This window comes from Crocodylus siamensis, chromosome 2 (assembly GCF_052110815.1).
Source record: "Crocodylus siamensis isolate JL-2025a chromosome 2, ASM5211081v1, whole genome shotgun sequence".
NCBI classification, from domain to species: Eukaryota; Metazoa; Chordata; order Crocodylia; family Crocodylidae; genus Crocodylus; species Crocodylus siamensis.
The window spans coordinates 163394779-163466867 of record NC_143396.1 but is presented as its reverse complement, the minus strand read 5'-3'; the positions used below and the strand labels follow the sequence as shown (position 1 = coordinate 163466867).

Genomic DNA, 72089 nt, shown 5'->3' with positions numbered 1-72089 from the left:
TGAATAAACAACATTTTCAGGCCTGCTGAGACTCTACAACTCCCTCTGAAGTGGTGTGATTTGCAGTGTTTGGGATCTATCAAAAGTTAATATTAATGTCTCTTCCTTCAAGACTCCTTAGCTTGGGTCCTAAAGAAAAAACTTCATCCACAAATCTACTCATTTTCAGTTTGTGAGTTACAAGTGTCCCAATTAAGTTGGAGGCTAGACTTATTTAGAGCTAGTGTAAGGTGAAAGATTTACAGTAAGACACTAAATTTCCTTTAATTGGGCCATGTTGTTATAGTCTTTGCTAGTACAGGAAGAATATTTTTGCTGGTCAGGCCTGTGTCCTGGAAACCTGCTCACTTCAGACACGTGGCATGGGCCAAATTCTGCTCTCACTCATATCCATGCAGTCCTATATACTTCATTGAAGTCATATAAGTGGGACTAAGAGAAAAAAGTGGGCCTGCATCTGTCACAAAAGAACAGCCTTCTCTTTATGGGCTGAAGAGATCTCTGTTGCTTGATGCACAGAACTCAGAGCAGCTCACCCTGCTCTTCCTATGGTGTGTAGCAATCAGGACACTAGACTGGAGCCAATTTTTATAGTATAAACAATCCCATTTGAGCTGACAAACCGGCTTAGAAAGGTTATGCTTCCAGCTTGGCAAAGAGACAAAACTGTCTCTGACCTCAGAAAATAGTCCTGCACCTGCTAGTCAATATACTTGTTAGGCAGGCTGGTAACGCTAAAACAGCAGTGACAGAGGTACAGGGATCAATCAACATGTTGTTCATGGTGATAAAACCCTAGGGCAGCGGTTCCCCAACTCTGACAGATTGTGCACCATCAGTTTAAAATGATACAACCTTAAATACCACCAGCAAATTTTTCAGTTCAAGCTTAAGTGCCACCAGCAAATTTTTGTCATAAAAACTAATAAATCATATAACCTAATAATAAATCTGTTAACACGTATCACTGACAGGTTGTGTGCATACTACTGGGGGTACGTGTATCACAAATTGTGAATGACTGCCCTAGGGCTTCATAACAGAAGTTTACATTGGCATTGAAATAAATATGCAATGGTTCGATTAAAGGCCTCATTGCTAGGGCCACAGGCCATGGACACAGTACTCGAGGATCCCCTTCTTCAGACAAACCTCCCTAACTGATGACCACACGGTGCTACTAAGCAGGACCATTCCCTAAAGTGGATGCTAGTAGAGCTGGTAGTAGAGTACGATAGCAGAGACCAAAGTCAGAGAATGTGAGATCCTAGCCCTGGTTCTACCCCATCCATCACACTGAAGATGATGTGATACCTCCTCTAAAGAACAGCAAAGGCAGATAGTGACTGCTTGGTCTGCAGCGGTCCAGGAAGCCCACCCTTGCTTCTGCCCTGTATGCCTTTTTCTGTTGCTGCTTGTACAATATGCCATTCCCTTCCCCATCTTGCTCCACTCTTTTTGGACATTCGCAACTGGAATGTCCAAACTCATAAGACAGCTATCATTAATGTTAACTGACACCCATTCTCTTCTTTTTCCCCTGAGAAAATCTCATACAGCAGGAACACTGGAAAATCAAAATCTTAGAGAGTGTTTTTGTTGGCTAGTCCATTCTCAAAAGTAATATACGGGGAACAAATGCCAGCAAGGAAACTGAAATGCAGCAACTTTCTGACTGCTTACAGGACTTAGAGAGGACTTGGAGTGAAGTAATTTTAATTAAAAAGATAAGATCATGTAGGATACTTAGGTAGCTTATAATAGCTAATACTGCTTAGTTGTTCTAACAAAATAAGTTGTTTGTTATTCACTTTAATAACTACACGTGTGCGCACATACACAAAAGTAATGTACCTGAAGGCTACACCAAGCTCCATTAACAAAGAAATGCTAGCAAAGAAATATCTTCGTAAACTAAAGAGAGTTCCTCTTTCCTGCATTGCAGCTATTCAGAAATCCTGGCTGGTCCTTATATAGTACTTCTTATGGGTGGATCTCAAAGCCATTTATAAAGTCTCATTAATCCAATTTGACAGACAGGGAATCAGGGCCACAGAGTGGCAAAACAATTTGCCCAGGGTTTCCCAGCATGCAATGGCAGATTCAGAAACAGAGCTAGCTCCAGTGGGTCCCTGTCCAGGGTAGATGTGTCTAATAGTTGTTCAGCAAGGAAAGCTGCAACAATCAGTGAGATTATTTTAGATCATTGCTATATGATCATTAAATATGTCAGTACAGAGCCATGACTGACCACAGTTGTTGGTTTGGCCATGCCCATAAGTCCATGCCCTTTATGTGGCAACTGGTTGCCATTCTTGCACCCTGGGACCCAGGCCGCAGCCAAACTTTCTTTAGCAGCATGGGCAACCTGCCTGAGCCCCTGCCCCAGACTGGCACCTCTGGTGACACATCACCAGAAGAGGGCCCCTTGGGTACCTTGTGTCCCATCCTACCAAACTCCCTGGCTGCAGTTTCCACCAGCAGCTCGGAGCCCTGGTAAGCACCTGCCTCGCCAGCTCTGCAGCCCCAGGCCTAGCCATGAACACAACTAGCCACCTGCAGTGCCAGCTCCTCCCTGGGAAGGGGGAGGGAGGGACTCTTCCAGGAGCCTGCATGCTACACCCCTCCACCAAAAGACACCACCCAGAGTCACATGCCACTGCCACCAGCCAAATCCAAGCAGAGCTGCCAGGCATGCCAGTCCTGACCATGTGGTAAGCTCTACACTGGGAGGAGGGAGGGCCCTCCCTGCCCTGGCTCCTGCCCTGCCCTGGCCCCACTTCCCCACCCAACCCACCCACACTCCCATAGCTCCAGGTTCCCACCCCCCATAACACATAGCAAGGCAGGAGACAGTGCAGAACTTTACAGAGCATGCCATGCCCCCACAGCTAGGAGGGCATGGGCCTCTCACATTGGAAGAATGCATTGATGCTGGCAGTGGTGTCTTCTTCAGCAGCAGGGGGCAGGGACATGTCGAGCAGCTACAGGTAGTTCTGCAGGCAGCAGTGGAAGTTGCAGGGCAGCTTGGGTTTGCCCCCCTTTGTTATAGTTCACGGTCCCATACCAGGTGTGCAGGTACCATAAGGATCAGCAGCAGCAGGGCATAGTGGGTCAGGGAGTGCTTATCTCATCTTGTGCTGCCTGGAGCATGAACAGTAGGTGCACACTTGAGGCACAGAGGCAGCACAGTGGGGGGCTGGCCTTGCGGCACCTCCCTAGAGAGACCCCCAGAGGGAGGGTAGAAGTATGGGCAGCTCCTCATCTTGGTCATCTGGAGCACAGGTGCCATGGGCTGGGTGGCAGCACAGCAGAGCGGTTGGTCTGCAGGAGGAGAAGGGGGCGCTGAGGTCTGGAGCTGTAGCAGCAGATGCTGCCAGGATCCTGGCCTGTCCTACCATGGGAATGGAGTGTGGGAGGCAGGCTGGCTGTGGCCAACATCCAGAAGCCCACCAGCCCCAGGGGAGGGAATGGGGATGGGAAGCTCAGCCAGTAGCTGCCTGGGCCTGGGCCTGGGCCTGGGCCTGGGCCTGGGCCTGGGCCTGCCTGGTTGACTTAGCATGGTCCCTGGGCATCTACCTGTGCATGGCCAACCCCTGATCTGAGGCCAAGCAGTACATGGTCCCTTGTACAAAGCATCTCATCTCTGAAATGTTGCAAACTCTTACAAAAAGCTTCTTTCTTATGGCTTTGCAGGTCTTCCAGCTGGATGTTGGGGAGAAGCCATACTTGGCAGCAGGGATGCAGCCTCAGGGTCACTGCCACCCACTGTCAGGGCCCTGTGGATGTGCTGGCTCTGCCAGAGCTGCACAGTGAATCACTTCATCCTCCTACAGTGGCTGGTGGTGGTCTTGGAGGAGCGTCTGGAGGACACATGGACCTGGCAGGCAGGGGATGTCACCAAGGAGATTGTGCAGGATTGACATGAAACAGCTCAAGAAGGAGTGGGACGATATGGACTGGGAGTTCCAGGCCAAGCTCCTGGCCCCGGAGTGTGAGTCGCTCCAGGTGCTGCAGGAGCAGAATGCTATCCCGAGCTAGGCAGTGCAGGCCATAGATGATGACCACAGAGTGCACTGGCAGTCATAGGATTGTGCCACTTTCTGCCTGGCCTCCAACCCTAGCCCCACTTGCCCCCTGGCAGCCTCCCACTGCTGCATAGCAGGCCCCTACCTGGGCCTGGTAGGAGGCTTTGCACTGTCTCTGGCCTCCAGAAGCCCCTGGCCTGGCCCCTGCCCTGGGTTTAGCACAATGCAGCACCCCCACCTGGGCTCAGGACCACTGTTCACCCCTGCTCCATGTAGGCATGGAGCCAGAGCTGCCTGCTGTGCATCCAGGACCACACACTGGCCCTGCTGGGCCTGGATTCTACGTGCCAGAATTGGAGCCACCTGTGCCTGGGGAGCACTGCCTGCTGTCACTCCCTGGTGAGCCTCCTTCCTGCTGCACTCGCTGTGGTGTCCACAATCATGGGAGAACAGACAGAGGCCAGGGTGCTAGCCACCTGCCCCCAGACTCTGCCCTCTATGTGCCCCCACCTCATGGCCCCACCCTGGGACAACCCACAAAGGACAATGTATGAAATTTTAATGGGGAAGGTTTTTTATTATGGGTGGGTTGGATGGTGGAGGGGGGAAGGGGGCTCTGTTCACTGGGGAGGGAGTGGGTTCTGTTTGTTGGAAAGGGAGTGGGGAGAGGGACTATGGTTGATGTGTGGGAAATAAACACTTGTCTTGTTATACTTGTGTACAGTGAGCATGATTCTGGGGGTGAGCAGTTGGAGTTGGGGGTCCATGGCTGGTGGTACTGGTGAACTACAGTGGGAAATGCAAAAAGAGGTGGTCATCCAGGGCCTCCTGAACTCCATGCCCCAGTCCCTATTTGTGGGCGCACAACTCCTCTGCGGCCTCAAAAGTGGGGACCTGCCATTACTGCTGCCACTTCAGGTGGTTCTTCTGCTATCACACGTCATCTACCCACTGTACCTCCTCCACCCAGGTCTCACAGAACAGCTCCCCCAGGGCCTCACAGATGTTATGCAGCACACGGGCTGTAGTGATGACCTAGGGGATATTGAATGAACTTGAGGTGGGCGGTGAGGGTTTGCCAATGGCCCTTGAGGTGGCCAAAGGTACACTCAACCAGGGTGCAGGTCTATTCCAGGCAGTGGTTACAGTGGGGCTCATAGGGGTCCAGGTGGCCAGTGTGGGTCTGCATCTGCCATGGCAGGAGCAGGTAGGCGGGGTCCCTGGCAAGCAGGGGTGAGACCACGATGGCACCCATGAAACATCCACTCTCTACCAGATCCAGCAGGCTGGAGTTGCGAAACATGCAGACATCATGGGTGCTTCCCGCCCAGCCTGCGCTTATGTGCATGAAGGCCCTGTGGTAGCCCATGATGGCCTGCATCCTCTGTGGCTATAACAGGGGCAGCTTCTGTGACCGGCAGGTTGGGGGCAGGGGATGTGTGTCCTGTCCAAGGCCCTGATACACTGGTGGAATCCCAGTGCACAGAACCCCACTACCACCACAAGGGGGTCATGGATATGGAGCATGCTTTGCCCCAGCACATTCTGGAGGGTGCCACACGCCTCAAGGATGGCCTCCCTAGTTGTGGCCAGGTTCAGCAGGATGAAGGCCAGCCAGGTGTCCACAGGGAGGGCCGGGCAGATGCTGATATCCTGCTTCTCCAGGTGGGGCTAGAGCTGCTGGAGTAGGTCCTGGAAGGTGGCCCAGGTCCATCAGAATGTGGCCAGCCACGGCTTATTGTTCCAGGTGTGCCAGATGACATACAGCCACCAGGCCCAGCCAGTATTGCTGGTGCAGCTAGCCCAGAGGCGGCAGGGCTGGAAGACCAGGAGGGCAATGGTGGCCCCAGTGGTAGCATCCTGGAGTCCCTCATTGGCATTCCTGCTGGTGGTAGCTGCGCAGCAATGGCCTTGGGACAGTGCTCTGCAGCCAGACAGGTAGTTGGTGGGTGTGCAGGAGCCAGGCTGGGTGAGATGGCTCTGGGCAGGCAGCAGTTGGCGCAGCAGGCCAGCAGGGCCAGAGCAGTGACCAGCAGGAGAGTGGGGTGCTGGTCATCACTGCCTGGAATTGAGGCTGGAGCAGCCATAGCACGGAGAGGCAGTGGGCAAGGAGAGAACTGCCGTGTGCTGTCTCTGCACTTGGCGTGCTGCTTCTGGGCAAGGAAGAGGCTGGCCATAGAGCAACAAGCAGAGCTGGCTTTTAGAGAGGGCTGCCAGGTGCTGGCAGCTGCAACCAGAGCCTAGAGCTCCCCACAGTGGCTGCAGGGGCCCATTGAAGGGCTGCAGGAAACTTGGAGCAAAGAGCAGCAAATCTGCTCCCTAATCCCCGCATGTGTAGATGCCTGCCTGAAAGCATTTACAACAGAGTAAATTTAAGACAGATCAAATGCCTATGTAGACACGCCCAGCGTGCGCTATGCTGTGAGACTTACCAGTGGAGGAGATTTGACCCATGGATCTGAAATGGGTTCTATGCAGGTAATTCCCTGTACACATCTGGATCCCAGTAACTGCAGTTGTGTGCTATACAAGTGTAAGGTCACATTAATGATTTTATGTTTCTATAAATAAATCACATTAAATGTACAAATAATTAGACGTTTTCTTAATAAAAATAATAAACTCCCTGTTGGTCTCCTAGCTTTTCCCCCTTATTATAAGCAATCTCAAACTAACTTACAGAATAAATATGTTCTTTTTTTCCTGCAGTCTACTCTGAAGCAAATCATATGCACACACAACCTTGAGCTATAAAATGGCTTGCAGCCCTTTGGATTATATTTTACTTGCAACTCCAAATAAGAGTGGTAAAAATAATTATATAAATATAAAAGAAAGTACAAAACTGCATTTCACTGGCAGGAAAGGTTCTTTGAGTAGATGTGATATATTTTATTAGACCAACTGAGTCGTTGGGGGAAAAAAGTTCTTGGCAAGCTTTCAGGCGCAGTCACCCTTCTTCTGGCATTGGAGGGAGGGGGAAGAATCGGCAGGGGGAGGAGAGAAGGCCAAAGTTATATATCCCATGACAGACAGGTTACAGAAATACTGTTCCTCAGTCAGGACTGAATGTACCTGTATTTTTAGCAGGCATCTTGCCTTTATAATCATGGTACAATATACATAGACAGGCAACCCTGATGGTGACATTATGGCCAAGTTTTATACTGTTTTGTATGTGACTCTGATTGTCTTAGGGACAAAAGGCATTTATACATGTGTGGGTGGGAGAGTGCTTTAATTAGCATGGCTCCAAGAGCCACGTTAATTAATAGCTCCCAAAACATCATCTATATCAATGTCCCCAGGCTGAAAAAAGGCAGTGGGGTGCTTGAACTAAAGCTCATCGAACAAGCTTTAGTTTATAGTGCCTTGCTGCCATTTTTCAGCATGGGGACACCAATACATGTGATGCTGGAGGCTCCAACAGACTCAATTAATGGAGTCTGCTCCAACACTCTGAAATTACAGTGCAAGAGAGCAGGCTCCTTGCATGTGTATAGGAGCCCAATGGAATTGGCTCTTTGTAAGAACTGATGATGGAGACTCCATTTTGTTACTAGCCTTCAAGTGCTCTTTTTCCACTGAATGAGGTTCAGGCTGGTTGTGTTTTTGCCAGAAGCTGTTTATCCCTTCTTCATTTCAGATAATCTCATAGCATGTGGTGGAAAATACAAAGGGATTCCTCTGAAAATTAGAGCCAACCATCATCTTTAAAAACTGGAGCTTCATTTTTTTATCCACAGACTTCAAAGCACTCTGCAGGCAATAATTAAGCCTATTTGTGGGAGGTTTTATCATTCCCACTGCACAGAGAAATGGAGACAGAAACAGGTAAACACTTTGCCCAAAACTACTTCAGGGGTCAGTAGAGCCAATACCCTACCCATAGCTCTAATCCTTAAACAATATTTTCCATTGTGGGCAAGTAAAAGAAAGCTTTGGAAAACCTCTTCCTCCTCAGTGGCTTTTAGTTTAGTTTCCATCTGCCCACATCATAAAAGATGGTATTACTACCAGTAATAAATGACCCCAGTGTGCCACTCTCAGCACAGAGGCCCTGCACTGATTTTCCACAGAGACTGAACCATCCCCTCAACTCTAGAGGTGCCCCAACTTGGGAGGAGTTGAATCATATCAGTAAAGCAGGGTGAGGAAGCTTGTACTGACTCTGTCCAGAGAGGATCTGTTTATTAGAGATCAAGAAGACTTTAATTTGCACCATTTGCAGGAAGCTAGATGTGATATAGGGCTCCTCTGTAACTGATTTCTCATGGCTTGTACATTCATATACCCAGTCAGAGTTCATTGTCTGGGGACCCTAGTCACACAGCCTCCCTTGGACTCAGTGTTTGACCCCCACCATCCACTTCTGCATTTTTGCCCCCTGTAATTAGCTGATTTGTGGATGGTGGCTTTCAACCCCTGTTGAGATGACATTTAGGTTTCTCCTTTGGGAACTCTGTTCAACTCCACAAAAACAAAATAGTCTGGTACTTTTGTGTGTGCCAAATTCACATATATTTTAAATTGAAAAAAAAAAGAAAAAGAAAATGTACTTTTTTCCCCCAAATGTGAATATATGAAATTCCTGCTTCAATCCCTAAAGCTTGTATTTAGGTGTTTAAGAGTGATATTTGAAAAGACCTTTAGGTGAATTAGGAGAACAGGTCCCATTGGCAGACAATGCTTTATTAATTAATTTACTAATTGTAATGGTAATGAGTCAGAATCAAATCAGAAGGTCCTTTAATCTCTCCGAATTGAATCGGAACCCTCCGAATTGATTCAGGGAGATTCAGAAAGATTCGGAGATTCAAATATAGAGACAGCTTTAAATGTTTTTTCTATATACCTCTAGGTAGCAAGTGGCTAGTGAATGCTACAATGCTGGGGTGTGTGGAGTGTCCCACAGGAATGCGGGGGGGATCCCCAGTGTGTTCAGCAGCAGACCCAGAAGTGGACCAGAAGCACTTCCGGTCCACTTCCGGGTCTGCCGGAGAGCACCTCCTGGGTCTGGGGGAGGCACATGGGGTCCCCCTGTGGCCAATCACCGAACCAGGGGGGCACGGGAGGGGGGCCCCGTGCACTCCCTGGCAGACCCAGAAGTGGACTGGAACTACTTTTGGTCCACTTATGGGTTCACCACCAAGCATGTGGAGGGCCCGCTCCCACACTCCTGTGGGATGCTCAATGCATCCCAGCATCACGGCATTCATGAGCCGTGCCTGCTACCTCAAGGTATGTAGAAAAAATTTTAAAGCTGTGTCTGTGTCTGAGTCACTAATCCTCCGAATCAGCATCGAATATTCAGATTTGGATTCGGCCAGATCGAATCGGGGCAGTGATCCAAATCAATTAATCGAATCACTGTCCCTGATTTGGGCCAAATCCAAATCCAAATTGAATAGGGCCCATTTTGCACCCTCCTAGTGAACAGTGGGAAAAACTATTCAAGATCTTTTCCCTAATTTTCAATAGCATTAGTACTGTTTTTTTCTTTATTCATTTATCCATTAATTTTCATGTAAATGGACAGCCTTAATGCAAATACCTTGATTTACACATGTAACACCTTCCACAGGCCAAAGTACTGGTGTTCATTAGGGCTTCAATCTCACGCTCACTAAGCCAATTGCAAAACATCCACTAACTTAAGTGGTACAAGGCTAAGTTTTATTTGTGTAAAAAGTAATCAAGACCTCTTTAAAAAGTTTCTAATATCCAACCAGGGAACAGAAATACTGTAGCCCAGACTGTATTTCATATATTGGGTAGATAAATAGACTAAGTGTGATCCTAATCCATCCTGCCCAGACTCTGAAGAGCAGTTACCTCAAGGGATGAATGGTCCTCCTCCAGCTTACTGCTTTTTGCGCACATCTACATGTGCATTTGCTGCAGCACCAGTTTATTCGTGAGTACATTAGTTATGAGTAAATGGTGCCGGGCAGGTATCTACACATGCAGAGAAGTGGGAGAAGATTTGGTGGCAATAGTAGCAAATCTACTCCTGCTTCCTGGGGTCCTGCAATGGGCTCCTACAACCACCAGGGAAAACTCCAGGCTCTGGCTGCCACACCCAGCAGCTAGCAGCCCTCTTTAAAATCTAGCCATGCACATTGCTCTATGGCCAGCCCTTTCCCTGACTAGGAGCAGCATATGCAGTGCAGAGACAGAATGCAGCAGCACTGTCTTCACTGCTTTACCTCCCAGTGACATAGCTGCTCCAGCTCCTGCTCCATTACTGATGACCAGTGCCTTGGGCTCCTTCTGGCTGCCATGTTGGCCCTGCTGGCCTGCTATACCAACTGCCACTTGGCCTATGGCTTCCCCACACCCAGTGACTGCCTGCCAGCTGCACACTATCCCAGAACCCCCACCACACAGCTGCCACCTCAACCCTGTCCTCCTGGCCAGATCCTGGTAGGGATGTCAACTATGGGTTCCAGGATGCCATCGCTGAAGCCACCATCACCCTCCTGGGCCTCCAGCCCCAATGCCTCTGGGTGCCCTGGGCCAGCCAGGACCGTGACAGCACATCATCCAGCAGAAGTGGGACAATGAGCAGTGGCTGGAGGAGTTCTGCATGACCTGGGCAACCTTCCTGGACCTTCTGGGCCAGCTCTGGCCACATCTGGAGTGGCAGCACACTGGCATGTGGCTGCCTCTCCCCACAGCCCTCGTCCTGTTGAAGCTGACCACACTATCAGAATACAGTATATCAGCCACCTGTTTGGTATGGGCAAGGTCACAACCAGGGCGGCGATCCTGGAGGTGTGCAGAGCACTCCAGGATGTGCTGGAGCACACCGTGCTCTGTGTGCATGACCCATTGGTGGTGGTGGGGGCATTCCATGCACTGGGATTCCCCCAAAGGACCAGTGCTATGGATGGGACCCACAGTCCTGTTATCTGCCCACCCCACAGAGACTGCTCCTATTAACAGCTGGAGGGGCTTTCTCTCTGTGGTGCGCCAGGTCTTCATGGACAACTGTGGGGCCTTCATGCATATGAGTGCCAGCTGTGCAGGCAGCGCCCATGATGCCCACATCTTCAGAAACTCTGCTCTGTCAGCCCTGTTGCAGAGCAGCTTCTTGGCACCAGAAATGTCGGACCTGCATCTGGCTGATGCTTCTTTTTCCTTATGGAGGATGAACCCATAAGGGCTGCTGCCCTGGTTTATGTGACCCTACATCAGCCAGTTGGACCCCTGCCAGGCCTATTTTAACCACTGCCTGGGACGGACCCCTGCCCTGGTGGGGTGGTCCTTTGGCTGCCTCAGGGGCCGCTGGCACACCCTCACTGCCTGCATTGAGTTCTCTGAGAACAACTTCCCTCGGGTCATCATCACGTGCTGCATAATATCTGTGAGACCTGGGGGAGCTCTTCCACAAGGGCTGGGCAGAGGCAGCACAGTGGTTGGGGAACTCCTAGCAGCAGGAGCACCACCTGTGGCAGCAGCGGCAGTACCCCACTGCTGAGACCCCAGGAGATCTACGCACCCACCAGCAGGGGCCAGGGCACCAGCTGTGGGAAGCACTGGCTGACTACAGCCTCCAACACGCCCTTTTCTAGCCTGTCTGCACCACCACCCATGGACTCCATCCCCCACCGTCGCCCACCCCGAGTACACTGATCACTGCAGACCCATCTCAAAAGAACAACTTTTTATTTCCCTCACATCAAACAGATCCCCTTCCCCCATCCTCCTCAATAAACAGAGCCCCTCCACCACCCACCAATAATAAAATACCTTCTTCCCCATGAAAAATATGTTCAATGTCCTTTGTGTGCCATCTCAGGGTAGGAGGCGGTGTGGTGGGTGTGCCTATGGGCCAAGCCTGGGGACAGGTGGCCAGCACCCTGGCCTCTGGCAGTTCCCCCAAGGGTGTGCATGGGCAGCTGGTGTTCCCTCGGTACACATGGCTCCCCATCTGGCAGGCACTGTCCAAGACCAGCAGGGCTGATGTGCAGTCCTGGCCCTGCTGCAGGCCCCTCTGGTTTTGTGCCCATGTAGAGCCAAGACAGGTGGAAGACCTGGGCCTAGGCAGGGGGGCAGGGTAGCACCAGACCAGGGGTGGAGGACAAGTCAGGGACTCCTGGTTTCTGGAGGCAGTGCAGGACCTCCTCCCAGGCCCAGGCAGGTGCCTGATGCTGGGTGGCGGGTGGGTGCTAGAGGGCAGAGGGGCTAGGGTCAGGGGTCAGGCAGTGGGTGGTATGAAGGCAACTGCCAGGGCCAGAATGGTGTCCAGCGCCCAGCAGTCACTGCCTGTGGCCTGCACTGCCCTGGGCAGGACTGTGGTCTGCTCCAACAGTGCCCCACCTGCTTGTGCTCCAGGGCCAGGAGCTGCACCTGGAATTCCCAGTCAGCCTGGTCCTATGCATCCTTGTGCCAGTTCCGCACATGCTCATAGGGTACATCTTCCACCCACCACCTATTCTGGCAGGCCATATCCTTCATCCAACTCCTGTTCTGGTGGACTGCATCTGCCACCTGCCAGGCCTGAGCATCTGCCAGCTGGTCCTCCAACACCACGACCAGACAGTACAGGAAGAGGGTCCTGTCCTGGGTCCTCCTCTGGTGGAGCTGGTGCAACTGCAGGGCCCTGGCTGTGGGCATCCATGACCCTGAGGCTGCATCCTGGCTGTGAAGTGTGGCCTCTCCCGCGTGTGCAGCTGCAAGCCCTGCAGAGAGAAAGAAGCTGTTTGTGTGAGTCTGCAACATTGCAGAGATCAGATGCTCTGTACCAGGGACTGTGCGCTGCTTGGCTTCAGATTGGGGGTCAGGTGTGCATAGGTGCCCAGAGACCATGTTAAGTCAATGAGGCAGGCCCAAGCCCAGGCAGCTGCTGGCCAAGCCCCACATCTGTGCTCACTCCCTTGGGGCTGGTGGGACACTGGGTGATGGCCACATGCAGCCTGCCTCCCCCACCTCGTTTCCAGCGTAGGACAGGCCAGGGTCCTGGCAGCATCTGCTGCCACAGCTTCATACCCCACTGCTTCCCTCCTCCTCCTGCAGGCCAACTGCTCTGGTGCACTGCCACCCAGACCATGGTGCCTGAGCTTGTGGGGTGCTGGGCTCCTGGATGACTGGGACAAGGAGCTGCCTGTGCCCCCAACCTCTCCGCAGCTGTCTTCTCTGGGAGGATGCCCTGGGGCCAGGCCCCCACAACCCACCACTGTGGTCTGAGTGTGTCCCTGCTGTCTGTGCCCTGGTGCTGCACAAGGAGCTGTTTGTCCAGACTGAGGGATGCCCAATCCACTATGCCCTGCTGATGATGATCATCATGGTGCCCCGGGAAAACCTGCACACCTGGCATAGGACCCTGAGCTATGACAGCACAGGGAGGCATGCAAGGGACAATGAGGGCCCTCCCCCTCAGTGCAGGGCTTAACATATGGCTGGCATTGGCTTGGCAGTGGCTGTGCATGATCATGGCTGTCAGCAATGGCGTGCAGTTCTGGGCAGTGTTCTCAGATGGTGGGGTGTGGTGGGTGGGAGCTGAGCTCCCCCGCCTGCCCCGGAAATAGCTGGTGCTGCTGGCAGCTGGCAGTATCATGAGTGGCCATGCCTCCTTGTGGTGCTTGGGGCTGCAGAGCTGTCATGGCAGGTGGTGGCCCAGGCTCCCCAAGCTGCTGGTGGAGGCCTTCCCCCACTGACATATCACCAAGGGTGCCAGGCTGGGTCAGGGGCTCAGAAGGGCTGCCCATGCTACTATACACAGCATGGCTGTGGTCTGGGTCCTTGGGCATCAGGATTTCCATCAGTTGCTTCATAAAGGGCAAGGACTTAGAAGCACTCCCTGACTAATGATTGTGGTCAGTCATGGAGACCCACTATGCCCTCAAGGCTTTGACCTTTATGTGGCACTGCTGTGCTGACCAGTCATGCCTGTTCTCATGCATCTGGCCTGGCAGCCCTTCATAGACTTGGGCATTGGAGTATTTCCCTGCTCAAACTAGAATTGCACCTCTGTCTCACCCCACTGTGCCATAAGGTCACCAAACTCCTGAGAGCAGTTGGGGTCTCGGGTGGTGGGCACAAGCATGGGCATGGTTGCTCGTAGTGACAGCAATGTCATGGAGTGTTCCACACAAGTTCTCTAGGACTTTGTGCAGCTGTCCCTCTGCTGCCAGGCCTGGGGAGCTACCTTCTTGTCTTTGATAGATTTCTGGTGTGTGTTCAAAGACAAGAATACCCAATTACATGTTGGGGTACATTTCTCACAAGAAAACCACTCTCTCTCCAATCTCTCAGTTCTAATCCTCAAATGGAATTTACAAAACACCTTTTACAGACTAGCCTATGAACTTCACAACATCAACATCCTGGATACAAAAAATCATGGACTAAATATAGACATTGGATTTATGACACATTATAATCTACCTAACATCTGACTCCCCAGGTACCTCTCTACTATTTACTAGCTACATTCACCACCGTGCCCCTCCCCCCCAGCTTATTTCTCACCCACTGACTCCTTGATTTATATCTTCACTGACTGGCTTTCTTGCATGCATACTAGGAGGATGTGAAGTGGGCCCTATTTGATTCGGATTTGGATTCAGCCTGAATCAGAGACTGTGATTCGATTCATTGATTCGGATTACTGTCCCTGATTCGATTTGGCCATATCCGAATCTGAAGATTTGATGCTGATTCAGAGAATCAGCAATTTGGACATAGACACAGCTTTAAATGTTTTTTCTACATACCTCAAGGTACCAGGCATGGCTTGTGAATGCTGCAATGCTCGGGCAGATGGAGACTCCCACAGGAGCACAGGGGGACCCCTTGCATGCTCAGTGGTGAACCCAGAAGTGGACTGGAAGTGCTTCTGGTCCACCTCCAGGTCTGCTACCAAGCACACTGGGGAACTCCCTGCAGTCTTGTGGGACACTTCATGTGCCCCAGCTTTGTAGCATGCACAAGCCGCTTGCTACCTAGAAGTATGTAGAAAAAACATTTAAAGTTGTGTCTACGTCCAAATCGCCAAATCTCTCTGAATTTATTCAGAGCGTTCTGAATCAATTCAGGGAGATTAAAAGGTCCTCTGATTCGATTCGGATTCGGAGATTCAGCCACTGAATTAGGCTGAATCTCCACCAAATCGAATCAGGGTCCGAAGCTTCACACAGCCCTAATGCATACAGCCTCTGGCTTCTTTACTATTCATTCCATCCAGGAAGACCACCCACACAGCAACTGCAGATTCTTCCTCAGCCTGATGAAAGGTATTTCTATCTGAAAGCTTGCAAAGAAGAATTTTTCCAACCATTTGAGCTGGTCTAATAAAAGATACAGGTTTACCCAAAAAAACACTTCAGGGAATTTTAATGTTTCTACATGGACACTGCCATTTGCCTTCCAGATCAATCATTAACTTACTCTACTTTATGTGTATAGCTAATCAACATTAGGAGCTAAAGTCATTGGTATTTGCTTCTTTAGAGTGAATGTTACCATGGGTGTGAGAGAGTCTGAACAGCCCCACATCCAAGAAACACCTCCCCATGCACACCCAAGACCAGGAAGAACTCACTGAAGACTGGGGAACCAGGTCTTGGGATGTAGTGAGTCTCCCAGCAAGGGAGCCGACACAGGTGTGGTGAGTAAGAGTTAGCCACCTAGGCCCACAGTGGGAAAGGATAAAAGATGCTAAAAGCAACCTCAAGGGACTGCACCTAGCTGGAGTAGGCTGCCTGAAGCCTGTAGTTACCAGGGGATAAGCAGCCACCAGGAGGGCTGTCTTGGTCCTTTGCTTTGTTTGCACAAGCAAGCAAGCTCTGCCAAGCCTCTGAAAGATAACAGACAACCAGAAGGTGAAGCCTGGAAAAACTGCTAGAGGACAGCTAAGTGATAATTTATTTGTTTAACTTCCTTTGTTTGTTTTGCATTGCTGCAAGCCCGGGGTGGCCTTGGGGTGTTATCTCCTTATCTGGCTATCGCAGAGGCAAGGGCCCTGAACAATGTGTCTGTGGCAGGGCACTGCTAGTGCCTGTCACTTTAAAATCAGACCCAAGCAGCCAGCAGGTGCTTGATTGCAGCAGCCATTTTAGATCCCTGGCTGCCTATATAAATAGATCAGTTCCCTGCTGGTGGGCCAGGCAGCAACATTGCCTGGCTGCAAGGCTGCTGGTATCATCCTGGAGGTAAGGGATGAGCTGTAGGGGATGGCTTGGAGGCTCCTGGTCCTGGGCTTGACCTAAAACTGCACCCTGCCAGGAGTGGGTGGCTGGGTGGGGCTCTCAGTGGTGCAGGAGCCCCCAGGAAATGCCAGGCCAGTAGCCACCCCAGTGACAGGTGGGTCAGGGTGCCTTAACCCCAGCTCCCACAACCAGGTGGGTCACCTGCTAGTAGGGCCCAGAGGGCATAACCCAGGAGATAGAGTGGGGCTAGAGACTCAGAGACCTGAACTAGAGAGAGTACCCTCGACTGGTCAATGCTGGAGCCAGGACCAGACCGGTCAAGAGGGCCTCCCAGAGCTAGGAGGGCCTGGGGTTTGGAATGGAGGGATCTTAGAGGGGTCCTGATCGGAGAAGTCTGGGTCCCAGGATGGGGCCAGTGACTGTAAGAACTATGGATGCCAACTGTGAGGAATGGGCTGCAGTGTAGGGAAGGTACGGAGCCACAAATAGTGTCCCCTGGCATTGGGGAAAGAAAATGGGCAGCCTCCTGCCTAATTAAGATCATTAATTAGATAACAACAATGCATGGCAGGCAAGAAGGTGGGCAGTTGGCCCAGAACAGGTGAGTGGGCCAAAGGCAAATTGGCCCTGAGAAGGCCTCCTGTTTAAAGGGTCCTTGGCCAAAGCCAGTAGCAAAAGTAAAACTGGTCAGCTGTACCAGCTTGACCAAATATACCCTGCTGTGATCTGCTTGGAATCTGTCTATAGCAGCTTACAGAAGGTTATAGATTCCTTATTTAAGTCACTCTGGCCCTTAATAGAAACAAAAAGATTGTGCCATTGAAGAGCTCTTATCAGCAGGAGAAAAATAAAATGCTCAGAAGGTTCCAATAAAGCATATCTGAAGATTTAATTGGAGGAAATGAGTCACAATTGTTACACAGTACCATGAAGGCTCAAATTGAATGCTCAGTTAGGATTTTGTCTGGGGTTACAGATCACTTCCTGTTTTGTCAACTTTACTAAAAGGAGTGGACTCTATCCTCCCCCCTGCCCCTTAGATGCACAGCACACCAGATAAAAATAACTGAAAAAAACAAAATTATTTGAATTCTAGTCAAGGTAATTCATCACTGAGTCAAAACTCTTTCTAGTTAGACTATTCTAGGCATTTGCCTAGCAAGGGAGACGGGGCTAAGACACTTACAATTCAAGGTCTTGGGACTGAGTGATACCACAACAGGCTTTGTCTCCACCAGGGAAGAAAGAATTATATTCTCATTCTATGTTAGCTAATACATGGTAACCAACATGTAGCAAAAGTTTAGTAAGGGCAAGGTGATAAAAGTTCTTAGGGTACAATAAACCTTTAGCCAGGGGTTGGCAACCTTTTGCCTCCATGAGCCACCCTGGGATCCAAGTAGTGGCCCAGCACCTGCCATAAGCCTCACCCCCCTGGCAAACAGTGGATAGCATGAAAGGAAGAAATAGAAAAAGGCAGACTATGGAATCCTGGGGACACTTCCTCCATTGCTTGGGCTGGAGCACGCTGCTGATTTCCTGAGGTACCACAGGCTGGATCTAATCTCTTCATCGTCTGAATCAGGTCTGCAGGCTGTAGGTGCCAACCCTTGCCCTGGACTGTTGACCTCAGTCCTGCCATGAGAAAACAACATACTGCTTTAAGCCCTTTAGGGTTTTACTGTGTGTTAGTTACCTCATGTCAAAAAGCAAGGGAGCTTATAAGATAACAGCTTTTTCCTAGTGTGGATACAAACTTATTTGCATCTTTTACTGTTATCCATTCCCAGGTCGTAGCTGGCTATGAAATGACTGAATCCTTATATACGTCTTCTTGGTCCAGCCTCAAATTGAGACCCTTGTAGGTCAGTGGCTTTGCTAAAGGCCAGCTATTAAATAATACATTTTAAATGGGTTAAAGGCAAACCTCCCAGTAGATCAAGTTGGTGCTGTGGTAGGATTTTCTAGTAGGCAAGCTGCTTTTAAACATAACACATGAAACTTAACCATCCCAGAATACAATAGATCAGCCAAAGCTACGAAAGGAAGCTAGACATCTTAGAGGAATAGCTCACGACTTAATTTTGGTTCTTATTGGACACACCTACACATTAATTAATGCACAGCAATTATGACACATTAAGTTTAATACAGGTACGAACTTTAATGTGCCGTAATTAGTATTACAGTGAATTAGGGAAGATTAATATTTTTTATGTGATGCTAATGCACAGTAGAATAATTCTACTGCACATTAGCACATTAGCATGGTTTTGCCAGCCATGCTAATGTGCAGTAGAATTACTCTACTGTGCTGTTAGCATCTTGTGTAGATTTGCCCAGTATGTGTTTTGCCACTCAGACCCTATTCAGGATGGACCTTTGAAAGCACTGATAAAGAGACCGGGCAGTTAAAAATGTTTGCTGTTTGCTGTGCTGTAGCTGGTACATTATGAACACAGGATGTAGTTAAATTATAAACTGTTAAAATGCCACATGGTGGCCCAGTTGCAACATCTTGTAGTACTAGGTTGAAGATCTGAGTTGGGTTTCAAAGGTATAGCAAAGTACTTTGGTCCAGTAGTGCTACTGAGGTGTTACACACAGCTGCTTGGCAGGACATTTTATTTCAATCCACTTAAGGGCTCTCAGAGAGATCAAAAGATGTGATGGACTGCAGAAATATTCCCATACCAAATGAATAATGTAGTCCTTTAAAGGTCAGAGAGGATCTGTGTACTCCATATGAGTGGACTAGGAATAAAAAGTATGGAAATTCAGCTGAAATGATGCCACAAGAATGGATCAGATAGTCAGACAGATGGAATACAACATGGTTAATGCAGTACATGCTAGGGGCATATAAAGTAATTAAGGGTAAAGATCAGGCCACATAAGCACTGCTACTTTTTCTTTTTTCTTTTTTTTACCAGAGTACACTGTGAAATTAAAAGGAATAAGGCATAAAAGGAAATATCTTCTACTTCCATTCAAAAACCTCTGACCTGTAGTATTCTGCTGCAGGATTTTATTGTACAAGACCTTAAACAGATGCGCAGACTCAAACAAGACACTAGCTATTAGCTTCTTCAGTATGTTATTAGCTTGGTACATTATGGAGAAGAGGAATTCTCCTTTATAAACTCCTGCCCAGACATAAACTCAAAACTAAAGGGATCGATTAATTTCTTTAGGCAGGATCTATTTAGGATTTTTTTCTCAATTACACTGAAAACATCCTGATGTGTAATTGAGAAAACATCCTGATGTTTTCTGTTGCAGTCTGTATCAGTTATGTAAATTCAGAGAAGTCATTTTTAGAAGCACCCCTCACTGCAAGGGGACAGTTTCTAACAAACAACAGCCTTTTACCAATCATATTACCCATATAACAACTAATGGGTATTGGATGCCAAAAAACACTCAGCTCCTTCCTGAAAATGAAGAAACACAATCTATATTAATCTTGTAAGTTTATAGTTTGCATGATAACAATTATGTGTCTTCAGTAGCCCCTATTTGCAACAGGAACTACATAATCCTTCCAGAGCCACACCTGCACCTAGTATTACTCTGCTGCCAGGACTGAAATGACAGTGGGTGCATCTACACATAAGTGTTTACTGCACAGTTACCGAAATTACTCCTCAGTACAGGTGCACATCTACATGTGCATGCCCATACTGCACAGTAAATATGTTGACTTTTGGAGACTTGAACATCATGCAGGTATCAAATTTACACCCAATCAGTTACTGTGCAGTAATGCCTATGCAGATGCCTTACTGCTCAGGAGTACTGTGTGTGTGGACTGACTTGGAAGTAACTTTAGTCCCAAGTCAATCCACATGTAGTGTTAATGTGCTTTAATGCCTACACATGTAGACACCAGCCTATTCCCACCTACTGTAAAGTAATTTACTGCACGATAAATTTAAGCCATTGTAAATGCATCTGTAGACATGCCCACTGAGGATGAATTTGGCCCAATGAATTTGGCCCTGTGAATCCACAATGTGAAGACAATACAGAGGAACCACTGATTCTTATCTTGCCCCAAACCAGTACAATTCCTTCAAGACACTGTAATACCTGCTGCCATTAATATTTTTCTAAAGTGAAGGGACTCCAAGCTGAATCATTTTTTCCCCATGGAAGTTTTGGAATTAAGGGAAGGGACTGTGAACAGGGAACTCTAGCCCTGTTATGGAAAGGAGAGGGCCAGGTTAAGGAAAGCAGTGGAGCCCCTTTAAGGCTAGGATTTTTGTAGCCTGAGAGAGAGGGTTGCCAGCCTGCAAGGGGGAAAGCGCTAACAACTGTGCCAGAAAGACCAAGACACCAGTGGCCAGAAAACACATGTGCGTACCCATGAGGGAACAGCCAGGGGCCAGGGTGCTGGCTGCCAGTCCTTGGGCTCTGCCTGCTAAGTGCCCCCACTCTGTGGCCACCCACCCCAGGAGGGCATGCAATCAATTACGGCACTTCACTTATAAATAGTTCACACGGAGAAGAGGGTGTTTTATGTGTGGTGAGTAGGGTGGGTGTGGGGGGGGTTCTGCTGGGGAGAGAGGGGTGATGGGCTCTGTTGCTGGGGGGTGAGAGGGGATGGGCTCTCATGTTGGGGAGGGGGGAATCTGTTTGTTGTGAGGGCAATAAAGTGCTCTTCTGAGAACTGTCCGCAGTGAGCATGGTACTGGGGTGGGTGGCAGAGGGTGGGGCTGGGGGTCTGTGGGCAGCTGTCCAAGTGGTCTAAAGCAGGGAGTACAGGAGGAGGTGGTTGGCTAGTGTCTCTCACACCTGGTGCCCTGGCCCCTGCTCAGGGGTGTGCAGCTTTCCCAGGGCCTGGATAGCAGGGGGCCAGCTGGGCCCAGCAGGGCCAGCACTATAGCCAGCAGGAACCCAGGGTGTAGGCATCACTTCCTGGGGCTGAAGCAGCCATGGCAGGGTGAGGCAGAGGCTGAGGTGAGAGAGCCACTGTATGCTGGCCCTGGCCTCTGCCACTGATCCTGGCCAAAAGAGCAGCTAGCTGGAAAGCAGGGAGCAGGACTGCCTTGAAAAGATGGCTGCCAGCTGCTGGTAGGTGCAGCTAGAGCAGGGGTGGCAAAATGTGACCCGCAGGCTGGATGCAGCCCACCAGGCCATTCTGTCTGCCCTGTGGGGCCCCTAAAAAATTTAGAAAATTAATATTTATCTGCCCCTGGCTGCCTGTCATGTGGCCCTCATTGGCTTGCCAAAACTCAGTAAGCAGCCCTCCACCTGAAATAATTGCCTGCCCCTGAGCTAGAGTCTTGAGCTCCCCCTGGTGGCAGCAAGGGCCCACTTCAGGGCTGCAGGAAGTGGGAGCAGTTTTCTTCTACAAGCAACAAATCTGCTCCCATGTCTCTGAACATGTAGATGCCTGCCCGGGAGCTTTTACTCACAAGTAGTTTACTCACAAGAAAACTGGACTTAGGGTTACCATACATCTCGGTTTTCCAGGACATGTCCTCTTTTTTGGCCCTATTTCTCAGTCTGGGCAGGTTTTTTAAAATATAAGCAAATGTCTGGGTTTTTGCCTTGCCTCTACTTTTGCTCAGGGCTAGGGGCAGTGGGGAAGCTGATTGACTGTTGGAAGATCACATGCTCTCCATGTGGGCCCCAGCAGCTGCTGGAAGGTGTGTGTGTGCACCAGCAAGATGCTTGAGCAGCAAGGCTGGGAGGGAGCACTGAGAGGCAGGGGGCAGTGAACAGAGAGTGAGAGGCAGTGGGTTGAGTGTGAGGAGCATCAGCAGGGCTGGGAGGCAGGGAGCTGTGGGTCAGGAGTGAGGGGCACCAGGTGGGAGCAGGGAGTAGTGGGTCAGGAGTGAAGGACACCAGCCAGCAGGGCTGGAGGGGGGTGGGAAAGGGGCTGCGGGTCAGGAGTGAGTGGCACTGGCAGGGCTGGGGGACCAGGGAGCATATCACTGCTCCCCCATCATAGACCCACTCCCCACCCAGTGTCCTCTTTTTTAAAATATGGTAACCTTAAAACTGGTCCTAAATCAAATGCATGTGTAGACACACCCACTGTGAACAAGGTTAGTATATAGTACAGCAACACCTGTGATGTCTATCTTTTAAGCTGTTCAGGCATATGCAGCTTGTTGTTTCTTATGTTCCCAAGGGATTTGCTGCAAGCCTGGAGGGAACTTTACTGGTTTAACAGTTTAATGTTAATTTTGTTATCTGGGAGACATATGGTATACAGGAATCAGAAGGCTCTGTTCTCCAAGGTCCATGTTGTAATATATGGAGTCAAGAAGGAAGCTGCTTGTCCCAGCTAGGTCTTCTGGGCTGAAGGTGTAAGGCTGTGGACAGCATTGGGAGGGTGCAGAGGAGGGACACTCGTATGGTCAAGGGACAGCAGGGCAAACCCTATGAGGAGAAGCTGTAGGACCTGAACCTGTTTAGCCTCCACAAGAGAAGGCTGAGAGGGGGTCTGGTGTCCATCTATAAACTTATCAGGGGGACCAATGGGGAATGGGAGAGTCCCTGTTCCCCCGAGCACTACCTAGAGTCACTAGGAATGACAGCCACAAGTTGATTGAGAGTAGGTTCAGGCTAGACATCAGGAGGCCCTACTTCACAGTCAGGCAGCTAGGATCTGGAACCAACTTCCAAGGGAAGTGGTGCTTACTCCTACCCTGGGGGTCTTCAGAAGGAGGCTAGATAATCACTTAGCCAGGTTCATTTAAACCCTACATTCTTTCCTGCCCATGGCAGGGGGTCAGACTTGATGATCTGCTCAGGTCCCTTCCGACCCTACTAGCTATGAAATTATGAAGCTGTGATATGCAGCCTGCCCACAAGGTGCACTGAAGGAATGGAGAAAGCAGCAATGAAAAAGAATACAAAAAAGAGAGGAATCACGCATGCTTAGCTGTTTCCCTTCCCCCCATTCCAGTAAATCAGAGTCAAAAAGTAAAATGGAGACAAGGCCCCCTTTTGCTCTCTAAAGGCTAGAAGTCTTTTTATATTTAAATGAAAATCTGTCAAACTAATTAAATGAAGATATAACGGTTCTCTAATGAGCACAAAATTGGGACATCATAATGGCCATAAATTCCTGAGAGAGGAGGGGAATGTGTGTGAATATGAATGTCTGTGAGTGCTTTTTTTCAATAACTTCTCAAAGTTCCAGACTGAATTATGTTCTTTGTTTTTACTTTAGACCTTGGAAAACATACAAAGGCTGCAGTACTGCTTAAATTAGATACAAAGTGCTATGTTACTGCAATGTTATGGTTGAGACCTGCACAAACAGACCAGTAAATAATTTAAGGTATGGTTCCTACTGTGACAGGAATTTGGTCATTTTGTAGGTATGTGATGCAGTGTATTTATTGCTTAGTTTTCTGCTTGAATATATATAATACACTTGTTATGTTATGCTTTGAATTCACTGTAGGTAAATATCAACCATGATGCTGCATTAATGTCACTTCTTATTTTTATGCTTATTTTTTTAATAAATATAATTATTGGGATACAGCATGCTGCACAAAATTCTGTCACATATAATTTCCTCTGTGTCAGGGGTGGCCAGAGTTACTCACCCTGGGAGCCACATCTGATCCTTCACTAAAGTTCAAGAGCTGGAGAATGCAAGGGGTGGGGAGGAAGGAGGGAGGTGCTGAGTGACCCAGTGACAGAGTATGGGGGGGTGCCGAGTGACCCAGAGAGAGTGTGTTTGCAGGGGAGGGGTGCTAAGCGACCTGGAGTTTAGCCACTCTGGCTTTCCCTGTGGGGAGTACGTCCCAGGGTAAGCGGCATGGCTGCACCCACCCCAGCAGCCCAGCACCTAAGCCGTCAGTCCAGGAGACATGTGTGGGGCTTCAAGAGTGGGGCGAGAGCCGCAAGTATTTTGCCAGAAAACTGCATGCAGCTCGCAAGCTGCAGTCTGGCCACCACTGCTCTATATCTTGTTCTTTCCACTGTGGTGAGCTTGCCGACAGCAGCCTGGCTGCTACCTTGAAAAAAACCTTCAAGGGATTGGTGGGACATTCCCACCAATCAGATGATGGCTGGGGAGAAGCTTGCCCTGTGCTTACCTGGACCTCTTTGCTGGATGGGAGCAGTGAGTGGCTGCATTGCCAGCCCCACCACTGAGGAGCACGATGTCGGTGCACGGAGCGAGACTCTGGAAGCTGCACAAGACAGCTCGCTTCTCCAGCTCAGTCGGTGCACAAGCAGTCCATGGAGTGAGGACCCTGGGAGCTGCAAGCAGCAGCTTGGGTCTCCAACCCCTGGCATGAGGCCAGGCAGTCTGTGCAGACAGTGCTGCATGGAGCGTCTGGGAGTGGACCAAGATCCTGGGAGCCGCCTGAGGCACCTTCGATCTCCAACCCCTTGCACAAGGCCATGAACACAGTGCATGGGTAGGCACATGGAGTGCCTAGAAGCAGGCCTAGGCCTGAAAGCCATTTGAGGTGGTTTGGGTCCCTATCCCCTGGCACAAAGCCAGAAACACAGTGCACGGACCAGTGTACAAAGGGTCCAAGAGTGGATCGAGCCCTGGTGCCGCACAAGGTGGCTCAGATCTCCAACCCTGAGCAAAAGGCAGAGCCCCCAGGGGATGTGATGGTGCCTAGGGCTCCAAGTGGGCTGGTGGCACAAAGAAAGCCCGAGGCAGCTAGGGCCCTGGTGAAAAAGGAGGTGACTCACTGAAGAGAGCGAGAGCGCCCCCACCACCGGGTCCTGGAGTCATAAATTACTGGGGAAGGGGGAATTTAGGGTGACCACAGGAAGGGTAGCCCAGAGGAGAGTGCTCCCTGGGTTTGGGGTTTTCCTTGATGGGCTGTTTCAGCTGGGTTGTGGAAGGGCCTGAAGGGCACTGGGGAATCTCCTCTCTGTCACTAGAGCACAGTCACTGCTCCAGGACAGCCTGGGCCCTGGGTGTCCCTGAAAGATGTTAGTATTCATTGTTCCTGTGACTTATTTTGTATGTTAGTGCCTCATATTTTGTGCATTTGTATTTCATGATTGTGAGCTTGTATTTTAGTATAGTTTAATATTGCCATAATCTTCACTGAAGCCCTTTTCTTAGTTCTTTCATATTATTTGCCTGTGTTCTGAGTGGTGGTAAAGAATTTATCTATCTATCTATCTATCTATCAATCTATATTGCATGAAATTCATGTTGTTGTGTGTATGTACACATATACATCGTCAGTACACAAGTGGTGCATATACATACATACATACATACATATAAATACAGTGAAAATTAAACAAAACAAAAAGCTTCGAAACAGCTTTGAAACAAAATGAGGGCATTTGAAATGTTTCAAAAGTTTCAAACCGTTTCAAGTTTTGAAGCAGCCCAGTGTCAGGTGGCAGGGGAGAGCCAGGGCTGTGCTCTGAGTGGCTCCGCAACCACATGAAACTCAGCCAGGCAGCAGGAGGCGGAGCGCAGCCCTAGATCTCCCCACCTCCCACCGCCATGCTGAGCTCCCTGGGGCTGGCGGAGCTGATTGGAGCACAGCCCTAGCTTTGCCTGCCTCCTGCCACTGGGCTGCACTCTATGGGGCTGGCGAAGCCAATCAGAGCACAGCCCTGACTTTGCCGGCCTCCCATGGCTGGGCTGCACGCCATGGGGCTGCGCAACTGCATGGAGCTCAGCCCGGTGGCAGGAGGTGGAGCGCAGCCCTGGCTCTGCCCACCCCCCACTGCTGGGCTGAGCTCTGTGGGGCTGCAGAGCTGCTCAAAGTGCAGCCCACTGGTGGGAGGTGGGCAGAGCCAGGGCTGTGCTCTGCCTCCTACCGCTGGGCTGAGCTCCATGGAGCCCAATGCTGGGCACAGGCTGCACCCAGCACCAGTTCCAGGCGGCAGCAGCAGCCTCCTATCATCTGGTGCAGATCCAGAGCCCCACACCCCCAGGAGGAGTCCAGCACAGCCCCACAGCCCTCCCAGGGGTGCAGACCCCCGAATCTGCATGCCAGATGACAGGAAATTGAGTTTCTTAAGTCTGAGCTCTGGGGAGCAGGCTCCTCCTTCCGGTACCTTCCCCCTGCCCCCTATAGTTCCTAAGTGTCTGCTGATGGCATGGAGCAAGCACTGCAAGAAGGAATCACTTACACTACTGCCCATAGTTTCTGAAGGCCCTGGGAAAGCCCCAGACCGCACCCACCTCCACTGTCTAGCTGGAGACTGTAGGCAGCAGCTGCACAGAGTACTGGGCTTGGCTAGGGATAGCAGCAGTAGTTCGCAGGTTCCTCCTCCTTCCAACTCCTGCTCCCTGCTCAGCTGCCCCCCTCACTTCAGGTGTTCCCCACTGGCAGGGAGGAGGCACTGGAAGGAGGAACCTCTGCACCACCACCTCTGTTTCTAGCCTAGCCTGGCACCCCATGCAGCTGTTCCCCTGTAACCCACAGGGGGAGCTCTGGGGTTCCCCCTTGCCTGTATCAGCCAAGGACAGTGACAGTGTCAGGGAGTGGGTTGCTCCTTTCATCGCCTGCTCCTGACCAGCAGGCATCACAGTAGGCATGTGGCAGGTTCAGAAAAAGAAACACAGGCTGCTGCTGTCACTGTCCCTACAGCACCCCGGACAGCTGCAGCCTACCACAGGAGTAAGGCAGGGGTGTCTCTGGGACTCCCCTCTGCCTGGGTCAGAATATGGGTGCATCTGCACTGCTGAACTCCTGCAGTCTTTCTGCCCCTATATATGCAGTAGAGACAATGGATAGGTTTAGCAACAGGTGGTGGCGAGATGCTCCTGGAACCCCTAGCTGGCACTGAGCCTTGTGGGAGAGGGTAGGCAGGGGGGACAACACTCTGAATATAGCAAATAAAGAAAGAATAGGCAGGATGCCAGCATGAAGTCAAACTAGGAAAAAAGACAAGTGAACATACAGCACCATCCTGCAATATTCCTAGGACTGATAAACAACAGCAACATAGGGTCCACTCTCATCATTGTTCCTACTGTAAGAGCTGCAGTTGCACCTAATTAGGAAAAAATTAACCCTTCAGTTCTCATGCTTCAAGTCTGGTCACCAGCTGGAATCAGAAAAGCCTCTTTTCTCATCACACATTGCTGCTCAAATCAATGCATTAGAGGGTATTTCCTGAAACCACCTGTACTGAGACATTGCTGAAGCAAGATGCTAGAACGCATGGCCCATTGATACATTCCAGTATTGTGGTTCCCATGATCCGAGTTACTAGAAGTATTTATGGGTAACTCAAGAGTTTGCCTACAGAGCACAAAATATTTTATTCCATTTTGATAAGTTATTTGAACTTTTATTGTAAGCCACTCTAAGCCATTTTGGAAAGGGCAGCATACAAACCTAATGAATGAATAAATTATTCTGTGCAGAGATCTCATAACTAGGTTTGAACAAACCAAATCAGATACTAGCAGCAGAACAGTTTCATAAGCGTGGAACTCCATCCTATTATGAAGCTGGGTACATTAACGTGGGCACCGTGTTATACTAATATGGCTATATTTCTTCTGGTAACAATTTAGTTTATTTAGAGCTAGTCTGGGTGTCTTAATATGGCATTGCCCTGTGATTTGTAGATATACTGTAAAATGTAAGGGATCAGAGATGAAGCTATCAGCATGCATTGGCTGTTCCTAGAAATGAGCCAATAGGAGCCTGATTTTCCTCAAAACTGAACTAGTTTACAGGCCAGTAACTTGCTGGGTAAATGAGTAGAAAGTGACAGTGAGGGAGAACAAGGATGTTCATTAGACAATTGTTCTATTGCAAGCATTTATCTCCACCATTACTGAAGCTTTGATGCTTTTAAGGAGGGAACAGTACAATGAAAGAGCAAAAACTATTAATTTTCCTACCTCCCCCACCCCCAAAAGAAGTTAATCTAATGTAGTGATAAATGATGCTGTATTATTGCAAAGATATAGATTTTAGCCAAATCGCCCCCATGAACCCAAGTGAGATGAATGGCTTTCAATTTATAGGATAGGCCTGATTTTTCAGAGGTGCTGAACACTCACAGCTCCAGTGGAAATTAGTGGGAATTGTGTATATCTAATATTCTGCATATATTTAACACATTACTAGACATGACCGCTTCTCTCCCTGTGCAGAGTTGCCAGCCTTAAGTGTTCTAAAAGATATGAGCCAGGCCACGAAAAAAATTAGAATGACTTAATAACCCCTAAAATAATTAAAGTGAATAATAAATCTGATGTTGTTTTAATTGCTTCTAATGCTTTGAGTCTCCTGGGATAAGGGGATAACTTTTTTTTTTAAGTGAAAGCCTCAACAATCACATGACTCTGGGAGCTGAGACATTAAAAATCATGAGCGGAGGAGTAAATCTGCACTGTTCTTGTTTGTTTTTTTTAGAAGCGCCCTGAAAAGTATGCAACTCTAGAGTAAACTTTGTTCTTTGTAGTGATGGAATGAAATCAAACCTGTGAAGTGCTCAGAAAGCAAAAGATCAGAGTATCAAGCCTGAAAATAAATAATGGGTGGGAGTAGAGAGAATGAGAGAGAAAGATTTACTGAATGTTTCGGGACTGGTTCAGATGTTCCATTTTTTATTCATTTATAGAAGTGTGCATTAGTCAGGGCAGTGAGGAGTTTTTGATCTGTCTACCTATGTTCTTATCTAGACAAGGATTTCCACTGCCAAGTTGTACAGTCAGAGCTGTCTGGTTTTAGACTGGCCAGCATCTAAACCTGACACGTAGCTCACTAAACTCGATCAATGAATGCTTTACTACGGACTTTTATGGGCTTTCGACCAAGGTCCCAATTTACGTTTGAACCATATTCACCAAATCTTTACTCACATAAGTCACCTGTTCATTTCCATGGGTCATTTGTTTGAAAAAGGAGGATTTGAAGGCTCATCTGTCTATTAATAAGTCCCAATTAGAATGAATTCATTTTGATTAGTCTAAATCTTTTCTAGCAGAAGCACAAAGGTTTTCCCAGGAAAGGTTAAGAGGAAAAGAAAAGCAGAACAATGGAAGATGTTTCCATTATAATGGAGCTTGCTTTATATTTGGGAGATTTTTTTTTAAATAACTTTTTCTTTCATTGAAGGGAGTTACTGGATTTTAATGACTCTTGTCCTGCTCTTCACACCATTCCCTCCCCCACCCCCACTTCTGCAATCTCTCCAGCCTCCCCATTGAAGAAGTGCTTTGCCTTTCTTCTTATTACAGTTAAATGATGCCATACCTCAGAAAGCATCATCAGGTCCTCTCCCCTCCCCCCTTTGTACTTCTCAGAAAGCTGATAGGAGGGCAAACAACCATCAGATGATAATGACTACCTGATGATTAGAGGGAAAAGTCCCATCTCTCCAACAGCCCTCATACAGCTATCAGTTTTCACTGTAATTTTCATTCCCTTTCCTATGATCAAGCCTGCCATTATACTGGGTGCCACGTACATCTGTACATTTCAAACATCCCCTACAGCCTGGAGCATCTGGGTATTTTTCTCTTCCAATGCAACGCACATCTTTCAGTGTGATTTGAATGGCATGAGAGATTCCTTCCACTGACCACTTTCTGACCCTATTTTGTATCTGCAGGTTTTTCCCACCACGTTTATGTATTTATTGCAGCCCACTTGTGTGCTAGTGTAGGAATATGCAAACAGCCATCATGAAAAAAGTCAATATGCTCTTTGGAAACTGAGCAGAATCAGGCATCTTGGAATGTCTGAGCAACTCGAGGCCTGTTGAGACGGCTCAGCCCAAGCTTCACATCAGTGATGCCTTGGGTGTACTTAACTCGAGAAAGTAGCTGCCCAATTTCATGGTCAGACCTGCCTTATTCATGGGCCTACTGAAGCACAAACGCCCGCCTCTCCCATGCCTCTGGTTACCTGAGGGGCCTCAGTGTCCCCACCCCTCTGGGCTGGTTGGGTGCAGTGGCAACGCGTAGGGGGTGCACGTGGCACCCCCTGAGACTGATTGCCACCGACGCTGCCATCAGTGTCAGCAGGCAGTCCCCGCTCGGCCCGCCCTCACCGCCAATGTCACCATGGCCATCTGCAGGCAGTCCCCACTCGCCGCTGCCATGCCCCCACTGCTGACACTACTGCCACTACCTGCGGGCGGTCACTGTGCCCCCCCAGCCTCAGGAGGCACAAAGATTTTATGACTGGTTGTGAGGGCTTTTGGTCATGTGGTCCTGCCCCCCACTGCCAATTGGTAGAGAGGGGTAGAGAGGGGTAGGGCCACATGATGGGCAGCCCTATCATACAGTCAGTGGTAAGGGGTAGGAGCAGAGGCAGCAGCCATCTTGGGCTGCCCTTCTTGCAGGCAGTCCCCCATCCCTCCTTCTCCCATGGTCGGCTGCACAGCTAGGCCACAGCACTGTGAGGACTTCCGGCACCCTCTGGGGAGTCAGCATTTTATTTTCAGCAAGTTTTTTCTTTTCATTTTTTTCCATGGATTTTGCTGACATTGGCCACTTTTGCTAGATTTTGCAATTCCTGCAAAATTTGCGAAATTGCCATTTTGGTAGGTCGCGCATGAAGATGCATCTCTGAAGGCAGTTGCTTTGGCAACATCTCATGGTTTGTGTAACCAGCAGACTTTTTCTAATGAGTCAAACAGCCATACACATTTGGAACAGATAACACCCATTTTGTACCCCTAGCAAATCTACTCCATCACCATCTCCAAGGCAGGTTTATTCTAATCCACCCTGAAATGTTTTTGCTTTCTCATTTGAAGGCCCATAGTTGGGATTTTCAGAGAGATCTAAGGGAGTTAGCATCCAGCTGTCATTGATTTTTCAGTAGGAGTTATCTTCTTTTTTAGAGCCCTTTGGAAATAAAGGCCAGATATTTTTAAAAGGCACTTGGAATGCTAATATAACTGTCCATCTACATTTGGTCAGGTAGCTGCAGATTGCATCTGCCGACAAAGCCACTGCAGCGATGCCTAAGTAGCTATTGAGATATTCAGTATTATATGTAGCTGTACGTTCCTGCCAGGTCAGTTTCTTTGCAGAATGGAAATGCATTAAAACATTATAGCTGCATAGGCATTGTTTTGACATGTCCTGTAAAATAAAAGGAATTACATGTCTCTCTGCTACTGAGTGGGATAACAATGTGGTTATTCATATCATGGGAAAGATGCTATCTCCATTCACGCAGGCCACTAACATGCCCTTAGATGACAAGCATGTTGGGAAACTAGTGACCAAGAGTAGACTTGAACTGGTAAGTTTTTGGTGATTTAAAAAAAAATTCACATGTGTTGGTTAATGTTCTCATATGCTTTTGGAAAGTGCTACTTGAAAAGAAAACTGCCACCTAAAAGGCCCCCACTAAAAATACAAGCTGAGAATTAAACAGTATTTTTTAATTTACATCACTCTGTAGAAGGAATCTAAGCCCCTATCTTGCTTATTCATGAGTATGCGAGTGAGGGGGTTTCTTAATAAAAAAAAAATCATTCTTGAGAAGCTGTTGCTATGAAACTCCATGGCTCACAACAGATGGCAGAGAGAACTGTTCTCAGCCTCTGGCTCTGAAGCTGTCCGCTCAAGCATGCCATTAACATTCCTTGCATACCTCAGGCTCTGGCAGCTTCAGTACAGGGCAGCCAGTCCCCTAGCTAGACAAGCTCAGTGCAGGCAGCTCCACTGCCATTTTTCAAGATGCTCTGAGCTGCAGCCATCTCAGACAAGTTTGGGGCTGGTTTTGTTGCCTCCTCAGCTTTCGCCACCAAATGTGTCAACTGGAAAAATACGCTTTTTTTGGAAAGCAAAATGAAACTCCTCTACCAGGTCAAGACACTTTGTAGAGTTTTCTATGCTGCTCTGGGTATGTTAACTACTGTCTTGACCCTGATAGTTGCTGAGCATTTTCACATCGGGCTCTTACAGATCATTTTTGTTTGATGTTGAGAAGACAGGAGTAAGTCAAGGAGCCAGCTTCCTCAGCTCTGAGGATCACTATTACCTTTGCCACACATTTGGGTGCCCACACAGACAGGCAGCTCTTCATTCTGGGCAGCTATGTGATGCCCAGAGCAGAGCCAGCTGCCACAGTGCCAATCGCAGTAGCACAATCAGTGGTTGCTGCAGTTGCAGCAATGTTTGTGCCCTTGAGAAAGGTGGCAGAGGGGGCTGCTGCTCTTGTTGACCCACACTCCATAGCTATGGGGGGTTCAGCACTTTACAGAGGCAAGATCACTTCCTTAAAGAGCTTAAAGGAGACCTATAGAGGACAGAAGAGGAAGACAGAGATTGGGTGTGGGAGAACAGCAGCAAACAATGGGAAGGGAAAGAAGCATTGATGGAAAAGCAAATAGAGAAAAGGGCGGTGCAGTAATGGAAGAGGCTAGAGGTGGAGGAAGATAATTCACTCCAGGAAGAAGGAACAATGTGATAAGCTGTGTAACCATTGTTTTGTATGCAAGTCAATATACTCTTGTTCACTGGCAGACCACTGATTAATAATATGACAACATTGCCCCAAAACAGCTAGACACTGTGTGCCACATAGGCACAGCCCCTGCCTGGAATCTGCAATTTCTCTCACTTTAGTGACAGTGGGAGAGTCTACACATGCAATTAATGCACCTGAATTTTCTGTGCAGAAAATTCAGGTGCATTAAACTGGGCCCCTGAGTGCATTTGATCATGTGCCTATTAGGGACAAATTTGCTGTGGATGGGAGATGTTCAGTTTAGGGCTGTTCCAGCCCTGCTCTTCCCCCCTGCAGATGCCAGGGGGAGCTCCAGACTGCCCTGGGTGCCAGCCTTGGGCCTGGGAGAAGGTACAGGGGATGGTGTCAATCTCCACAGGTTGGGGAGAGCTGTCCCAGCTGCTGAACCGCTAGCTGCCTCCCAGTCATGTGGAGATTGTGATGGTCCTAGTGTCCATGTTGCTGCAAGGCAGCATCCTGATGAGCTGAGACAGCTCTCCCAGGCATGTGGAGAGAAGGGTCCCAATCTCTGTATAGCTGGATTGGGACCTATCCAACCCAGCCATCCCAGCAAGCCAAAATATCCCAGCAAACATGTCCTGTAAAATGTCCTGCCAAAACAGCTCTCCCTGCCTCTGTGGTCACCTAGGCTGGCTGGGACCAATTTGCTCTGTGGATGTGTGGAGAGGAGTGGATGTGGTATACCTTGATTGTAGCAAGGCTTTTGATATGGTCACCCACAACATTCTCACAAGCCAGCTAAGGAAGTACTGGCTGGATCAATGGACTTTACAGTGGATAGAAAACTGGCTGGAGCATTGGGCTCAGAGAGTAGTAATCAATAGCTTCATGCCTAGTTGGAAGCCAGTATAATGTGGAGTGCTCCACAGATCAGTCCTAGGGCCAATTTTGTTCAATGTCTTCATCAGCGACCTGGAAGATGGCATAGAGGGCACCCTCAGCAAGTTTGCAGATGCCACCAGGCTGGGGGGAGTAGTAGATATGCTGGTGGGTAGGGTTAGGATTCAAACTGACCTAGACAAGTTGGAGGATTGGGCCGCAAGGAATCTCATGAGGTTCAACAAGGACAAGTGCAAAGTCCTGCACTTAGTGCAAAACAATCCCATGTACCAGTACAGGCTGGGGGCTGAGTGGCTAAGCAGCAGCTCTACAGAAATGGATCTGGGGATTACAGTGGACAATAAGTTGAATATGAGCCAGCAGTGTGCCCTTGTTGCCGAGAAGGCTAATGGCATACTGGGCTGCATTGGTAGGGGTGTTCCCAGTAGTTCAAAGGAAGTAATTATTCCCCTGTATTCAACACTGGTGAGGCCACATCTGGAGTACTGTGTTCAGTTTTGGGCCTCCTGTTACAGAAATAATGTGGACAAATTAGAGAGAGTCCAGTGGAGGGCAACAAAAATGGTTTGGACAGTGGGGACATGATGTATGAGGAAAGGCTGAGGGAACTGGGATTATTTAGCCTAGAGAAGAGGAGACTTAGAGGTGACTTAATAGCAGCTTTCAACTACCTGAAGCGGGGTTCGAAAGAGGATAGAGCTAGACTGTTCTCAGTGGTGGCAGATGACAGAACAAGGAGCAATGGTGTCAAGTTGCAGCAAGGTAAGTTTAGGCTAGATATTAGGAAGAATTTTCTCACTAGGAGGGTAGTGAAACACCAGAACAGGTTACCCAGAGAGTTGGTGGAAGCACTATCCTTAGAGTTTTTCAAAATGCAGCTAGACAAAGCTTTGGCTGGGATGATCTAGTTGGGGCTGTGCCTCCTTTGAGCAGGAGGTTGGACTAGATGACCTCCTAAGGACCCTTCCAACCCTAATTTCTATGATTCTCTGATCTTTTTAGAATCAAAGATATTTGGCACTGCCATCACCAATGACTTGAAATCATAAAAATAAATAAGCAGAGTGATTTTCATCTCACCATTTGCCAGCTGTGTGGAAACCCTGGCAAACCAAAAGACACCTGATTAAACTGTTGACACACAATGTGTTTTCCATGATTTCTAATTTAGTGTGTATGTCTCCGGAGCTGCATGTGCAATAATTCCTAGAAACGTCATTATGAACTTCCAAAAAGAAATAACTGCTTTGGATAATATCATGCTGAAAATGAGCCCACACACTGCCTTGATGCATGCCCAGCCAACTAAATCTGTCTTATAATTAATTTCATTCATAAAGGTGGGATTTATTTGACTTCATTTTTTTCACTCTGTCAAAGCCAATGTGAAATTACATTAGTCCTGGAGGAGGAGGATTAGGCCAAAATGGTCTTTGAAGAACTGTGCTGGCCCTTTGCTTTTATAAAAATGCCAGCAGCTAGCTTACTCACTCGCTTGCTCTCAGAATAACCCATGTCCTCCTAGGAAATGAGAACCACTACGCACTGAGGGGCTGACCCAAAGCCACGGAAGCCTGTGGGAATCCTTCTATTGACATCAATAAGCTTTGAATCTGACCCTAGTGACAGACTTAATGCATTTTCTCTAGAGCCCAAGTATCATACTTTATCCCAAGGTGAATAGAAGATTTTTCACGATCTTTGTTGGTGCTGCTGTTGTTGTTGTTATTCATGTGTGGACAACAACAGAGGCTGTCTCAAGGAAGAATGGATTTATAGTTAAAGCACTGGACTTCATACCACCCACATCTGTATTTGAGCCCTGATTTTACCATGAAATTCCTTAGGGAAGTCGCTTATGGCAAAATTTTCAACTGCTTAGTGCTCACAACAGGCACTAAATTTTCAGCACCCAGTTCTCCCATTAGACAAATTGTCAACATTTCTGCACTTTTCATTGTGATTAACACTTGAAAAATGTAACTCCAAATAACATGGCCTCTGAATACCTCAGCACTCTTAACACATAGGGAGCTTGTACACATGACAATGTCATGATGTACATATGACCAAAATTTCCCTTTCTGTGGCTTAATGGCATCACAGATTACACATACCTGGATGCTTTGCACCCTGTCCAACAGGGTGACCCCCTTGGGCGCGTGGAAGACTGATGCAAAGTAATTATTTAGGATCGAGTTTCTCAACCTGTGGTACATGTACCCCTGGGGGTATGCAAGACACTGGCAGGAGGTATGTGGGTGCTGAAAACCCCCATAGCAAGGGGGCACCACCACTCCTCCCACCACCACTGGGTTCATGTCTGATCATTTGCCCCACTCCAAGCTGGCCACAGGTTGCTGAAGGAGGGGGAGGGCTGGCACACAGATACCCACACATTCCTCACTGACCCAGTCACAGGCAGGTAAGTTTCTTCCATTATCCTCCCTGGACTTGTGGGGGGGTGAGGGGCAGACCAAGACCCCCACAGTGCAGGAGGGAGTGCAGTAGGGGCAGGGCGCTGCCCCACTCCCTCCTGCACTGTGGGGATTGCACCACAACCTGGCCCACCCGGGGCCCCATTCATCACACGCGGGAGGGAACTGGCTGCCACTGCAGGCTGGGGCTGACAGTGGCACTGGGCTCTTCCTGGTGCTCAGGGTGGGCTGTGGTGATGGGAGGGGGGCTGCTGCCACCCCAATATTCACCATAGCCCTCCTCAACCTGCTCCCCCAGTGCTGCCGCCAAATGCCGGAAAAATCCTGGTGCCATTGCCAACCCCCACCTGTATCCAAGCTGGACTCTGGGCAGCTGCAGCAGGCAGTGGGTGGTCTGCAACCCCGGCACCTGCTCCATACTGGCAACTGCACGCGCGCCTCAGAGCAGAGAGTGGGGGCGGGGTTGTGCTGCCTCAGACCCTATCCCGACTCTCTGCTCTGAGGTGCACATGCAGTTGCTGCTGGCACAGAGCTGATGCTGGGCTCTGTAGTCTGGCACAGCTGTTTGTAGCCAGCCTGGGCTCTGGGCAGCTGCAGCAGGCAACGGGCAGGCTGCAAACAGCTGCACTGGGCTACAAAGCTCCAGCATCTGATCCATGCTGGTGACAACTGCACACTAGGCCTGTGCAAGTCAGCAGCGATCTGATCCGGCTTTGGATCCAGCTGCTTTGGATGGCAGTGACAATCCAGAGCTCCGGACCGGGTTTCACCTTGATCCAACCGAAGCTTCAGAGCTGCCTCGGAGATCTGGCCATAGGGTATAATAGGGAATCAATGAAATAGCTATAACTTTTTTTTTTGTCTGATTTGGATGAAGCTTGCCAGGATAGTAGCCTCTGCTGAGAGCATGAAACCTGCCAAGTTTCAAGAAGATCGGTGCAGGGCTTTGGGGGAAACTGTACCCCAAATTCTGGAAAGCCGAACTCATGTCACATCTATATGTTACATCACAGGGAAGTGAAAACTGCAGGGTTGGTAGCTCTTACCGAGGCCACAAAGCCTGCCAAGTTTCAAGAAGATTGGTGCAGGGGTTTGGAGGTGCTTGGCCCCTCAAGCTGCAGACAAGTAAAACTCATGTCATGGGTGACACTGCATGTGTTAAGGCGCAGCGGGGAGACAGCTGCAGGGATGGTGGCCCCTGCTGAAGCCATAATGCCTGCCAGCTGTGGAGGATATTGATCAGTGCAGCTGGGGTCTGCGGCCCTGCACCCCTAGCTGCTGACAGACAAAACTCCTGCCAAGACTGTGTCTGTCTTGGGGCAGTTGATTGTCTGTATTGAGTCTTTCCTCTCCTTAGCCTGGTTTTGTAGGTGCTAATTGATGCTGGTTAAGTCCTTATGTAGTAGCCAGGTCCTGTGTATTGAGCTGGTCCCTGAGTCCCTGGTCCCTGGGTGAATCATGATTGACTGATTGGTAACTGGGAACACAGCAGATTAGCAGCCAGGCCTGCAGCAGTGTTTCCCTGCCGCCCCAAGACAGACACAGTCAGTCCCGCAGCACCCATGGCACCACATTTGCTTGTCCACAGCTTGAGGGGCAGTTCTCCCCAAACCCCTGCACCAGTCTTCTTGAAACTTGGTAGGCTTTGTGGCCTCAGTAAGAGCTACCACCCCGGCAGTTTTCACCCTTGTGTGGTGTAACACATAGATGTGACAGGAGTTTTGCTTTAAAAAATTTGGGGTGCTCTTCCCCCAAACCTCTGCATCGATCTTCTTGAACATTGGCAGGCTTCATGCTCTCTGCAGAGGCTACCACCCCTGAAAATGTCATCCAAATTGGACAAAAAACAACAAAGTTATAGATATTTTATTTTCCCCCCGTTATAACTGATGGCCGGATCTTGGAGGTGGCTCCAAAGTGCTTCGGGAAGCCGAACGAGGCAGCGCTGCAACCTGGACGTGCTGGTTCCGACCCCGAAGTGCCTGAAGCTTCTCCGGATCTGAAGCTCTGTCTGAAGCCTCGCACAGCCCAACTGCATACACACCTCAGAGCGGACAGCACGGATAAAGCCACTCTCTGCTCTGAGGCCCCTGTGCAGTTGCTGGTATGGAGTGGATGCCCGGGCTGCAGAGCCTGAGCATCGGTTTGCAGTCTGCCCACTGCAGCTTCCCAGAGCCCAGGCTGGCTACAGGCAGAGATTAGCAGCAGCACCAGGCTTTTCCAGGCTGCGCTGCCTCAGGGGACCCCCCCGCCTCGTCCGCTACCACATACACCTACCAGTATGGAAATGATACCAGAGCCTGGAGCAGCTATTTGCAGCCTCCTGGCTGCAGCCAGCCTGGGCTCTGAGTCGCTGCTGCCAACCACAAGAGCCTGGGCTGTTTGCAGCAGGGCTAGCAGCCTCACAGCCACCTGCTGGGAACAGCCCGGGCTCCATGGCTGGCAGCAGCTACCTCCTTGTCTGTCTCTCTTTCTTGCCCTCTTTTCCTCTGTCTCTCTCTCTCACCCTCTTTCCCTGTCTCTTTTGCCCCTTCCTCCTCTCAAAACTATGGCAAAAAATTTAGCACGCTGCACATTGCAAAGCACTTTAAATTCCCCAGTAATAATTTGGCATTCAGGAGGATTCTGCCCTCCTAGCTTTGGCCAACATCACCTCTACCCAGGTACATACTTGAGTTACCTGGTGTAAAAGGTAGCAACCCTACCCACACTAAATCGGACATCTGTCATATCACTGCCTTATATACACAGCCCTTCTTCCAACATCTGGCACACATTAGTCTGTAAATATAAAATCCCCTGGAAAATTGAGTGTTTGGGTACTTATTAAAATTTTCAGACGTTAGTGGGTACTTGCTACTTAAAAGGTTGAGAAACACTGATTTAAGAGATTGGCCTTTTCCTGAGCATCAGATATCAGCTGCCCCATTTGATCTAGCAGAGGTCCAATGTTGCCTTTGTTCTTTCTCCGACTTCCCACATATCCGAAGAAGGACTTTTTGTTGTCTTTGATTCCTGTGGCTAGCCTGAGTTCGGTTTCTACCTTGGCTTTTCTGGTCCACTCTCTACAGGTGGGGGCTAGTGCTGTGTAGTCCTCCTTGGTGACGATTCCTGTTTTCCATCTGGTGTAGACTTCTCTTCTTAGTTTCAGGAGGTCCAAAAGTTCCCTATTGAGCCAACGGTACCCCAGCCCACTGACTGCATTTCCTGCGGGATGGAATGGACTTTCCTTGTGCTTCAAGGATTGTGTTCTTAAGGAACAACCTTTCCTCGTGGACTCCCCTTTATAAGGGCCCGTGGTCTCTTAGTGCCTGACTGACCAGTCTCCTGAGTTTGTGAAAGTCAGCCTTCCCAAGTTTGGAAAGTCAGCCTTCTCAAAGGCTTTGGGAATCTTTTCAATCTGTTTACATCCTTCTTGAAGTGTGGGGTCCAAGACTGGACACAGTACTCCAGGTGAGGCCTGCTCAGCACAGAGTAGAGCAAAAGAATCACTTCCCTTGATTTTCAAGTGACACTTCCGTTAATACAATCCAGTATGTGGTTGATGTGTCTTTCAACAAACGAGCATACTGGGGGTTTATATACAGCTTATGGTGTACTTTAACCCCCAGTCCTTCTCTACAATACTGCAGCCTAGCCAATCAATCCCCAATCTGCATTTGTGCATGCATTTATTCTGTCCCATGTACAGGACTTTGCACTTGTTCTTGTTGAATCTCTTCTGATTGACTGTGGATCATTTTTTCAGACTCTCTAGGTCATTCTAGATCCTAAACCTGTCCTGCAGAGTGTCTGCAACTACACCCAACTTGGTGTTGTCTGTAAATTTGCTAGGTGTGAACTCAATCCCATCATCCAAATCATGAATGAAGATTTTGAACAATACTGGACCCAAGGCAGACCCTTGAGTAACCACCTCCTCCCAACTAGACAGGCTTCCTTGTTTTCACTTGCATCTTTAGATTTACACATATGCTAATTATGAAAAGCATTAAGTGTAAGCTTTACTTTGAATTTGTGCTAAGACCACCCTTCATTAATACACTTAAGCAAAAACTTAATATTAAGTATATGCTTGAGTGCTTTGTTGAATAAAGATGGAGTTGAACACATCCAGTTATACGTATATACTCTGTTGCACTGGAGTTCACATCAGTGCAAATTGAGTATAAAAGGGCACGTCTACACAAGACGCTTAATGCACAGAAGACTAATTTCTACTGTGCATTAGCACAGTGGGCAAAACCCATGCTGATGTGCTAATGCACAAATTTAGTCTAATGTGTATTAACATCACTAGAAAAGTTTTGTCTATGCTAATGAGCAGTAGCACCTATTATGATGCATTGTTAGTACCTGTCATTACAGATACTAAACTTACTGAGCAGTAATTATGGCACATTAATGAATATGCAGATGTGCCCACTGGGCATTAAACCAGAGGTGATATTATCAGCATTAAAAACTTTTACAAGTCATGTAAATACAAGTCATCCCACCAGGAAACCCAAAATGCAGTGATCTTTCCTAGAACTGAGTTCTTGAAAGCACTCTACATCGTGAGATTTTTCTATAGAACCTCAGCTGAACATGTTCTAATCCTACAAACTCTAAACCATCCCTTTTTCTTTACCTGTCCCCTCTCTTTGTGTCACTCACCCATGCATCCACCCACCCACACACTATTTTAGTTAAAATGACAAAAGATTCTCTTCTCTCTCTTCTGTCAGAACATAAAATCCCTGTCCACTTTTTCTAATGAGAAAAATTTGTGCCTACTGGGAAATGGGACACCAATCAATTCACTGCCCTGTTACACAAACAAAATACTGAACCTTTTCCACAGCGGTATAAAACACAGTATCAGCAATTTCTTGCAGATTAAAAACTTTCCCAAGTAAATATCTTCTGCATGTTAATACCAGATGTGAACAAAGCAAAGGGGCCTTTAGGTCTCATGAACCTTATCTTGGAGTTCAAAAACTGAATGAGTGGCAAAAAGTAGGTGGACAAAATATTGCTTAAAAGCACATAAATATTTGCTTGAGGCTGGGGATTTAGTTTTAACAGATATGAAGCTGGCTAGATACATGTATTACACCACCCTTCTAGGTAGGGACTGAATCGGGGACCTCAGCGTATGATTCTCTACTGAGCATGAAGCAAAATTGCTCAATCCTGTTGGGTGCCCCAAGATCAGCACTGGGCCACCCACCATTAGAGCCACCATAAGAGGATACGTGGGCCAGCAACTATTAGAGGAAGACAGAGTAATGTACTACGAGAGTTATACATACAAGGGGACCATATGGAAACTATGTACACAAGCATGAGAGCAGACTTGATTACTTGAGTAATTGTTTTCGATCCGAGCCTTCAAGAGGCCAAGAAGCGATTACTACACTCTAGCAGCCTCCCACTCTCATGTATCAGTATCATTGCACTTCAAAATGGTGGTGGGGGTGCTTTAACTACAGCTCATCTCAGAGTTGCTCTAATTAAAGAGCCACCCCCACCCCTGGACCACCTGTAAAAGTGCCCTGTGTGTGGTCAGGAGAGCAGCCTTCCACATACTGCACACATAAAGGAAATGCCAGGGGAGTGCCTATAGCAACTGAAGCTATGGGAGGAATTCCAGGCTTCTGTTGGGAACTCTGGGGAACCTGATCTACCTTACACCAGGAGCTGTTTTAGCTCTGCAGTTGCTCATACTCCACAAAAGGTGACTGAAATCCACTTTTGCCCCCAACCCTGTCCCCAAGCGGTACTGAGTATGCCCAGGATGTTCAGCATAAAATCCAGCCCTAAAGCTTTGTACCTAACCATTTCCTTCCTGCGTTTGCAGGAAAGCAAATAGAAACTGAAATCTGGAATAGCCAACAATTCCCTGGAGATATATTCTGGGCAAGAACATTCCCCATTATTGTAAAGGTTTGGCTTTCAAACCTGAAATGAGATCCATGTGTCATAATTAGAATCTCATTGTGATGGTGTCAGTCTCAAAGATTGGTGTTATTCCCAGCAGATCTCAGTGGTGGCAGTGGCCATCCTTCATGGTCAAAGATGGTCATTCCCATGGGCAAAGTAAAGGGTTGTAAATGAGTCCATTGATGGCTAAGGCAGCCAGTCCTAGAGCCGCAGACTCTCTGACAAATGCTTCAAGTGGTGGTTAAAGGGAGGGTTGGACCACAGATTTCTCGGTCTTGTTTCTTTTCCTTCCATTTCTGTCATTTTTCTGCCTTCAGGATGAGATGAGTTTCCTAAAAGTAAACTGTACCTTCTCTCACAAGATGTCATCATGTAGCCCTATCCTGGGCTAGTTTTTCTCAATTTGTGATGTTAATGCCACGCTTCTTAATGTTCACCTTGAGGGTGACCTTGAAGCATCTCGTCTGGCCCCCATGTGTCCTTTGTCCTTGGCTGAGTTGGGAGTATTGCAACTGTATTGGTAAACATACATCAGGCACAGGCACACAGTGCCCTGTCCGCGACAGTTGATGTTGAATAACCAATGCTCCCATGCTGGTGATGTTAGCATCAGTGAGGACACTGGCATTTGTGTGATGATCCTTCCGCTTTATGCAAAAGATCTTTTGGAGGTAGCGCTGGTGATGGCATTCCAGGCTTTTCAGGTGGTCTCTGTAGGTTACCCAAGCTTCACAGCTGTAGAAAACAATCGAGATTACCACAGCCTCATATAGTAGGAGCTTTGTACAAGTCCTGATGTTGTGATCACATGATGATACAGTCATCACCAGAACACATGACAATATAATCTTCTGAAGGCAGAGCTGGTACATTGAATCCTATATTGGATCTCCTTATCGATGTTGGCCTTCTTTGAGAGATAGCTGATGAGGTATGCAAAGTGTCCAATGTTTTCCAGCTCCTGCCCATCAATGAGGATTTTTTCCATGGGAGTTGATTTGTCCTGGAGTAGGCTGGTGAAGTACCTTTAAAGGTTAGTCCCAGGAACTGGTATGCTTGAGAGAAGCAGTTAAGGACCATTTGTAAGTCCTCTTCCATATGTGCAATGGCAGCACAATCATTGCCATACTGAAATTCCACAACTGAGACCAAAGTAACTGACCCATCTATCTTGTGCTGGACGCTGATGCCATGTGGCAGATGGTCATGGATCAGCATCTTGATGACCACAAGAAAGATGGATATATTTTCCCCATCCACTTTGAAGACCTCAGCTAGTGTGCCATAAGGGCCAGAAGCTTTGTTGTTCTTCATCTGTCTTATCATCTGGTGGACTTCTTCAGAGGTTGGTGGACAGGTATGTGCTTTCCTTACTGCATATTGTGAGATAAATTTGATGGTATCGTCAGTCACTGTGGATTCTTGGTTCAGGAGCTTTTTGGTAGTGCTCCTTCCAGCAGTTTTTGATAGACTAGTTGTCTTTGAGGAGTGTACTGCCATATTCAGATCTAAGCTGGATGAGTCCTCAAGAGCTTGGTCCATACACAGCCTTGATTGCACTGAGGAAGCTCTGTATGTCATTACCATCAACAAATTATTGGATTTCTTGAATCTGAATCTGATGGCTGAAGCTTTAAGCCATCAAAAAGTTCCCTGATTCTGCCTGGATGTTGGATGGTTTTACTAGTCACAGAAACCTTTTCTCAGCTGATCAAGAAGGGCTTTGATCTCAGTGTTTTGTTTTTGTCCATCCAGTCCTGATGGCATTGGATGATAAAGCCAATTGATTCCATTCAAGCCTCATGAATGGTCTTCTTTAGAGCTTGCCAATCTTCTTCAACATAAGTGTTATCATTTTCAGTCCTGAGATTGGTGAGTTTCTTGCTGAGGTACGTTTGGAGGGCTTTGTGGTGTCTAGGGGTCTGAAGGCATTTGGTGTTGTACTGTCTTTGGACTGATTGGGGTTGCTTTCAGTGTTTCATTGCACAGGCAATGCATAGGGTGGTACGGGGGGGCACATGCCCCTCCCCTGAGATTGGGCCTCGCTGCCTGGGGAGTGAGGGGCGATGGCCAATGCCCCACTGAGAGTGTGGGGATGCCAAGAGAAGCACCAGTGGCACTTCCAAATGTGCCATCTGCAGTTCCAGTTTGCCACCAACACTTCTGCTAGTGGCAGTGATCAGCTGCTGGTTGGTGATCGGCTGCTGTGGGACACCCCCCCCGCCGTCAACAATTAGCTGCTGGTGCCCCCCCAGGATCAGGAGGCACCAGTCGCTCATGTTTCAGTGCAACCCTAATGTACATGATTGATCTCATTAAGTGATGATCGGTCCATCAGTCATTGGCTTCTCTCATATCATGCATGATATGAATGTCTTTTAGATCATTTGCTCTTATGATGATGCAGTCAAGGAAGTGCCATTGTTTCAAGTGGGATTGTTGCCATGTTTTGTATCTGTCACATTGTCTCAAGATAGTGTTAGTAATGACAAGGTCATGCTCTGAACGTTTACTAAGAGGATGCCATTGGAATTGGCCTTACCCACTCCTTCCTTCCCAATGGTGCCCCTCCACATGTTAAAATACTCTTCTTTATGTTCTTCTTCAGCATTGAGTGTTGGGGCATATGCACAGTTGGAGGCAGAGAGTCATGAGGTGCTTATTAATGCCAAAAGAGAATTTGGATATTCAGATGACAATCTGGTTCTTAATGGCAAAACCAGTGCCTTGTATTCACCTGTTGTTTGCAGGTTTCCTTTCCAGAAGAACATCTAGCCACCCCTCTCCTTCCTCAGATGGCTTTCACCTGTACATCTGGTTTTACTAAGAATAGCTATATTGATGTTGTATCACAAGACTTCTTAGGCAACAATAGCTGTTCTACCTTCAGGTCTGTTAATGTTTGAATCATCTACTAGGGTGAAGTGATCACCAGGAGTCCCTCGTCACAGATCCACATACACAACTAGTAGGGCTTGTACATTCCAGGATTCAAAGGACACTTTTATGTTTCAACCGTAATTTGAGTGATTCCCTGGAAGCAGCTATCCAGTCGGATAAGATGGGACAGCCAATGTTTGGGGGACCTTTTCTAGCCTCCTTCCCATGCAGGGTGAGTAGAGGGAATCCTAAAAATGACTGCTGAGTTATGATCACAGCTGTCGAATTGCCCTCCTATCCCATTCCAAGGGTGAAGTGATCAACATGTGACCACCATCTTTATGTGGATTTGTGACTAGTGACTCCCAGTGATCACTTCCTCTGTCTCATCTATCCCTATCACCACTCGTCCATCACTGCAGGACTTTGTAGAGGTTATTGGTATTGGTGATTGGTTATTGTGGTAGATATTGGATTCAGTGGGAGATGTCTGTGTGACTCTTTTATGTGAGGAGGCCATTGTGCATCAGCAGGCACATGGATCTTGGCAGAAGAGAAACCTGTGTCCAGTTGCAAGGAGATCCAAGATGACTGGGGTTAGTCTTCCACTGCAGCCTACATCCACCTTCACAGCTGCTGAGAAGTATGCTTTCTTCACCCTCCTGCTCCACCATTGATGTCTTTATGTTATAGATTCATAGATTGTTAGGGGCTGGAAAGGACCTTGCAGATTATCAGGTCCAGTCCCCTGCACTAGGCAGAAAAAGACAACTGGGGTTAAGTGACCCCAGCGAGGTGACTGTTCCAGTCTCCTTTTTAAGATTTCAGTGGAGACTGAACCACCACTGGAGGGAGTTTATTCAACAGTCTGGACACCCTGACTGTGAAAGAGTTTTTCTTGGAACTGAACCTGAAGCAGCCTTCCAGGAGTTTGTATCCATTGCTCCTGCTCTTCCCCAGGGGTGCCCTGGTGAACAGCTTTATCATTGATGATTGATCAAAGATGTTGAAAAGCACTGGTCCAAGCACGAACCCCTGAGGGACACCACTGGCCACTTCTTACCAGGACAACACAGACCCATTCATGAGAACTCTCTGGGTCCTACCATGCAGCCAGTTTTCTACCCACTGAACTGTTGGGCAGTTAAGCCCACAATCATCCAATTTTTCCACAAGGATATTGTGGGAATCTAGATCAAAAGCCTTTTGGAAATCTAGGTATATAATGTCGACCTTCTCTCCCATGTGCAGATGGCAAGAGACCTGTTTATAGAAGGAGATGAGATTGGTAAGAGAAGACCTACCCACAACGAAGCCCTGCTGGTTGCTGTTCACAATCTTACCCTCAACGAGTGTATCGCACATAGATTCTTTAATGAGTTTTTCCAGGATTTTCCCAGGGATGGAAGTTAGGCTGATTGGCCTGTAGTTGCCTGGATCCTCCCTCTTCCCCTTCTTGAAGATGGGCACAATGTTGGCCCTCTTCTCCTCAGGGATTTCCCCTGCGTGCCACAATTTCTGAAAGAGTTTTGCCAGCAGTTGCGCAATGACTCAGCCAGCTCCATCACCACTCTCAGGCGAAGTGCATCTGGTCCTGCTGACTTATGTCTAGCTTTTCTAGTTGGTTTTGCACCCGCTCAGCATCCACAGTGGGAAGGCTATCATTCCCACCACGCCCCCCTGTGATCTTTATCTCACTTGTCTTTCCCCTTGGTCTGGTGAAATAACAAAGCAAAGTGGGCATTCAGGAGTTCAGTTTTTTCTTGAGTGTCCATTACCAGCTGTCCCAAGGTGTTAAGCAGGGCCCCACACTTCCATTTGTTTTCCTTCTGCATGCTACATACCTAAAGAAGGACTTCTTATTGTCCTTGACTCCCTTGGCTAACTTAAACTCAGTCACCACCTTATCCTTCCTAATCTTTTCCCTACAAGTGCAGACCACTGTTGTATAGCCCTCAAAGAGGACTGTCCCTTGCTTCAACTGTGTCTACGCCTCTTTTCTTTTTCAAGAAAAAAAGAAGCCTCATGAAAGAGCCTCATTATGAGAATGGGCGGAAAGTGAACCTGATGAGCCCATGGTCACTCTTGCCCAGGCTACCCTCAGTGTTCAAGCCACACACCAGTTCATCTCCTTTGGCCAAGACCAAGTCTAGGAGGGCGGTACCTCTGGTTGGTCCTTGCATTTCCTGGGTCAGAAAGAGCTCCTCGATTACAGTTACAAAGCTACATGACTGATGCGACCTAGCTGAATATAACCAATCTATGTCCAGGTAATTGAAGTCACTCATGACAACCAAGTCCCTTGTATGTGCAGCCTCTGTCAGTTCTTGAGAGAACTCCAGATCAAGTTCCTCCCTTTGGTTCAGTGGCCTGTAGTAAACACCCACAGTTAGGTCTCTCTCACCTCACCCCCACTCTGAAGCTTGACCCGGAGGGTTTCAAGCTGCTTATCTTCGGAGCCAATGCCTGCCTCCACAGAGGTGTATTGCTCCCTCACATAGAGAGCTACCCCTCTGCCTTTTCTCCCTGCTCGGTCCCTCCTGTGCAGGGTGTGGCCCTCTATGGCTACACTGGACTTCTCTTCATCTGATACCTCACCTTTAACCTGACCCTACCAGGAGTACAAGACTCCTGATAGTGTTGCTCTCAGGGTCATCAGGGCACACAGTACTGTCCACCTTATCAAGGTGGCAGTCCATGGAAAGGGCAGCAGATTAATACACAGGTTGTGTCATGTAGTCCAGGCATCCCAACCTGATACTCAACTGAAGCACCCTGGATGTGGACCCAGGTCAACTGAAAAGAAGACAAGTACCTGATAGCCCTGTGCCTGGATGATACCAAGTGTTATGCATTTCCAATGGCAACACAGTCCACAGAGAACATCCAGGAAAGGACATAGAGGACTTTGGTTTCCTGCTTATGGCATGTCTGTCCCACCTTAAGTTGGGCTAAAAAATGCCAGCATGAAAACATGTGCAACCTACTCGCTCTTGCTCTGTGTCCATCAAATGCCAAACAAGACCCATATCCATTACTAGAGCACTGCTGGGCACATGCCAATATGCCAAGGCTAAGAGTGAAGCTATACACATCAGGACATCTACCAAAGAAAACAGCAGATTATATTTTTCTGGCCTGTGGGATATATAGGCGAGGAGCAAACAAGCAAGCGGGTCATGTTTTCACAGCAGCACTCCCTAGTACAGGGATGTGCAATTATTTTGGCTGGTGGGACAGTTTTAGAATCCTAGAATCCTAGAAAATTAGTATTAGAAGGGACCTCAGGAGACCATTTAGTCCGACCCCCTGCTCGAAGCAGAACCACCCCAACTAGATCATCTCAGCCAAGGCTTTTTCTAGCTAGGTCTTAAAAATAACTCAAGGATAGATATTCCACAACCTCTCTGGGTAGCCTGTGTCACTGCTTTACTGCCCTCCTTAGTGATAAAGTTCTTCCTAATATCAAACCTAAAGTTCCCTTACTGCAACTTGAGATGGTTGCTCCTTGTTCTGTCATCTGCCACCACTGAGAACAGTCTAGCTCCATTCTCTCTGGAACCATCCTTAAGGTACCTGAAGGCTGCCATTAACTCCCACCCCACACCCCAATCTTCTGTTCTCCACACTAAATAAGCCCAGTTCCCTCAGCTTCTCCTCCAGAATCATATGCCCCAGCTCCCTAACCATTTCTGTTGCCTCCACTGGACTCTCTCCACATTGTTCATATCCTTTCCATAGTTGGGGGACCCAAAACTGGACACAATACTCCAGATGTGGCCTCACCACTGCCGAACAGAAGGGAAGAATCACTTATCTTGATCTGCTGGCAATGTTCCTACTAAAGCAGCCCAGTATGTAATTATCCTTCTTGGCAAAAAGGACACATTGTTGGCTCATATTCAGATTACTGTCCACTGTAAATCTCAGGACCTATTCTACAGAGCTGCTGCTTAGTCAGTTGGTCCCAAGCCTGTAATGGTGCATGGGATTTTTCCATCCTAAGTGCAGGTCTTTGCACTTGTCCTTATTGAACCTCATGAAATTTATTTTAGTCTAATTTTCCAATTCATTGAGATCACTCTGAATCCTTGCCCTACCCTTCAGTATATCTACTACTCTCCCCACCCCCCGCTCTTAGTATCATCTGCAATGACACGACTGGTGAAGTGCAGAGGGCCACACACATGCAATCTTTCAGGAGTCATTATTTTAATAAAATTATAGGTAAAAAAACAAATCCTATATTAAAAATCAAGCATTTACTATTACAAATTTTAATTTTGTTTTTAAGTTTTTTTTTCTCCTGGTGTATGGTTGTTTTAGCAATATATACAGAAGTGATTGAATAATAGCTCAGAGTAAAGTCTTACACTTGTATATTGTGGAGGAGTTGAGGGTGAAGAGTACTTGTGTAGGAGGATGTGGGAGTTGTGGGGTGTGTATGTGTGAAGGGGTGTGTGTTCATATATATGTGGGGGTCTGCCCACATGCCAAGTCCTAGGAGCTGGCTGGGGGTGGGGGAGAAGGAGGTGGGGAAGCAGGGAGCAAATGCAGCAGAGCTTGCCCGCATGGTGTGGTGCAGGTGCAGCTGGGTTGGATTCCACCCACCCGGCTGCCTGAAGTCAGCTGCTCATTGCACCACACAGGTGGAGTGGGGGGAAGCCAAATGGGAACTGAAGCCCTGCACTCTGGGGCAGGAGCTACCCACCTGCAGCTTCCTACCACCTGTCACCACTTCCCTATGCTACCTCCTTCCCAAAGTGGTGCAGTAGGAGGAGGAGGAGGTGGTGCACTGGAGGTGGGTGGAGCTGAACAGTACCCCTGTGGCTACAGCAGGAGCAGCCCTCCTGGGAAGCTGTGACACTGGCTGAATCTGTGCCAGTGCTGTTAGCAGTTGCAGGCTGAGTGCAAGCCAAAGCATGGCACAGGCTGTCCCATTGTGGGGCTCAGCCCCATATGAGGCAGCTCTGGTCCAGATACAATCAGTTGGCAGGCTGGAGCCATCATATTTTGCCCATCCCTGCCCTAGCATTTTGGCCTTCCATGTCTCAAAAGTAGATACTTTCTACCTAAGTGATGTAGGGATGTATCAGTTTCAGAAAAGGTTGCTATGACTGTGTGTAGAATGTTTGCATTCAAGGAGTGGTGTCTCCAGGAAGAATGCCTGCATCAATTAAGTACACACCATACACACATGCACACACTGTACATACACACGTATACAGTTCTATCCCTAGGTAAAGTAAGAATTGCTGCAAAACCAAACAAACACTGAGGAAGTCACAACTTATTCAAATGAACACCTGTGTCAACAGACAGGAGTAAAACCAGTGAAACCAGGAAAAGCCACATCAGGAACAGGAGGACAGCTTAAATGAAATGGGACAAAATAAGAGAGGTGTGTTACTCTGAACTCAGGCAGACTACTACTATTTTTGTATGATATTTTAGGATTACAACATTAATAGATTAAGATCTAAATTTGCTAACCATTCAATTGCTTCAGGGATAGCTGCATGGACTGATTTTAGATCGTCATTAAATTATCTAATTGGGCAATTGTTCACAAATGTGTTGCACCATCTGAAAATCACACCATAACAGCTACCTAGACTCCCTTTGATTCCTCGTTTATGGAGTAGGTGTCCACATACTCAGGCTGAAGACAGGGTAGATTTGAACCTTACAGACAAAATACAGATATGTATAGCATAAGCTTTCCAAAGCAGAGGGCTTACTTCATCAGATGCTGTGAAGGGACTTCAGGAAACAGAGTTGCTAAATAGAAAGCAGTGATTATAATATGAAGTGGAGGCATGGGTGGAGAACCTCACACTATCTGTTTCATTCTGCACACCAGGATTGTGTTACTTCTCAGACCAGTTAAACATATAAGAAACTAGGGGTCAGCCTGAACTCTCAGCTGTTTTGCATTTTGTTAAATTAAGTCAGACTTTTTACTCTATTTATTCAACTGGGGATTCACTCCATTTGCAAATGATGGCTCTCTTGTGATGGGCCCACAGATACAATATCTTACATGACACACAGGAAATATGTGAAAACAATGGATTCACTGTGTGCTGGGCCAGTAGAGGGCTCTTCTGTGCCAAGACACCCGCCTCACTGCACCCCACCAAAAAGCCGGCTTCAGATGCCTCCCCAGGGGCACCAACTTCTGGTCAACCCTCTTCCTGGAGCACACCCACAAGCCTTGGCTACCACTGCCACCACCCGGACTCAGACCTTTTTCTGGGCCCTGTGCTAGCTTGGTTCACAGGCCCTGTAAACCTTGGGATCTTAGAGTGCTTCTGTTACTCTGAAGCACATAAAGTACCCTCCCTTAGTCAACCAAGCCAAGGGAATAGAAAAGGCATGCCCAATCCCTCTCATGCAGGTACCACAAAGCTTGTTATAGTGGACAGCTTTATTGGGTAGAGAGGGAAAGCAGGGGGAGGGTTACAGGTTAGAGAAGTATCAAAGAATAACCCAGAGCAAACAATATGGCTTGGTCACCTTTCCACATGTTTCTACATTACAATAAGCTATATTTCTAGATAAGTTTCAGGTAAGTTACTCACAAGTATCATCCAGAGGCTGATTGAACTTCCCCTGGAGGCAAGCAGTTCATCGTGTATGCCTCATCCTCCTCTCCTAAGATGGAGGGGCCCTTAAATAACCTTTCTGATCTCATTCCTTGGTACAACCATAAACCAGTATTCTCAGACTGTGGCTGACACTGGTTGGTCAGTTTAAAAAACATCAGCGCCCTCAGGTGAGACTTTAGGATTATACAGGACAGAGGATGAGGAAGTTCTCCCCCCTCCCTCTGGAATTTGCAACCCTGTTACCATGGAGACCAGGTGCCTCCTGCAGCCAGAGTTTGTAACCAGAGTGGGGGGTTTTAGGCTGTAGCCCTACATCAGTGAGACAGGCAAGAAAAGAGGTTTGTTCCTCCATGCACTGTCAGGAGGAGGGCTTGTTATATATCACAAGGTTCTGCAACTCTTACCATGAAAGTATTTTTTTGTTGTTTCCTGGCAGCAGATGCAGAACGCTGGCTCCTCAGAAGAAGCCCGAGAAGACTGAATATGTAAAATAATAGCTTTCTAAAAAAAATAATAATAACCAGGTTTGGTAGAAGACAGCCCAAACACCTGCGCAGGGTTTTTTGTTTTGGATTTTGTTTTAAACCCATACTATAGAATTCTGGGGAGGAAGATTGCTCTTGGACTGACGGCACCCAGGAGACCTGGATGGACTATTAGCCACACACTCCCTTTGTGATCTGGGGAAACTCACATAGATCTAGATTTGGAGATGCTTACTCAGGAGCGGTAGAATCTTATGAACATACTCACTGAAATCAGTAGAAATCCTAGGCCAGCGAGATGCTGCTTCAGCAGAACAAGGAGTTCAGTCTTTGTGCCAGCTCCCGCCTTATAAAATGGAGATGCTGTTACTAACTTTGTCTGTCTTCTTTCTTTCGAATACAAGTTCTTTGCGGCAGAGACTGTCTCTTACTACGTATCCACAATCTTTAGCACAGTGGGGCCTTGAGCCTGGTGGGAGCTTGTAGGCACAGCTGAAAGACAGTTGATAACATTAAAGTCAGTGGCATAGGATGAGCCAAAATAAGGATAGAAAAGCTTCTGCTTTCCATTAAATCCCAGAGGGCTTTTCCAAAAAAGCTGCTCTTTCAATGTCTCTCCTCTGCTCTCTTTTTCTGTCTTGGATCATAGGCAAGTAGGGCTGAAAGAGACCTCATGCAGGGCCTTTTCAAATACATCTTGTCAGTTCATTCAGCTGTTTTCAGAAGGACATAAAAATATTTCCTGCCAAACCAGGCTCTCCTAAAACACATCCACTTCAAACCATCTTGACAATGTCCTTGGCTGATGCAAACAGGGAGGTCCATTCAGTCGCCTTTATTGATGGTAAAGCACACTGTGTCCATTGCTCTTCCCTGTAAATCCAAAAGGCCACCCCAGGGCCTGCTTTACATAACCACTCTCTGGCTCCATTTTGTCACCTCTTGTCATTCAATAGATTATGCAGGGGACTTTGAACCCATCTGTTCTTTTGTTTGGCTTACTGTAAAAGCAAAAAATTGCTTAAGCAGATCACCAAGGACACATAAGACTTATTACTACTGTCTTTTGTCTGGTTTCCTATGGTTACTGTAGGTTCAGAGAATGCAGTCTAACTGAGATCCTTTCTTGGTTATTTTGAAGAGATTTGCTTTATTTATCCCTCTTGCCCTCCCCCCTTCTCTTTCAGATAAGATCTTTAGTAACAATGAAATCTCTGTACCTTTAAGATGGATCGTTCCTGCTCTGTACCCATTATAGGATGAGTGGTGCACAGGATTACTAAACTGCAACTATTTCCTGAAGTTTCTTCATAAAAAGAGAAGAAAGCAATCAAATATGCCAGAGAACTCCATGATCACATAGAAACAAGAGATCTGGGATGGTAGTTTTAGTACAGTCACTGGGAAAGTCCACAGAAAAAAAATACAGCTATCTTTGCGGAGTGTTGATGGAAGTAATGGAAATAAGTATGACAAACCATTGCCCTTTGTTTGTCAGATATGATAATGGTAGTAAAGAAGCCACCACATACAAGCTGCTGGAAATGGCTCTCTGTAATCCTACTGGCTGTGGAAACCCAAGAGGGTGAGAGGCAGAAATATTATTCCTGGAAAGCACTACACACTGTAGCTTCCTCAGCTCCAACAAGTCTGTAGTTGAGGAAACAGGGATTTAATCCTGAGCAACACACAACAGCGAAATGCTCTTTTTCAGATATCTCCAGCAGGCTCCTTCTCAGGTAGTCTTTTCACCACATCTACTTTTGCGTAAGTCTTGATTCCATGCCGGATGGTTATGGATATTTGGTTGGAAACTGTTTTCCTGACAAAAAGTATTTCCAATGAATCCAGGGGGTCTGACTCATCTCTGCCTTACAAGGTCACTTGCACCTGTGCAGAACAGAGTTAATAACTCGGAATAGTACCATTCTGTGCTGACTGGCATTTTGCACGTGGATTGCAGAGCGGTGGAGAAAGAGGCCCAATGAGCCACATCCTGCTTAGCTCACTTCCCCCTAGGGTTCAGCTAAAATGAGTGGAAGCACTCAGGGGAAAAGAGCAATCAGGATTGGGCCCATTGCTGAACCTTTGTGATACCTAATAGATTCCTCTGAAGTCTCAGAATGTATTTGGAGTGTCCCTGATTCTTCGAAAGATCAGAGGTAGCTCTGGAAAACGAGAGGATAATGACAGAGGTGCCAAGTGAATCTAAAGAAGATGTTTCTTTTCTCTTTCAGGCTTAATGTAATTTGACAGGTTGTGGGAGGGTGGGGGAGCAGAGAGTGTTTCCAGTGCAACAGACAGACATTTCTTCCCCATTGTCCATAAACTGGATGTCAGCATGATAGAGCTGGGAAGACAATTACATTTAAAAAAATAGTTAAGTCAAAGGTTTCCCCTTGGAGCCATATCTCTGCTGGATATCTCCTTCCCCAGTACAAGCACTCAATTAGGGACTGAGAATCAAGCCATCAAGACATGCTCCAAGCCACAGATAATGCTTGCAGGTGGTGCTTTTTATTTCTGAGAGACAAGAAAAGCATCTTTTTTAGACTACTCTGGACCTGCCCCAGTGAAATTTCTGCTCTCCCACCACAAAATATTCTGCACCCTGGGCTCCTTGAATCTTTTGTTACTGAGTACTTTATCCACTTTGCCTGACTACTGATTCTCAACCTTCACTTGGTACAGTCAGTGAAAAGGATTATTCAGATGACTATATAGCTCTGTGTCTCCATACTGCCTTACATGAGAGGCCGCAATAAGCTTTGCAAACCAGAGCACAGAGGCTCTGTTCTGATGCCCAGTGCTTTGGGTGGCGTATTTACGCTTCATTCTGATTAGCTCTCTAGACTGTGCTCTACAAGCTGGAAATCAGTAGAAAACACATCCAGAGATTCAAATGGACTTTCTTAGGGCTAGTACTGAAGCAGATCAGAAGCCAAATTTAAACTTAAACCTAATGCATCCTCCTAGTGTCATGGTCTCACCTCTAGGGAGTATATATTTGTGAACTGCCAGTATCAATATACTACAGTGAAATCCTATAATGGACTCATATGAGATGAATGTGTCCCAATTAATTAAAGGGAAGAACAAGGTAAGACCCTGTGGGAGCATCAACATAAGGCACTAACTACACAGTAGCTGAATAATACTGGGTGGTAACGCATCACGGCACAGACAGTGCTAATACACAACTGCACAGTATTATTAGGCTACTGCACAGTAGCATCACTTAAAAGATGTTTGCCGGTGCTACTACATAGTAACTCCTGTTACTGCACATTTATATAGTATTTGCTTATACTAAATACATTTGCAGTAGCTACTGCACAGTAGTGTCTCATGTAGACGTGCCCTGTGTTCTCCTAAGATTAAACAACCTTTTGGCTCCTCCAAGAATTTTTTTCTAACAGGTGCAAACAAAAGGCTCTCCCCAACTGACACTGAGAAAGAGCAGGACTATTTTAATAAATATTAAAATTATAATAATAATCAGCCTGAGGCAAGCAGGCTGGATATGAAATTTCAGCCTAAATAGCTGAAGCTTAGTAAAGTTAAAGCTATTTGAAAATAAAGGTGTGCAGGTTTCCCTCAATTTATGTGGGTTCATTATATGCAAATTCACTCTTATGCAATGAGCATATTTAGACCCATAATTCCCTATATGCGAGGTAAATTCGCTCTTATGTGATCAGCAGAGATGCCCCCCTGGCCAAGCAGGTAAGTCTGTGAGTGGAGGGGAAAGGGCCATGGCCTCACTCACCCCAGCCCCGGTTGCAGTGGCCCTAGAAACATCCAACACCAGCTGCCTGCACCAGGGTCCGGTGCAGCCCATGAGCAGAGGTGAGTGGGGACAGGCGGAGCACGGTGCAGCCTAGTGGCTGCAGGCAGCTGGAGCCGACTGTTCCTGGGGCTGCAGCAGCCGGGGCTGGGGTAAGTACCACTCTGTTCCCTGTGCAGCCCTGGGAGCGGCCCTCCTCCCCCTAGTCCCAGCCTCCTTCCCTCCCTCACCACCATGGGAACCTATGCCTATTTGCTACATTGTAAAGTGGGTTCACTTTATGCAAATTTGATTTATGTGCCGTTCTCTGGGAATGCATGTACAGCACAAATCGAGGGAAACCTGTATTATGTGAAGCGTTGGCTAAGTTTATGTGTGGACAGCACTTCTTACTCTGCTAAGACAGCACCTGACATCATCCAGGAAAATCCCAACGCATTTTTCACTCTTAGCCAAATTTTATGCCTAATACGTACCAACATAAAACAAGGCAAACATGCCTTTAAAATTAAGGAAAAACACAAAAGAACATGACTTCAGCAGTGAGTTGGTATGAAACCGAGCAAGATTTGATCCCATGTATCTAAAATTCACCCATGATGCTGAACACAGGTTTTAAAGTGAAGGATGTTGTATTTACAGGAGAGATTTTAGGTAGGTAGAATGGATTTACCTAAGTTGGAATCTATCCAAGACACTGGAGATGACAACTTTTATAGAAAGGGTCCTAGAGCCTTGAATAGCCACAGGTGTTCAGGCTGTCTTTCATCAGGTGGCATCACCAGCAGCAGAGCATCCTTCCCTAACAAGGTGGTACTGTGGGAAGCTACTACTTACTGAATCATCAACATCACTTTCCTGTAACATCTGGTCTTTTTAAGGAGGACTCCCACAAAGATACTAACCAGACTTTACAGAAGCTTGAAAACATGAATGCTAGGCAGGAGTATGAAGGGGTAGAGGCTGTCCAGACCTTTTATTTCACCTTTAGACGATTGAGACAGAATCCAAAGGTCAGACTGAATCCAGACATTCAGTACCTTGAGGGTTATGCGTGCATCTGGAAATCAAACCTCTCCCGTATGGCAGACAAGGATTCTTAAAAAGAGCTGGAGAGATTCAAGGAAGTGAACCCCCTCCCCAGTACAGAGGAAGACAAACCCTGCCCTCAGTCTGTACCAACCTGACCAATTAGGAGGGGTAAAATTCCTTCCTGACCCCAAATATAGTGATTGATCTGACCATGAATAGAGGGGCAAGACCCTCCAACCAGGAAACTCTAGGTTTAAGTTCCAGGAGCACTGGCACACCTCAGTCACAACAATCTCCAGCCTTGGCTGCAGCCAACATCCAATGCCTCAGAGGAAGACTTAAAAAAAACCCTTATATGTAGAAGTAGGGAAGGGGGAGGAATTCCCTCCCAGCCCTGGGTGGCAACAATTAAAGCTCAGAGTCATGGGAAATACCTATGGAACAGAGGTGGACAATTACTTTGGCTGGTGGGCTACTTAATGAGTTTTGGTGAATTGTCAAGGGCTGCACACGCAAAATCTTTCAGAAGATATCAATTTAACAAATTATAGATTTTAAAAAATCCTATACTAAAATCAGATATCTGCTATGACACATTTTAATTTTATTTTTAAAAATAGCTTTTGTCCTGATTTATGTTTTTTAAGTAGTGTATATAGAGGTGATTGCATAATAGCTCAAAATAAAGTCTCACTCTTGTACATTGTGTGTGTGTGGGGGTGTATGGAAGTGGGGGTGGTACGTTGGGGGGTGGCATTTGTGTGGTGGGGCTTCATGCTCACGGAGTCCTGGGAGCTGGCTGGGGGTGGGGGAGAGGCTAGAGGAGGGGACAGGGGTGCATTTAGCAGAGTTTGTCTGGGCTGTGCAGTGCAGGTGCAGGTGTGGTTCAGCACCCCTCCCCACCCATGGCTGTCCCCATAGCACTCCACATGGGGCTGAGCCCCACTCACTCCCACCTGCACCCATCCCGTGCGCACAAATGGCACTGTTCTGACCCTGGTCCCGGCTGGCGCACACAGCATCCCAGCAGGGCTGCCTTCCATTCACTAGGCCACCCACAAGTGGCTGCTCATTGTGCTGGGCAGGCAAAGTGGATGGAAGGCGGCTGGGAGCTGGAGCCTCTCACACTGCGGCAGAAGCCACCTGGCTGTAGCTAGCCCATCTAGCGGGGCATGGTTGTGCCTGGCACATGCCCCCATGGCTGCCGCTGCTTCCCTGTACTACCTGCTGCCCAGAGCAGTGCAGTAAGTGCAGGAGGAGGAGGGATCAGTTGTCCATCTCACCTTATAGTTGTTTTGTCCAGCTCATATTTCTCCAGTTTATTTATGAGAAGGTCCTGCAGGACCTTGTTAAAAGCTTTGCTGAAGTCCAGATATACTATATAGGATGCATTCCTTTCATCTGCTCAAGAAATTACTTTGTTAAAGAAGAAGATCAAATTTATTTGACATAATTTGGTTTTAGTAAAGAAGGAATGAAGGACATTATGCCATTCTGGAGAATACGAGATACTGCCCACAGATAAAGCTAATCAAATGAACTGTCAGCCTCATGGTGCCTGGACTGAGCACAGAGTATTGTTAAAACTGACCAAATGAAAGTAAATAAAGTGAAAATGGCCCTGTTAAATGAAGGATTATAGAACAATTGCAACAAACTGGTAAATGCTGGCTCGTGGCATAGGTCATTACTGAAAGCCCTTTCAGTTTGTATATCTCTGTTTAATAGTGATGTTCACAGCCACTGAATCTGTCTACCTCTTCATCTGTTCTTTAATAGGCTTTAAATTGAGTGGAAATTCCAGGGCCATGAAATGGCTCAGCTTTAAGTAAAAATCCTCCCTCCACAAGGCACAAAATGTAGTGAGCGAAATGCCTGGCTTCACACTGGTGGCAACTCATGTCAGCAGCTGTTGGAAATATGTCACCAAGCAGACTGTAAAGATGCAGCAAATGGCTTCCAAAATGCTCACTTCGGGACTACCCCCTAACCTCACAACACTAGGCGTTCTCACTTGGAAGGCCACCCTTGGACCTTCACTGCCTTATTTTCTTCCCTTTCCCTCCGTACAGTCTTCCTTACCTGAACTGTGGCCCAGCACCTTGTTAGCGTTTGCCTTGTCCCAGAGCATATAAGTATTCTCTGAAGAGTGAGCAGATCTCCATCTGTATTTGTAGGGTGCTATGTAATGATTATTAAACTAATACAAAGGATAAATACACTAAAAAACCCAGTATCTTGGGATTTAGGACCTAATAGATTCAGCTAAGATCAATACATGCTGACCCAAATGTTTAGAACTTTGGCCATCATAGCATCTGGCAGAGTAGGCTGTTGCCTATAAAAACTTATGCGCTTTTGAGAGAGTTAAGCTCTAAGGTGCCACCCTTCCTTGCCTTCCGTCTGACCTAAGACTAACATGGCTAACCCCCTTTCTCAATGACGATAAGAGACACATGTCGCAATCAACTTGGTTGCATTTTGCTTGTATATATTATTTTCCAGGGCGCACTCATGAGCTGTAGCTTCCCAACCCCGTCAGCCTCCCACAGGGCAGCAGTTACACATACAAGTCTGAGAAATTCAAAACTCCAGGGTGCAAGAAATAAACAACATGCCAGGGAAATTCTTTCATTAGCCATAACTCACAGGAACACAAAATGGCAAAGAGGGTTCCAATAAAAATCTGCTCAATGCTCTGATGTGAAGCTGGAGTAACTCCACTGACTCAGCGCACAGTAATGTAACCAAGAGCAGAACCAGGGCCATGCTATATAAAACACATTACCCAAAGGCCACAATGTATTCTGGTTGTGAGCTCACCCATGGCACTATAAGTCAGAAGTGACTGCCCTGAAATCACTAGAGATACATGATTGTGAAACAAGATACCTAAGACCAGAATCTGGTCATCTGTAGGGATCTTTCACACTACTGGAGGGGTTATGTATAAAAGGTTATTCTGTGTGTAAGCTTCTTGGGGCAGGGATATTTTTTTTCCTCCATGTCTGTAAAATGCCTAAATCCTCACTTAATTCAATTGTTTAGACTATAGTAAATAGTCATCCCACTGTTGTCAGTGCAAGATAGACCTACAGCAGGAAGACAGTCTCTGCCTTGAGAAGTTCATAGAATCATAGAAGTCGGGTCGGAAGGAACCTTATAGATCTTCAAGTCCGACCCCCGCACCTGGGCGGGAGAAAAGACTGGACTCAAATGAGTCCAGCCAGGTAGTCATCAAGCCTCTTCTTAAAGATCCCCAGGGTAGGAGCCAGCACCACTTCCCTAGGAAGTTGGTTCCAGCTCCTAGTCGCTCTAACTGTGAAGTAGGTCTTGTGGATGTCTAATCTAAATCTACTCTCTAATAATTTGTGTCCATTGTTCCTTGTCATGCCAGGGGGCACTTGGGGAAACAGTGTCTCCCCTAAACCCTTCTGGTCCCCCCTAGTGAGTTTATAGACAGTTACCAGGTCTCCCCTCAGCCTTCTCTTGTGAAGGCTGAACAGGTTTAGGTCCCGCAGTCTTTCAATGTAGGGTCTGCCCTGGTGTCCCCGGATCATGCGCGTGGCCCTCCTCTGGACCCTTTCAATGTTGTCCACATCCCTCCTGAAGTGGGGCACACAGAACTGGACGCAGTACTCCAGCTGTGGCCAGACCAGCGTCGCATAGAGGGGGAGGATCACCTCCTTGGCTCTACTTGAGATGCACCTGTGGATGCACGACAAGGTCCGGTTAGTCCTGCCAACCGTGACCTCGCATTGTCGGCCCATGTTCATCTTGGAGTCAATAATGACTCCAAGACCCCTTTCTGCCTCCGTGCTCTCAAGACGGGAGTTTCCCAGTCTATAAGTGTGCTGCTGGTTTCTACTGCCTAAGTGCAGCACCCTGCACTTGTCAGTATTGAAACGCATCCTGTTTATGTCAGCCCACTCCTGTAACCTATCCAGGTCCTGTTGCAGTCTTTTCCTCCCTACTAGCGTGCTCACCTCACCCCAAATTTTGGAATCATCAGTGAATTTAAACAGGTTGCATTTCACCCCGTCATCCAAATCGCTGATAAAGAAATTGAACAGCGCAGGCCCCAGGACCGCTGCCCACTTCCCCCCAGGTCGAATATGACCCATCCACCACCACCCTCTGAGTACGACCCTTGAGCCAATCTGCAATCCATCTGACTGTGTAGGCATCAATGCCACAGTCGCCTAGTTTTTTAATGAGGATGGGGTGGGAGATGGTGTCAGAGGCCTTGCTGAAGTCTAGAAAGACTACGTCCATGGCGACACCTGCATCCATTGCTTTTGTGACCTGATCAGAAAAGGCAATCAGGTTGGTCTGACATGACCTGCCCCTAATGAAACCATGCTGGTTGCCTTTGAGCATCATCCCTGAAGCCGGCCCATCACAGATGTGCTCCTTGAGGATCTTCTCAAAGAGTTTCCCAAGGACAGAGGTAAGACTAACGGGCCTATAGTTGCCCAGGTCCTCTTTCTTCCCTTTTTTGAAGATGGGGACCACGTTAGTTATCTTCCAGGCATCCGGCACCTGGCCTGAGCACCACGAGTGCTCGTAAAGCCATGCCAAGGGCCCTGCAATAACCCCAGCTAGCTCCCTCAACACCCTGGGGTGAAGAGCATCTGGACCCGCTGACTTGAACACGTCCAGCCCCTCCAGAAGCTCTCTAACCCGGTCCTCCCCAACCTGAGGTCTGGAGGCGTTCCCCTTGAGTCCGTCTGGCATCACAGCAGGGAAGTCCCAGTCCCTGCACAAGAAAACGGAGATGAAGAATTGGTTAAAGAGGTCTGCTTTCTCCTCTGGCGCAACCACCAGATTTCCCAGCGTACTTTTCAGGGGCCCCACATTACCCGGTGCCTTCTTCATCCTCCCTATGTATTTGAAAAAGGACTTTTTATTATCCTTGATCTTGGACCCTAGTCCTAGCTCTATGTCCGCCTTAGCTTTCCTGACAGCCCCCCTACAGGCCCGAGCAGAGGAGGTATACTCCTCTTTGGAGATAGCACCCCACTTCCACTGGTTGTACGCCGCCTTTTTGGCAAGCAGGAATTCCCAGACGCCCTTGGTGAGCCAGGGGGGCTTTCGGGCACTCTTGCCCCCCTTGCATCTTGTTGGGATGGACTCCCCTTGGGCCCTGAGTATCGTTTCCTTAAGGAACGACCACTCGTCCTGGACACTGAGTTCCTCTGCCCTCAAGGACCCCAGGGTCTCTCCCACTAGTCTCCTCAACTTGTTGAAGCTGGCCCTCCTAAAGTCTAGGACCACCGTCTTGCTGCAGGCCCTTGACACCCTGCGCTGGATGGTGAATTCCAGCAAGCAATGATCGCTATCGCCCAGGTGGTCAAGAACCTGGAGACCCCTTATCAGGTCATCGCCTGTGGCCAGGACCAGGTCCAACAGGGCATTTTCTCTGGTGGAACCGTGCACCTCCTGGATTAAGTGGAGGTCCTGTATCTCAGCCAGGAATCTCCTGGAACCGTCCGTCCTGGCTGACTGTTCCTCCCAGCAGATGTCCGGGTAATTAAAATCACCCATGACAACTACATCCCTTGCCTTAAGTGCCTGTGCAAGTTGGCCTGAAAGTTCCCTGTCCAGCTCCTCCCCTTGGTTGGGGGGTCTGTAGTAGACCCCCACCGTCAAATCACTCTCCCCACGGTCCCCTTGAATCTTAACCCAGAGCACTTCAGCCTGCCCTTCGTCTGACCCCATTCTGCTGGCAGAGGATGTGTAGTGCTCCTTGACATAGAGTGCCACATCCCCGCCTTTCCTCCCTTCAGACACAGGAGATGAGGCAAGACAGACACAGTTTGACCCAGCAAATGGCAGCTCTTATGTCCCACAGCTGGCGCACGTATGGAAAGGACAAAGAGGTGCCTGCTCTGCACCAGGGAGAGCTAGCTCAGGGGTTGCACAGAACCAGACAGACGCAGGGCGCTGGAGGAGACCCAACTCGGGCAGCCTCCAAGCCTTGCACTTGGGGGAGAAGAGCAAAGTTTGCAGTCTCTTTAGGAAAGAGGAAGAATACTATACCTATTTCACAGATGGATGAAGTGAGGCACAGGACAATTAAGTGACTTGCTTAAGGGTGGACAGGAAGTCTGTGACAGGTACAGGACGTAATAAAGATCCAGCAACCTTAAATCCAGGGCCTCAACCAAAAGATTAGTTTTCCTCCCAACCAGAACTGCTACTGTATAAATAAAGATGAAGTGGCATTAATATAATTAATTATTGAGTAGTTTAATCACAAGGACACTTGCAGTCTGTTCACCTGGAGCTGCAGAATGATGGAAAATAATCCTGATGCAAAGATGGGACAAATAGAGGGGTATAAAGTTCCTGTCTTTCCCAGGTACACAACAACGATGGGTCCATAATAACAATGGATCTTTTTATTTTGTTCCTTCTCTGCTTCCTGTGGAATACCAACTTTTATTACAGCCTGGTGTAACAGAGAGCCCAGTTACTTTAAGATAAAGGCAGCCCAGCCAAGGAGCACTGCAGGGCAAGCAGCTGCCACTTGCTAGGGCAACAGGGCTAAATGAGGCAGTCAGCAGACACCTGCAAGTGGTCAGCTGACCAGATGTAGGTACTGGCAGGGCCCTGGGAGCATATAAACCCAAGGCTGGTACTGGCATGGGTGACTGTTCTTGGCTGTCACAGGGGAAGGAGCTCCTGCCCAGGGAAGCCACCCAGGCATGCTGGACTCACTGTTTTGCTGCCTATAGGAACAGAGAGGCTCAGGGAATTTGTGAGGTATCCTGACTAGGAGGCATGCTATATTAGGGGTAAATGTTTGCCCTCTTAAATGGACAGAGGGCTGCTACTTTGTTAGTATTATGTTATAGCCTAGGGGCTTATGTTATGTTGTTGTTTGTACCGGTGGTTTGGGATGAGTCTGGAAGGAGAGGTACAGAGGCATCACTAGTACCTAGGGGGCACTTTACTGCCCTAAGCTCTGTCAGGGGCAGGCTTAAGCAGTTACTGAGCCCAGAGAGTGCAGCCACACAGGAGACTGTATAGTCTGAAATAAAATTTAATGAGGGTACTCATGTCATAATGCAACAGCTTCAATTCATATGCAAAGCAAAGCAGATTTCTAAAAAAAAAAAAAAAAAATCCTCACGGTAAGAGCATATAAACAGATTGCTATTGCAGTGCTTTAATGGAAGATGTGTTCTAGCGAGGATTTTGAAAATGAGAATGGAATACAAGTTATTGAACTCCCTGCTGGTGGACCTGGGTGAAATTTAATGGCTGGTGATATGCCCAAGGTCGGACTGAATGATCTAATGGCTTCTTTTGGCCTTGACTCATATCCTACTGTTCCTTTTAAAAGATTCAGAATTCAAGGGTTGGGCTTTCCAGTCCTCTCCATCTATTTAACCTCACTCACACCGAAGAAATTACAGGCTCTGGAGCTATACCTGGTGAACAAACTACATAACTCTCAATGCAGATGGACCCTAAATCACATTTGCGTGATAGACATTACAAAACTAATCACAGAACCTGCTCAACTACATCTGGTTCAGCTGAACTACATCCATTGAGCAATAGTTATCATGTGATGATTGGGCCCTTACATGATATGTATCATGTTATGGGTTGTAATGCATTATCAGGTTGTAAAGTATATAATCTATCATGGCCTTGAGGGATGCAGTTTTATAATCCTGTATTTTAATTTTGATGTATGTGTGCTCATGCTTTAGCTCTTTGTTCATTTTGCACTGCTGAATGTTTGCAGCCTGTGCCAGGGCATATGTCACACTTGCCTTGTCTTGTCACTAGGTAATGGATCTTGGGGCCCTTTCAAACTAGAAGCCAGACCTGGAACTATGGTCCTATGTCTTAAGATGACGTTAAAGCCAAAATAATTTCACAAACTGAAATGACTGAAGAGAGCTAGGAACCACCCTGAGAAATGCACTCCTCATTCTTTGCATGTTGTAGATAACATTGTCAAAGCAAAGAGCCTTCTGCAATAGCACTAAGAGTCAATAATCTGGATTAATCAAAGGTAAGTGATTTACATTCAGCAGTAAAATCTCTTCATGGGTAGCTGCTTTAAGATGTTTGGCCAGCATGACATGGGGTGCCAATTTCAAAGTGCTCAGAACCATTGCACTTGCATTTGCGTGCTGCTGGATGGTCATACAGTGGGTGCCTCACATCTTCAGTTTGTTTCAATTATTCTGTCTTGCTGGCCACTGCTCTTCTGATTTCAGGCAGAGAAATGCCAGCCAGCAAGTACACACTGCTTAGGCTTGTAGGCTTTAGACATCCTGTGATTCCTCAGCAGCTATCATTCAGAATGGGGTCAAGGCACTTAGCATGTACAAATCTCTCCCATACAGGGCATGCATACTCGGCAAAGGAGAAGTTGAGAGCTGGGGCAGTGGTTTAGAATTAAGGAGTTAGCTCTCCCCTTCAAGTTAGTGAACTTATATAAAATGTTATGGGTGCTTACCTCTGCTTTTGTCTTCCTGATGCTCTTTGTATGCGAAGGTTCGATTGAGAGTGACTCCAAGGTAAACTGGGTTTGGAAAGTGGGATAATAGGGTCCTGGACCATGTAATGTAATGTACCATAGAAGGTACATACTTGTGTTTTCACTGGGTTTTCAATCTAGTGTGAGGTTAAGCCAATTAGTGCTTCACTTAAGGATTTTTCAACATGGTCAAGGCCAGTGTTTTGGACAGTTATGCACAGGTTGTCTGGATAGATGAAACATTTTGTTTCAAAATCAATTGGCTAGTCATTCATATAGATGTTATACCACAGCAGTGCAAGTATGCTTCCTCGGGGTGGGGGGCATTAATCTGTCCCTTCCATCTGCTTTGCTTCTCATCCAATTTGACAAAAAAGTCTGTTTTTAAACAGGATTCATATCATCTTTGTAAGGTGTAGACCTTTGTCATTTCCAGGGTCTTGTGGAGGAGTCATCAGTGGTTAACTGTATTGTAGGGCAGCTGTTGGGAACACAGCTCTGGTGATTTGACTTTTTCAAAACCATCCCTTCCAACCTTACCAGCTATGAAACTATAAAGGCCAGGGAGTGGGGCACATGCCCTGTATCTGCATGCTTGAGTTGGGGCAATGCCTTGCTTTTCCCAGGGGTGCTTGGTCGCGCTGCACTTGAGCTGGGCAGCAGCGATGCTGGGAGTGAGGCCATGGGGGGGGCTGCAGCCACCCCAAAAGTCACTGTAGCCCCCCAACCCCCTCTTCCAGCACCACCCACCCTGAGCACAGTGCAACCAAACACCCCCATCGTAAACAGCACAGTGCTGCCCTGGCCGCAGCCCACCCCAAACTGTGTGCAGATCTAGGGACATGCGTCACCCCATGCCCTCCCAGGCTGCATGGCCCCCTTCCCATGCCCCCCAGATGAGCCACTTGGCTCCATTGAACACCCCACCCCAGCTGTGCGGGGTTTGCTTCTGTCCCTGCCCCACTCCCTCCCTCACCGCCGTGGAGGGGGAGGGACAGATTGAGGCCCCAGTGGTGAGGGAGGGAGTGGGGCTAGTGCCAGGGCCTCAGTCTGCCCTGACCCCCTGCCCTTTCCCCTCCCGCTTTCCCTCCTCACAGACTTACCTGCTGGGTGGGTGGGAAGGGCAGGTGGATCTTGTGTTCCTTTTAAATTCCAAAGGTGATCTCTGACTTAAAGGTTGGAGACCACTGATCTAGTTCATACTGCTGCCTGTAGTCTTTGTATAGACAAGTGGTTTGCAGAGCAAGGCCTGGGATGTAATTCCTGTGACAGCTCTATGGGATGTTCTTTCTTGCAGGCTTCTGTACAGCTTTTATATACCATTCATAGTTCTCAGACAATGCTTTAATGGTTTTGACTGTGGCATCAAGATATTCTGAAAAGGTTGAAACATCGGCAAAATGGCACTGTTATAGCTGTTAGTATGTCTTTGATCTGAATGCCAATTGGTTGATGTAGGGAATATGGGATAGGGTATAATACCATTTTATTACTTAGCTCAGTGATGGTATCAGTGGTGAACATAAGCCTGGATTGCATCCTTGTTTCCAGCACCTGCCATTGAATGGTTTAGGTAGCTCTGGGTCATGGCTCAAACTCAGCTGGTATGCATCTGACCAAGCTTCTACTGCTTCACTGTTTTTATTGATCTCATTGTAGCCCCATTGCATGCTATATCTGGTAAGTCACCAATGATCACCCTTGGTTTGTTCTGAGTGATCCCTGATATATTTGTAAAGGTGAAACTCAGGTGGCTTGTAAACTGAAGTAAGAGTGATTCTGTTCAGTCTGACGGTCAGGATTTCAATGTTTTCTAGAATCTTTGCTGTAGAATTTATGAGCATTCCAGTTTTAACAAATATGGCACTTCTTCCAAATTGCGTGTATGGTCTTTCAATCACCATAATTATTTCAGGTATTGAAGGATGATTATTATGAGGCCCCAGTGCATCCCTTGTAAGCACAAGGCATCACACTGGACTCTTACATGTACTTACAATCAGTTCTTTTTTCACCATTAAAAACCCTTCGTGGTTTATGGACAGTACTGTCAATGCTGCGGGGGGCTTGTATCAACTTCAGTTGCAAAGCATTATGATTGGTTATAGTTGATCAATACGTAGGGTCAAAGTCGTGATTTGGAGTGTCAGCAGAATTTGCAGGTGTTACTTGAGAGGTTCATGACATGAATGCTTCTGCTATAGCAGCAATGGTCTGACTGGTGGAAAAGGTCAGACTCATTCCTACAGTGTTTTATACCAACAGACAAGTCCCCTACTGGGCACAACCTTGACAGAGAAGTGTGGGTCAAGCTAACAAGCTGAGACCTGGATACAGATTCTTCAAGGCAACACTTCACGAGAGAAATGTTTTGAATAGTCCCCTATGTGAATCCGGTGTCCATCGAACAGCACAACACTTAATTGAAACCTGCAGTCTTTACAAATGCCCAGACGGGGTAGATGGAATCTGCACATTGAACAATAATACCAGACAGTGGCTCATAGATTTGGAAGTTGGTATCTGATGCCATACAAAAGAAGCAGCAGCACAAGTCGTATATTCAGCAGTTAAAGTGAGCAGGGCTTGAATTTTCCCCTCTAAAAAGAACTAAGGGCCAGGACTCTCTGGATAGGTGGCTGTCATATTTCTGGGTACATTCATTTTGAACAAACAAATGTTCTTTCACTTTGTCATGGGTGCTTGATTGGAGCAGAATTACTTCCTGTAAGCATGACCTCACATGGAGAAGTCTGGGGGCTTTAGCAGCGTGCAAGCACTTCCATAGATCATTTGAAAACATGTTCTTAAAAGCCTGATTAAGCTGAAAAGAGCAAAGGAATTTCGGAGCTAAAACTGGGACTCTAACTCATTCTACTTTGTCTAGGCGTTGCAGGACTCGCACAAAACTGTGTCACTGAGAGCAGCCAGTAACCTGAAAGAAGCCAACTCTTCAGGGACAATGCCTACAGTTTGTCATTGTCCGATCTGAAGTGAAAGACCCTTGATGATGATTGCTGTCTTTGTCCTCTGCTGCCATCTTGTGTCAAAAAGCCAAACTTTCAGTTGATACTTGGGACAGCCTTCTACCATACGAACAGAAACATTAAGTAGAAGGTAGGGTAGATTTGCACCTTGTCAAATAACAAAAGTAGATAGGGTTATCATATTTTCAGTTTCAAAGAAATGATAACTGTGGCAGGGAGGGTGTATATGATTTTGGGGGGAGCAGTGAGATGCCTGTACCCTGCCCCTCACTCCCAAGCCACAGCCCCCCTGCCCCTGCTAATACCCCTCACTCTGGATCTGCATCCCCCTGCCCTGCCTGTACCCTGTGCTCGTGCCCCACAGGCCCCTGCCCTGCTGCAGCCCCAGCACTGGCAGGCTCCCTTCCTCACTCATATCCCAGCACACACGCACGCACTCCTGAGCCCTGGCCCTCCAACCTCTGCTCCCCACAGACTTACATGCCTGCAGCTGCTGGGACATGCACAAACACATATGATGCCATGGCATCCAACTGCCTTCCCCTACTCTCCCAATCCCTAAGCAGCTCCTTGCTGGGGCAAGCTAAGAAGTGCTGAGAAAGCAGAGGCAGAGCAAAATCCAAGACATTTACTGATATTTTTAAGAAGTGCCCACGCTGAGATGGGAGGACTGAAAAAGAGGACATGTCCAGGAAAACCCGGATATATGGTAACACCATATATATACCAAAAGCTTTCATGATCTGCATCTTTCTTCATCAGATTTATAGATGTTCAATAGTTGTAAACAAAGGGTAATTGTTAAGGGTCCATGTCAGAATGGATGGAGATTTTGAGTGGAGTCCCACAGGGGTCTGTCCTCAACCTGGTGCCGTTCAACATGTTTATTAATGCTGGCATAGAAAGTTTCCTGAGCAAAGTTGTAGACCATATAAAACTGGGAAGGATTTGGAGGATGTGAGCACAATTCAGGAGGATCTTGACAGATTGGAAAGTTGGGCTGGAGCTAACAGGATGAAATTCAATGTGGCAAAATTCAATACTGCACCTTGGGTAGAATAATCAAATACAAACTGGGGGATGCCTGGCTGGATGGCAGCTCTATGAAAAAGGACTCGGGAGTCTTCATAGACCAGAGATACAATATGAGTCTGCAGAGTGATGCAGCCACACACAGGCATATGCAGTTTTGGGATGCATTAGGAGCAAGACCTGAGAGGTGATAGTGCCTCTCTGCTTGGTATTAGTTAGGCTTCATCTGAAGTACTGTGTGCAGTTCTGGGCTCCACATTTTACAAAGGATGTGGAGAAGTTAGAGGGGGTCCAGAGCTGGGCAGCAAATCTAATTGAGGACTTGGAAGGCAAATCATATGAGGAGAGGCTGAAGGAGCCAGGCCTAGTCAGCTTGTGGGAAAGACATTTAAGAGAGGACATGATAGCTGTCTTCAAATACTTGAAGGGCTGTCATAAAGAAGAGGAAAAGCACCTTTTCTCTCTTGCTGCAGAGAGTAGGACATGGATCAGTGGCTTGAAGTTGCAGTAGAGTGGGTTTAGATTGGATATCGGGGAAAAACTGTTTCACTGTTAGAACAGTGAGGCAGTGGAATAGGCTGCCTAGGGAAGCTGTGGACTCTCCATCAATGGAGGTGTTCGAGAAGAGATTGGACAGCCCCTAGTCATGGATGACCTAGGCATAGCTATGACAATTTTCTACCATAGCTATTTCCCATGATACTGGGCTTTGCTGGATGTTCCCACCCCCTCCTCCCATTTCCTTTTTTCCTGTTATATGTTGGGGTGTTTTTAAGCCTCCCCAGAGGTACTGGGTGTTTGCTACAGCTAAGGCTAGGGACTTTAACTGTAGCGTGCTGATTCTTCTGCTAGGAGCAAAGCCAGAGGTTCCTGGCTAGAGGGTCTTGGCGCTTTGCTCAAGGTCAGACTGATGGTCCTATTTGGGATTAGGAAGGTCAGATTGATATGGACAGTGGGGATTTTTTGCCTTCCTCTGTATCAGGGGCATAGCCATCTACCTGGAACCTCTTTAGCACATATTAACAACACTATAGAAGCAGGACATTGGCTTCTATGGTTCTCCTGCTTTACCTGTGGTAGGTTAGGGTGTTGGGAACTCTTATGTAGAGTTTAACTTATGGTTGTATGGGATGGTTTGAATAGAGATAATCCTGCCTTAGGCAGGGGGTTGGACTATATCACTATTTCTCAACCCGTGGGTCGTGACCTAAAAGTGGGTTGCAAGAATATTTCTAAGGGTCACGAGCCTGTGCCAGAAAAATGTACGAAAGTGCAGGTTTCCCTTTGCAGGCGGGCAACGTTCCAGCCTGCAAGGGGAAATCCGTGCTTTCGCAGCATTCCAGCCTGCAAGCAGCTGCTGGGAGTGTAGCCAGCACACAGCCAGGCAGGGTTGTGGGAGCAACCCCAGCAGCCAGCTAAAGGTAAGTGTATGGGGAGAAGGGGGGTTGGAGTGCCAGGGTTTGTGGACTGTCAGGGTTTGGGTGGCAGTGTGTGCATGGGTTTGTGTTGGGTGGCAGGTGGCTGGATGCCAAGGCTGAGGCAGGCGGGGGGATGACAGAACTGTGGGTTTTGCACCGGTAGGGCCAGGAGGGTGTGGGTTGGGACAAGCCATTGATCTTGGCAAATGGCTCCCAGTAGGAAAAAAGGTTGAGAACCACTGGACTAGATGACCTCTGGAGGTCCCTTCCAGCCCTACTTCTCCATGATTCTATGCTGTACAAAGAAATTGTACGTACTTAGCACTAGTGGGACCAAGCTTTTTGGCAGGTGCATCACAATTTAGTCTCATGCACTCAATGAGTACCATTCCATACTCCTTCCTCTGTCTAGTCAGCAGTTCTGCTTTCTACTCCCTGCCCAATCTACTGCTTTGTTTTCTGCTTGCTACCCTATCTACCACTGTGCTGCCTGTCCCCTCCCTGGATTGGGGAGATGGGCCCAATCTACAATCTGAACCCAGATCTGAATTTCACCTTTTAACTCTATGGGCCAAATGCTATCATAGTAGCGCCGTGTATACATTCCAGTAATTTCTTATCATAATGTATGTTTGTGTGGTCACAAATCAGGCTAAAATTTTAAAATAAAGGGCCTGCTATATGAAAAATGGTTTGTGGACCTGGAAAATTGAAGAGGCAGCATCAAGTGGAATTTAAGACAAGGAGAGTAAGGAAATCAATTCTCCATGTAAATCTGATGCCTTTCACTTCTGAATTTAGACCTGGTAAAAGCAGTGGGGACTGGTGATACTGGACTCATCAACATGAGATGTGACTGTAGTAGTTACTGCACATTTGTTTAGTACTTGTATAAACAAGTACTAAATAAATGCACAGTAAGCTAAGTTACCGCACAGTAGTGCCAGCAAGCACCTTTTTTGTGGTGCTACTCTGCAGTAGCCCAATACTACTGAACAGTAGCATTGAGTCACATTTTTTGCCATGCAACACTACTGTGCAGTAGTATTGGGCTACTGCACAATCATAGTCTCGTGTATACATGGCCCCTTGTTAGTAAAGTTTTCTGCTTAGCTTTGAAATGGGTGGAGCAGAATTGGTTTCCTCAAACTGGTCCATCTATGTCCTCCAGCCCTGCTGGGTAGGGTGAGAATCTTGATACTCATCCTATTGTTTAAACTGACAGCCTGGCAGATGTCCTGATGTGAGCCAGGCCCCCCCATAAGCTGCACTGAGTCTAATACCAGTTTTTAACAAAGATTGTTATTAGACAGTAACAATATTCAGTGACTGCAGATCTAGGCTATGTTTCAGTGGATGATCTAGAAGCAGAAAGCTTTTAAAACCAACTCCATCTCCAAAGGGTATGGTATCTCCCAGTACTCTTCACTACTAAGAGCTGATATTTCTTGTCCTGCTGTCTTTTGAACACGATACAAGATAGCAAGAATTTGTGAACATGGAGAAGTGAATGCATGCTACAGATGTTTCTTGGGCAAACT

At 47.6% G+C, this 72089-nt stretch overlaps 1 long non-coding RNA gene across 1 annotated transcript; it reads right to left on the bottom strand.

The window, feature by feature from the left end:
- Nucleotides 1-12512: 12512 nt before the first annotated feature.
- LOC149871022 (uncharacterized) lies at nucleotides 12513-51373 on the bottom strand. Its single transcript, XR_016440175.1, has 3 exons — nucleotides 51275-51373; nucleotides 17666-17818; nucleotides 12513-12715 (listed from the first exon to the last, which is right to left on the bottom strand). It is a non-coding gene; the product is annotated as an uncharacterized LOC149871022 (long non-coding RNA).
- Between the last annotated feature and the right edge of the window lie 20716 nt (nucleotides 51374-72089).